Source organism: Euleptes europaea, chromosome 18 (assembly GCF_029931775.1).
Source record: "Euleptes europaea isolate rEulEur1 chromosome 18, rEulEur1.hap1, whole genome shotgun sequence".
NCBI classification, from domain to species: domain Eukaryota; kingdom Metazoa; phylum Chordata; class Lepidosauria; order Squamata; family Sphaerodactylidae; genus Euleptes; species Euleptes europaea.
The window spans coordinates 14,776,498-14,837,445 of record NC_079329.1 but is presented as its reverse complement, the minus strand read 5'-3'; the positions used below and the strand labels follow the sequence as shown (position 1 = coordinate 14,837,445).

Below are 60,948 nucleotides of genomic sequence, written 5' to 3'. Positions count from 1 at the left end.
TTAACCTATTCTGTGTCCTCAGACTCGCCGCGAGAATCCAGGAGTCCTGGTTCCCAGCTCTCCCTCATTCCTCTCTGAATCCACTTTTATCGTTCCTCCAATGCATCCAAGAAATTTCACACTCATTTTTAAGTATATATTTATTCTAACAAAAGTGCAAATTGAGTGGGGGGAATGCCCCTTGACAGTAAAAGTCCTCGACGAGGAACATTTCTGAGCTTATAATACATCTCGGAAAGGCAGGGTCGTTCCTTCCATCTTTCTCCGGTAATCAGCATCAAATGCCTCCCTTTGAGCCACCGTGAAATAATTCTTCCAGTCGCCAACTTCACCTGGGGAGGGGGTAGATTGCAGGAGACAAAGAGGAAAGGATTATGGATAAATGCAGAATCCCTTTGTCAAGAACCCTGGGACTTCTGTCAAGACCCCTGGGATGGGGCTGCTGCAGTTGTCTTGCCTGTGGGCTTCCTAGAGGCACCCGGTGGGTCACTGTGTGAAAAGACTGCTGGACTTGATGGGCCTTGGTCTGATCCAGCATGGCTTTTCTTATGTTCTTATGACTAATTTCACTGCACTAGCATCCTTGTTCATAATGTTTTCTGGGAAGCAGGGTGGTCATCCATTCTCTTTTATAAGAAGACTCTTGTGTTTTGTTTTGTTTTGTTTGTGCTGTCAAGTCACAGCGGACTTATGGCAACCCCATAGGGTTTTCTAGGCAAGAGATCATGTTTGGAGGTGGTTTGCCATTTCCTGCCTCCACATCCTGGTATTCCTGGTACTCCACATGTCTGGTATTCCTTGGAGGTCTCCCATCCAAATACGTACCTTTTCCAACACCTCAACCACTTGCGTAATGTATGCTTAATTTGTAATGCTAATTTGTACAAAGAGCCCCATGGCGCAGAGTGGTAAGCTGCAGTACTGCAATCATAAAGCTCTACTCATGACCTGAGTTCGATCCCGGCAGAAGTAGGTTTCAGTAGCCGGCTCAAGGTTGACTCAGCCTTCCATCCTTCTGAGGTCGGTCAAATGAGGACCCAGCTTGCTGGGGGTAAAGGGAAGATGACTGGGGAAGGCACTGGCAAACCACCCCACAAACAAAGTCTGCCTTGGAAACGTCAGGATGTGACGTCACCCCATGGGTCAGGAATGACCCAGTGCTTGCACGGGGGACCTTTACCTTTACCTTAATTTGTACAACCTTCCTAAGTTGCTCTTATCCTCTAAAAAATGATCATGATGTAATTGATCAGGGAAGGGGAGAGGAATCCAGCAAGTGAGAACCATCTCTCCTAGGTTCTCAAAAGGCCCACGTCATTGACTCACCTTTCCTCATAAAGGGGCTTTTTGTCTTGTCAAAAATTGTGCTGGGGACATTTTCACAGTTTGTCAATGGGTTGTCCTTCATGACTTGGAAGGTGGTGTGTTGGGCAATCTTCTGAACGATCTCCTCAGACAGGTCAACCTCCAGGAAATCCTTCACACGCCGGATCTCACGAACCAGGTCCTGGGGGAGACAGAGTGGCATGAGCTAGGGAGTGAGCAGAATGTTGCAGTCTTTCTGGCACTTCTCCTGTGCAAGCCATTTTGTGCCGGAGAATTTTTGGGGAGAATGCAAGAAACAACAGATGGTTGGTTCTACTAGCATGGATTGGTCTATATAATCTTTAGATTCCTTTCATGTTTCTGTGATTCTGCCTGTGAGCTGTCTTATACTGTTAGTCCATTGGTTCATCAAGGTCAGTACAGGTTGAGTATCTGCTTGGGACCAGATGTGGTCCATATTGTGGATCTTTCAGTATATTAGAATATTTTGAAATTGCTATATACCAAGCTCAAATCTGGAAGTGTCTGAGTCCCCACCCCTTGAAAACGCTGCTTTGTAATTGGCTGTAGTGCTTATAGTGATAAAAACTTCCAGTTCCCCTCTCACCCCAGCGGAAACCCAAGCGTTGTTTTAAAACCCATTTTTATGTGACAATGTCTGCTCAGAAAATATAAATCCATGTGGGAGACAAAAAGCAGGAAACATTTGAGTCCCTGTCCCTAGAAATGCTGCTTTGTACTTGGCTGTAGTGCTTACTGAGAGAAAAATGTCACACACACCCATCCTGCTTATGCATGGAGATTTCACCCAGGCTGAGTTCAGGGGAGATGGAAGAATCCGGTTAAAAGAGGAATGGGAAGTCCCGGGATTCGTGAGGGCTGGCAGTGAGGTCATCTCTAATGGATGGAAAACTCATGCATAACTCCAAGGAACATCCAAGTCAGTCCAGGGGCGAACGTGAGTGAAAGTACCCATGCATAAATGACCCCTGTCTTGTCTTCCCCACAAGGGAAATTGCAATTGTATTTCCTTGGGGCTGGCATCTGCTTCCCCCCCCCCCCATATGAACTATATATACAACCACCACCCCAGTTGTATTTTTTTTTTAGATAGTCCCTAGCATGCTACAGCCCTCAACCAACCTCTTTCATGTCCTCATAGAAGAGATACAGGATACGGTAGTTTGGTCTCTGATCCCAGTAATGCCGGATGTGTTCATACCAAGAGCCCCACGGAACTGAGTGATGAATAAGGTAAGACAGTGTGAGATCACAGGAATCCTGTTTCCAGAGCTCTCTGCCTCTGGAGCCTGTTCCAGAAAAATCAGGACTCTGCTCCCACACACTTTTCCTCTACCCCATTGTACCATACATTGGCCTGCTTGAGACCCTGGAGACCTCTCTGTTTGCCCCACAACTCCCCAGTGCTTAAGTGAAGACTGAGTACCACAGAGACCCCCGAAACTAACCTGTACCCTCCATGAATTTCTTAACATAACCGTCCCACGGCCCTGGGTCTGGCTGTATCAAATTCATCTGGTCGAAGAAGTAATAGGAGACCAGGTTGTCTTTGGCATTGCGAGCGACATAGATAATCTGGAAGGGGCAAAAGAGAACCTCATATAGTGCTGCGGATTCATACCGAGGAGGGCGAGGGGGACAATGCAGTCTCCTCATACCTTGCAATTCTTTTCCAAAAAGCTTTTAGGGAGAAGCTGGAACGGCAAGTGAGTTTTCATCACACGAGGGGACGGTGCGTTCACTAGTAGATCAATCCCTGAGAGAGAGCCAGAAAAAGCGTAGGGGAGTTAATCTAGAAGTAGCACGAGGATTGATGCCACAAGCGACGCTTCAGACTCACCTGAAGGAAAAGGGTCTATCGAACAGATTTCTAGAAATGGGATGCGATTAAATATTGGGGCCCGGCGTGCTTTTTCTAGATCACCTCTGGCAAGAATCAGATCTACAATTTCTTGTGTCCACGTGGTACCTGAAGATGCAGAACAATAAAGGGGGGGTAACAGATACTGAGGGCTGCTGATTTTTCATCCAGCTTATTATGGACTGTTCAACCATTCACCATTTCAATGAAATAAAATTAATATGATATTTACTGTATGACACCGTACAGTACAGTATGACATACCCTCCTCCCATAATTGTTTGCACTGATAAAAACAGGGGGATGCTATTCTCACACCATGGATCACTGCCTTCATATTGTGGAACTCCCTGTCCCAGGATATGGTGATGGCTGCGAACTTGGAAGTAGGGCTATTGAAAAAAAAATTCGGTAAAATTTGGATTCGGCAAAATTTGGCCCATTTTTATTCGGGAAATGCCGATGTCCGAACTCCCCCGATTCGGATCCGTGCAATTCGGCACGAGATTCAGAGTTCAGGAAAAAATTCAGCCATTTAAAGTCATTAAAAACACATTCGCGCTTTTCCACGGCTCCGGGGGTGGGGGCATGTTTGGAGGCAGAGGTCCCAAAATTTCAACGTAGCTTCAGGGGACCCTTCTTGCAAGAACCCCAAGTTTTGTGAAGATTGTGTCAGGGGGTCCCGAGATATGGGGCCCAGAAGGGGTCCTTTCCCAAAATTGCCCATTGGAATAAAGCGAATAAGAACACATTCGCGGCTTTCCACGGCTCAGGGGGGTATTTAGGAGGTAGAGGGGGGAGAATGCAGGAGATGAAGAGGAAAGGATTATGGATAAATGCAGAATCCCTTTGTCAAGATCCCTGGGACTTCTGTCAAGACACCTGGGATGGGGCTGCTGCAGTTGTCTTGTTTGTGGGCTTCCTAGAGGCACCTGGTTGGCCACTGTGTGAAGAGACTGCTTGACTTGATGGGCCTGGGTCTGATCCAGCAGGGCCTTTCATATGTTCTTATGCCTTGGTACTACTGTACTATCATAAACATTTACGGGACTATCATAAACATTTTCTCATCCTGTAACTACACGTTATGGTTTGACTTTTAAACACACACTCTGCAGATTTTGCTATTAGGAGAGGCACCTTCCCACAACATGGGACGCTCTCAAGGCTCAGGATTTAAAATGATAATAATAATAATAAAAAGACTCCGGATTTTTCTAACACATTAAAAAAAATATTCCCACAATCTTGCCAAAACACAAAAAGCAACCCCTGGGAGCTTTCAGGGGGGCAGAGCATGGGGAGACGGAGCGTCACTGGAAGTCACATCACCTAATCAGGAGTTCTCTAGGAAGTTCCCCAAATTCTATGGTAAAGGCAATAGAGATTGGGCAAATTCCTAAGGAACCGCAGATGTGGCTACTAGAAATTATGTCACTGCAGCCACAGCATCATCTCCCCCTCCCCAAATTTTTTCCTGCTGCTCAGTTGCCCAAGAGCAGGTGTGAGTGGGTGGGGGAGGCAAAAGCATTTTTATTTTAAACATACCTGCGGTTTGATGCCTTCAGAAGCCCCCTTTCCCCAAAACCTCTCTCTAGGAAACGCAAAAGCAGGAGGACCCACATAAAGCAGCCTTATACTGAATCAGGAGGAGCCCCGTGGTGCAGAGTGTTAAGCTGCAGTACTGCAGTCAAAAGCTCTGCTCACGACCTGAGTTCAATCCTGACGGAAGTTGGTTTCAGGTAGCCGGCTCCAAGTTGACTCAGCCTTCTATTCTTCCGAGGTCTGTCAAATGAGTACCCAGCTTGCTGGAGGTAAAGGGAAGATGACTGGGGAAAGCACTGGCAAACCACCCCGCAAACAGTCTGCCTTGGAAATGTCAGGATGTGACGTCACCCCATGGGTCAGGAATGACCTGGTGCTTGCACAGGGGGCCTTTACCTTTACCTTTATACTGAATCAGACCCTTGGTCCCTCAAAGTCAGTATTGTCTACTCAGACCAGCAGCGGCTCTCCAGGGTCTCAGGCAGGGGTCTTTCACATCACCTACTCGCCTAGTCCCTTTAACTGGAGAAGCCGGGGATTGAACCTGGGACCTTCCGCATGCCAAGTAGATGCTCTACCACTAAGCCACAGCCCATCTGTAGGTCACTGGGGCACACAATTAGGACTTCACAAAAGATACAGACGCTTTTGGTCCCTCCCTAGTAAGCATTTTACTGATTAAGGACATTTAGAAATGTTACAGGTAGGTGGACGACTGTATAGTCTTCATCCCCGAAAGCAAGCTCTGCTAGTATCTTACCTGCTTTGGGGTAGGTGGCGATGACTAAGTCATCCGGCCGGGCTTCAAAATTTTCAATATGAGCCCACTGTCGCACAATGGGTTCCATGAGGGGAATTCCCTGGACCGGCACCAGTGGAAACCTCTGGAAGACCTCCTGACGTTCATGCAGGGATTCTCCATTATCCTCGTGCTTTGCCATGGTGCCCCTCCAGGCTGGGGAATGAATATTAAGTGATCTCCCCCCAAAGAAAACAGCAGCCTTCTCACTCCTTAGTCCCAGAGTATTTTCTGGGCTGCGTCTCTGAGAGGAAGCTTTGTATTTTCTTTCTTGATGTGTGCAGTTCAAATCCTTCTGTCTCCGCGTCAACCTAGAGACAACGGTCCCTCCAGTGTGGTTTTTTTTTTAATGCAGTAAAGTTAAACAACAGGAAATAACCCGGACTTGCCCTTTCATCCCTGCCAATATTTTGCAAGCCTTCTGAAGCAATGGGAAAGGCAAAAGCTGAGCTGGATTGGATGCTGTTCTCTTTCCAGGCACTCCTACTTGTTTGTTTGATATTGGATTGTGTTCAGAATTCCCCACTGAGAAGCCAAGACTCTTGGCTTCCACTCTGAGAACAGGAGGCCTCAGTTGCCACAGAGGATATCCAGAGTTTCACATGAATTAAACTGCAGGGGGAGGGAAACCGTCCCCAGTCAAACTACAAATAGAGATGAACGGTCCTTGATAAGAAGAGGAAGAAGAGTTGTTTTTTATATGCCAATTTTCTCTACCTGTTTTAAGGAGAATCAACCCGTCTTACAATCTGCTTCCCTTCCTCTCCCCACAACAGACACCTTGTGAGATAGGTGGGGCTGAGAGAGCCCTAAGAGAACTGTGACTAGCCCAAGGTCACCCAGCAGGCTTCATGTGCAGAAGTGGGGAATCAAACTCGGTTCTCCAGATTAGCCTCCGCCGCTCATGTGGAGGAGTGGGGAATCAAACTCGGTTCTCCAGATTAGAGTCTGCCGCTCATGTGGAGGAATGGGGAATCAAACTCGGTCCGCCACTCTTAACCACTACACCACGCTGCCTCGCCACAGCCCGCCAGCATTCAACCACATTTCAGCTCAGCACCAGAATATCAGGGTTGGTTTCAGAAGGAAATTGAGACTGGGAAGGGCAGCCACAAAGGAGCTAGAAAAGATTCCTAAGCGTAAGGATGTGTCACTGGCAACCAAGATCAAGTTAATTCATGTCATAGTATTCCCTGTTACTATGTATGGGTGTGAAAGTCAGATAATGAAGAAAGCTGATGGGAAGAAAGTACTTTGAAATGTGGTATTGGAGGAGAGTGTTATGGATACTGTGGACTGCCAAAAAGACAAATAAGGGGGTTCTAGATCAAATCAAACCTGAACTGACCCTAGAAGCTAAAATGACTAAACTGAGGCTATCATATTTTGGTCACATTATGAGAAGACAATAGTCACTGGAAAAGACAATCATGCTAGGAAAAGTTGAAGGCATCAGGAAAAGAGGAAGGCCCAACATGAGATGGATTGACTATAAAGGAAGCCACAGCCCTCAGTTTGCAAGATATAGGTCACAATTATTCAGAGTTCTTCTCAGTTAAACTCCATTTATAATCCAAGCTTATTCAAGATTGAATAAAACGCCTGAAGTTGAAAGCATTTGCCTATTATATTAGGTGCTATGGAACACAGGCAAGTAATGCTGCTGCACTCGTCTTGTTTGTAGGCTTCCTGGAGGCACCTGGTTGGCCTACTAACTGGACTTGATGGGTCTTGGTCTGATCCAGCAGGGCTTTTCTTATGTTCGTTTACAATTGCAATCACAGCAGTAATAATCATCATTCAGTTTTTACATGTATGGGAATTGAATGAACGCTTGCAGCAAGAGATGTTCAGGCGTGAAGCAGTTCCAGGTTTCGTTTTGCTGAATGTGCATGCGTGTACAATGTTGCCAAGTTGCAGCCAACCCCATAGGGTTTTCAAGGCAAGAAACGAACACAGGTAGTTTGCCATTGCTTTCCTCTGTATAGAAACCCTGGACTTTCTTGGTAGTCCCCTATCTAAGTACTAACCAAGGCTGACCCTGCTTAGCAGCCGAGATCTGACACGATCAGGCTAGCATGGGCCATCCAGGTTAGGACCCTTGCTAAGAACAGCCATTTTTAAACATGCTGTCACGTAGGGTTGCCAGGTCCCTGAGGAGGGCGGGGTTTGGGGAGGGGAGGGACTTCCATGCCATAGAGTCCAATGGCCAAAGCATCTATTTTCTCCAGGCGAACTGATCTCATAGGCTTTTTTATACCATGTGTTTCTTCCTGCAGATGACATATTTCGCCATCCACTAGCTACTTTCTGTCATATAGGATAAACTCCTTTTTCTTGGGTAAGTGTATTCACTGATATTGTAATTTTTCTGTTTGTTTGTATGTTTAGTAATCCTACATGTAGTGGTTATATTGTATATATGTATTGCAGAACAAATGTTCTGAGGAATGTAAATCTCACTACAAAAGCTGCCAGAATTTCCAGAATTTGGCCAGAAATTGAAGAAGCGTGATGCGAAATGGGGACTAATACCGGAATCCCATATTTCCTGGCTTTTGGATTTATGAAGACTTATCTACATTCATGATAAGACTATTTTGATTCACAGTGTCTTTATTCTTGTGAATGTTACATACATTGTACCAACATTGATTTGACATTGTGTTTTGTTTTGTGGAAAGATTGTGCTTTGCTTGTATTATTTACATTGCCTTGTATTTTTGCATTGTTCTCATAAATGGTTTGGCAATTATAATATTGGATATCACTTGATGTTTATATATGTCATTAGTGGCTTTTTTTAGTCATCCTCACTTGGTGGCACTAGTCCTTCTTTTTGATTACCTGGAGGCTGGCAACCCTACTGTCACGGTTAGCCCCAAGCAACAAACTGAATTTTGTTTTGACCGCTTAGCTGGTTGCTCTGGTGACAAATGATGATGACGGTTGTTAATGATCCATTCTCATAAAGATTAATGTAGAAATACATACAATGTAAAGGTATAGGTCCCCTGTGCAAGCACCGGGTCATTCCTGACCCATGGCGTGACGTCACATCCCGACGTTTCCAAGGCAGACTTTGTTTGCGGGGTGGTTTGCCAGTGCCTTCCCCAGTCATCTTCCCTTTACCCCCAGCAAGCTGGGTACTCATTTCACCGACTTCGGAAGGATGGAAGGCTGAGTCGACCTTGAGCCGGCTACCTGAAACCAACTTCTGTTGGGATCGAACTCAGGACTTGAGCAGAGCTTTTGACTGCAGTACTGCAGCTTAACACTCTGTACCACAGGGCTCCTACAATGTACTTGCACAATAAATAATCACCAGGTGATAACAGAACTTTGGCCAGAATCTTAAGATAGTATGTGTGTATCTGCTATTTTATTCTTATATTAATATGAATATTTTTTTTTAATGTGCTGTTAAAAAACCGTGTATGTGCTGTTGGGAATCTGAAAGCAGGTTCCCAATGTGGAATGCAGTGGGGAAAGGAACTGCAGAAGAGGGGATAAAATGGATCAGGGCCAAAGTGATAGGCAAGGTGGAATGACCTCTTCTGCCCGTGCTGTTTCCCTGATCTAAAATGCCCCCTAGTTGCTTTCAGAATCGGCAGGATACACATAACCAGCGTAGTGACTACAATCGTTATCAGGAGGCTTTAGAGTTGCCCCCCCCCCAAGCTGAACTGCAATCAAAGATCCATAATGCCACACACAGTTAACATTCTGGTCTGATATTGCGTTGGGATCAACTATCTACGTGATTATAGCTGACCTTTCCCAATTCTTTGACATGGCCTACAGAAGTATCAACACAGAAGTCCGCAAAGAGCCTGCTGGCAGTTTGCTCACCAGTAGGGTTGGCTGGTCCCTCTTCGCCACTGGTGAGAGGTTTTTGGGGCAGAGCCTAAGAAGGGCAGGGTTTGGGGAGGGGAGGGACTTCAATGCCATAGAGTCCAATGGCCAAAGTGGCTGTTTTTTCCAGGGGAACTGATCTCTATCGGCTGGAGATCAGTTGTAATAGCGGGAGATCTTCAGCTAGTACCTGGAGATTGGCAACCCTACTCATCACACTGAGATGCAACAGTCCCTAGCCTGGACTTGCAACTTCCCACAAGGAAAATTTTACTTTCTTCTCCTTTTTCCATAAAGTTATTTGCTGGGGAGGGGGGGCACAGCCAAGTCTGTTTTTGTGCCTTAAAATGCAGCTTCACCGGCAGGAATCAGAAAGTGAAATAAGTAGGATTAGCTGTTAACTGCTGATAAATAGGGTTGCCAACTGCCAGGTAGTAGCAGGTGATCTCCTGCTAATTCAACTGATCTCCAGCCGACAGAGATCAGATCACCTGGAGAAAAATGGCCGCTTTGGCAACTGAGATATGGCATTGAAGTCCCTCCCCTCCCCAAACCTTGCCCTCTTCAGGCTCCGCTCCCAAAATCTCCCACCGGTTGCAAAAAGGGACCTGGCAACCCTACTGATAAAGGTACTAGAGCAGAGTCCTGTAAAGGAATCAGTGGCCGTTTTACATGCTTCTACCATTCCTGTTCTATGAACAGCCCATTCCTGAAGGGGGGAGAACTCTTTAGGAGCCAGAGTAACCCCACACAAGTGTAAGTGCCACCTTATCACAGAATAAGGTGGCATCTACGCTGGTGCAGGGGCAAACATGCAAGCGTTTGGGCACTGCCAGCCCCCGCCAGCAGCAGATCATGCTCAGACTCCCCTAGCCTGTTACTCTAGGCCTAAGGTTACCTCCAGGTACTAGCTGGAGATCTCCTGCTATGACAACTGATCTCCAGCCGATAGAGATCAGTTCACCTGGAGAAAATGGCTGCTTTGGCAATTGGACTCTATGGCATTGAAGTCCCTCCCCTCCCCAAACCCTGCCCTCTTCAGGCTCCCCCCCCCAAATCTCCCGCCGGTGGCGAAGAGGGACCTGGCAACCCTATCTTGGCCCCAGCCTGACCCAGAGAACCCAGGTGTCCTAGTTGCCAGCTTCTTTTACTCTTCTCAAAACCTATTTTTAAAAAATTGTTCCCCCAATACATCTGAGACATTTCACATGCAGCATTTAATAACACCCACATTCATTATCGCAAACATGCAATGCCAGGGGAAAAAACATTTCCCCCAGGGGGGAAAACCCCCCAGGAAAGACGATTCTCTGATAGTCTATAATACATCTCGGAAATGCAGGGTTGTTCCTTCCATCTTGAGCTGGTAATCGGCATCAAACGCCTCCCTTTGAGCCACTGTAAAATAATTCTTCCAGTCACCAACTTCACCTGGGAGGGGGGAGGGGAAAATGCAGGAAGGGAAGAGGAAAGAGCAGATGATTATGGGTAACTGCAAAATCCTAGCACCATTGTTACAATTTCACTACATTAGTACCCTTCTGGGTTCCCCTCTCACGGAGGTAGGGTGGCCACCTAGTCTTAGCAGAGACCCGTGAAGCATGTCTCCATTGGTTCATTCTTCACATATAATCATAGTGTTGGAAGGGACCACCAGGGTCATCTAGTCCAATCCCCTGGACAATGCAGGAAATTCACAACTACCTCCCCCCCACACCCCCAGTGACCCATACTCCCTGCCCAGAAGATGGCCAAGATGCCCTCCCTCTCATGATCTGCTTAAGGTCATAACATTGCTGACAGATAGCCATCTTCTTAAAAACCTCCAGGGAAGGAGAGCTTACCACCTCCCGAGGAAGCCTGTTCCACTGAGGAACCGCTCTAACTGTTAGAAAATTCTTCCTGATGTTTAGATGGAAACTCTGTTGATTTAATTTCAACCCATTGGTTCTGGTCCAACCTTTTGGGGCAACAGAAAACAACTCGGCACCATCCTCTATATGACAGCCCTTCAAGTACTTGAAGATGGCTATCATATCCCCTCTCAGTCTTCTCCTCTTCAGGCTAAACATACCCAGCTCCTTCAACCTTTCCTCACAGGACTTGGTCTCCAAAACCCTCACCATCTCTGTTGCCCTCCTCTGGACACATTCCAGCTTGTCTACATCTTTCAACTTGTGCTTTTCAACCTGTTCATCAATGACCTGGAGTTGGGGTTAAACAGTGAAGTAGCCAAGTTTGCAGATGACACCAAATTATTTAGGGTGGTTAAAACAAAATCGGAATGTGAAGAGCTCCAGAAGGATCTCTGCATACTGGAAGAATGGGCATTAAAATGGCAAATGAGATTCAATGTGAGTAAGTGTAAAGTGATGCATATTGGGGCAAAAAATCCCAACTTCACATATACACTGATGGGATCTGTGCTGGCAACGATGGACCAAGAAATGGGATCTTGGGGTGGTAGTGGATAGCTCAATGAAGATGCCAACCCAGTGTGCGGCTGCTGTAAAAAAGGCAAATTCTATGCTGGCCATAATTAGACGAGGAATAGAAAATAAAACTGCTGATATCATACTGCCTTTGTACAAATCTATGGTGAGACCACACTTGGAATACTGTATACAGTTCTGGTCACCACACCTAAAAAAGGATATTACAGAGCTTGAGAAGGTGCAGAAAAGAGCAACCAAAATGATTAGGGGACTAGAGCAACTGTCCTATGGGGAGCGGTTAGGACGCTTAGGGCTGTTTAGCTTGGAAAGAAGGCGGCTAAGGGTAGACATGATAGAGGTCTATAAAATTATGCATGGTTTGGAGAGAGTGGACAGGGAGACATTTTTCTCCCTCTCCCATAAAACTAGAACATGGGGTCATCTGCTAAAGCTGGAGGGCGAGAGATTCAAAACAGATAAAAGGAAGTATTTTTTCACACAACACATAGTTAAATTGTGGAACTCCCTGCCCCAGAATGTGGTGATGGCTGCCAGCTTGGAGGGCTTTAAGAGGGGAGTGGACATATTCATGGAGGAGAGGGGTATTCATGGCTATTAGTTAGAATGGATACTAGTCATGCTGCATACCTATTCTCTCTAGTATCAGAGAAGCATGCCTATTATTTTGGGTGCGGTGGAACACAGGCAGGACAATGCTGCTGCAGCCGTCTTGTTTGGGGGCTTCCTAGAGGCACCTGGTTGGCCACTGTGTGAACAGACTGCTGGACTTGATGGGCCTTGGTCTGATCCAGCAGGGGCTTTCTTATGTTCTTAAACTGCGGTGCCCCAAACTGAACACAGTACTCTAGGTGAGGTCACTTGCCCTTTCATTTTGTTAAGACAAACCAGAGTCTTGTGGCAAGATTTTATTTCTGCATAAACATTAATGGACTTAATTTCTTGGGTCCACTTTACCACAGACCCTACTACCAAGCTAGGTTTGGGAAAGATCTCAGCAAAGCATAAAAAGCTGATGATTAGGTGATGGTGTTGTGTGGATGCGTCTCTGGTTTTTGGGGTGGAGCCTGAGGAGGGCGGGGTTTGGGGAGGGGAGGGACTTCAATGCCATAGAGTTCAATTGCCAAAGCGGCCATTTTCTCCAGGTGAACTGATCTCTATCGGCTGGAGATCAGTTCTATTAGCAGGAGATCTCTATCTAGTACCTGGAGGTTGGCAACCCTGTTTGGACTCCATAACAAAGCAACACTTCCCCCACCCCCAGAAGCAACCCCTCTCTGGTTTTTAAAAACCCCTTACTGTAACAGGAGGAAGAGGGGACTCCAGTAGCTGGGAACTATGCTTCCTAGGGTCTTGGAAAGCTCATATTCACTTATCAGCAGCCTTGGGCAGGTTTCCCAGAAGAGGCTGCCGAGAAATGTTCCCAAATAAATAAATGCTTACCTTTCCTCATAAAGGAGCCTATCTTCTTGTCAAAGAGGGCGTCAGGGAAAGTACTGTAATTGCTCATTGGATTGTCCTTCATGACCTGAAAGGAGGCTTGATGAGTGATCTTCTGGACGGTGTCCTCAGGCAGGTCAACCTCCAAGAAATCCATTACACGGCGGACCTCACGGATCAGGTCCTAATGAAAACATACGGTTTAATATGAGTGGGAGAGACAAAAGAATGTAGCAGCTTGACCGGATTTTCTTCTGTGCAAGATGAAGAAGAGTTGGTTTTTATATGCCAGCTTTCTCTACCACTTATGGGAGAATCCAACCAGCTTACAATCGCCTTCCCTTCCCCTCCCCACAACAGACACCCTGTGAGGTAGGTGGGGCTGAGAGAGTGTGACTAGCCCAAGGTCACCCAGCTGGCTTTGTGTGTAGGCGTAGGGAAAGAAATCCAGTTCACCAAATTAGCCTCCGCCGCTCATGTGGAGGAGTGGGGAATCAAACCCGGTTCTCCAGATCAGAGTCCACCACTCCAAACCACTGCTCTTAACCACTATACCACGCTGGCTCTCTTTGTGCTGGAGAAGTGCAAAACATGGGGAAACACAGGGGGAGAGCAAGGCGACCTCTGATGTTTGGAAATGGCATACATAGTCACAACACAAGCCTTTATTGGCATATAAAAAGAAAGAACGTACATGCTAGGAAAAGTTGAGGGTGGCAGGAAAAGAGGAAGACCCAACAAGAGATGGACTGACTCAGTAAAGGAAGCCACAGCCCTCAACTTGCAAGACCTGAACAAGGCTGTCAAAGACTGGACATTTTGGAGGACATTGATTCATAGGGTCGCCATGAGTGGGAAGGGACTTGAGGGCACTTAACACACACACTCAATGATGCAATGGATTTTGTTACTACACAAGCAGCAGAAATGTTGACCTAACTCAGGACCCCAATTAAAAGTAAACAGAAATGCCTGCCAAGTTTACAGGACAGACCTCTCTCGTATGCCCATCCAGCAACATTCCTATCCCTTCCCCAGCTGGATTGGCCAAAGCAGCCATTAAGACAAACTGCCCCATAAGCACTGGAGCCAGGAGAGGCTCTGGGGGTTACCGCACTTGTATTCCCAGCGATGTATTAAGAGTTTGAAAATGTTATAAAAAGTACTGTTCGCACTTTCTATGTATTTCCACCGATGTATTAAGAGTTTGAAAACGTTATAAAAAATACTGTTCGCACTTTGTTTGGCCCCTTTAGCTGTGAAGACGTCTTCCAACCATTTATAAGCCGTGGTATCCAAAAACCCTTTTAAAGCGATGCTTTTCACAACATTTTCAAACTCTTAATACATCGCTGGGAATACAAAGTGCGGTAACCCCCTCTGTTTGCAGCATGCATCACTTTCACATTTGTTCATTGTCTAAGTTACTGAACGTTGTCTACTTTCTGCATTTTTGTACAATACAATTTTTGATAATAAAGTAAATACTAAACAGTAAATAAATAACAAAAGGATATTAATGGGTTACAAACTAGTTTGCACTATCTGTAGCACGCTAACCAAATGTGGACTAACCTCTTTCATGTCCTCATAGAAGACATAAAGGATACGGTGGTTTGCTCTCTTGTTCCAGTAAAGCTGGACGTGGTCATACCAAGAGCCCCATGCAACTGCGTGATGAATAAAGATTGAGTGAGGACCTAGGGTTGCCAACCTCCAGGTACTAGCTGGAGATCTCCTGCTATTACAACTGATCTCCAGCCAAGAGAGATCAGCTCACCTGGAGAAAATGGGTGCTTGGGCAATTGGACTCTATGGCGTTGAAGTTCCTCCCCTCCTCAAACCCTGCCCTCCTCAGGCTCCACCCCAAAAACCTCCCGCTAGTGGCCTAGCAACCCTATCCAGAACCCTCTGAAGAAGAAGAAGAGTTGGTTTTTATATGCCGACTTTCTCTACCACTTAAGGCAGAATCAAACCGGCTTACAATCACCTTCCCTTCCCCTCCCCACAACAGGCACCCTGTGAGGAAGGTGAGGCTGAGAGAGCATGACTTGCCCAAGGTCACCCAGCTGGCTTCATGGGTAGGGGTGGGGAAACTAATCCAGTTCACCAGATTAGCCTCCGCCACTCATGTGGAGGAGTGGGGAATCATACCAGGTTCTCCAGATTAGACTCTACCGTTCCAAACCACTGCTCTTAACGCTACACCACGCTGGCTCTGCCCCATATCCTTTTTTTCCCTTTCATTTATCACTTTTTATTTCTTGTACAAAAAAAGCCATTAGGTGGTTGCCACAGCGGCTGCCTGGGTCCTTTGCACAGAGACTCTGGCGGCGTGGGTCTTGGCCAGATGGTCAGTGAACTCCTGGTAAGGAGACTTGGTGAACACTGTCTCTTTCCAAAGGTCAGGGGTCAGGTAACTGTAGGTCTTGGAGATGGCATCGAAGGTGGCCTTAGAAAAGTTGCCCAGGGTGGCGGTATAGCCCCTGGCAGAGGTATAGCAGTCATCAATCCCAGCCATCATCAGCAGTTTCTTGGGCACTAGGGCGGACATGATTCCAGTGCCGCGTGGCGCAGGGATGAGGCGCACCAGGACAGACCCACAGCGGCCCGTCACCTTGCACGGCACGGTGTGGGGCTCTGCCCCAGATCCTGTTCCGAAAAACTCAGGAATCTGTTCCCACACACTTGCCCTCTAACCCTCTAGACCCCCAGTGACTTAGGGGAGGGGCCGTGGCTCAGCAGTAGAGCATCTGCTTGGCATGCAGAAGGTCCCAGGTTCAATCCCCGGCATCTCCAGGGACTAGGTAAGTAGGTGATATGAAAGACTTCTTCCTGAGACCCTGGAGAGCCTCTGCCGGTCTAATACTGACTTTGATGGACCAAGGGTCTAATTCAGTATACGGCAGATTCATGTGTTCATGTGTGTTCATGTGACTTGAGACCTGGAGACACTGCTGCTTTACCCATAATGCTCCAGTGCATCACCACCCACCGACCCACCCCAAAACTGACCTTTGCCCTCCATGAATTTCTTAACATAGCCGTCCCATGGCCCTGGGTCTGGCTGTGTCAAATTCATCTGGTCAAAGAAGTAATAGGAAACCAGGTTGTCCTTGGCATTGCGAGCGACGTAGATAATCTGCAAGGGCCAAAAGACAGCTTTTTATGGGGCTGCCCGTCAGAATTAAGAAGTTTTACAGGAGTGGGGTACAAATCCCAGAGGAGTACCCCACTTTTACTTACTTTGCAATTCTTTTCCAAAAAGCTTTCAGGAACAAGCTGGAAGGGTAGGTGTGTTTTGATAACCCGAGGAGACGGTGCGCTCACCAGTGTATCAACTCCTGGAGGGACACCAGAGACAAGATGGAGAAGTTAGTCTTGAAGCAGTGAGCTCAGGAGCGGGACACCAGATGACTGGGAGCCCTCACCTTACCTGAAGGCAAAGGAGGTGGGGAGCAGATTTCTAGAAATGGAATCCGGACATATGTGGGAGCTCGGCGTGTTTTTTCCACATCGCCACCAGCAAGAATGAGATCAACAATCTCCTGCATCCATGTGGTACCTGATGAGAGAGAGACAGAGAGAGAAAGGCCAACCAATGTTGACGGCTGTTTACTTTTCACCTAGCATAATTATGAACGATCCAAACACATCCCATATCAGTGGGTAAAATTAGTGTGATATTTCAATGAATTAGTTTGAGCACAATATGACATATCTCCCAGCGGGTTCACAGATAAAAAAGAGGGACAATCTACTCCAGGGGTCCTCAAACTACGGCCCGGCCCCTCAGGGTCCTGAACCCGGCCCCTCAGGCTGGGCCCAAAACCAGCGCTGCACCTCCTCACCGGGAACTACGAGCCCCATGATGCAGAGCGGCCCGCCTCTGGATGGAAACAGGAGGGAGAGAAAGCCCGTTCCCCCTCCCGCTGCATGCCGGGAGCGGTAGTTCGAAGCGGGCCTCCGCGCGGGGATGGCCTCCGACCGGCTCCACTTGGGCGCCATCTTGTGACCTGAGGCGGCCGTCACCATCTCCTCCTCCTTTCCCCTCCCTCCCTGCCTGCCTGCCTTCGTCCAGCCCTCCAAAAGAGGGAGCTGAGGAGACTGCCGCCAATTGCCGCCGCCGGTGGTTTGGGAAGAAGCCGGAGGCAGCCGACCCGGACCTCAAGCTGGTAAGGGGGGCAACAGCTCTGGGGCAACCCGCCTTCCTCTCTTCCCCCCCACCCCTTTCCCTCTGTCTAGCCTCCTCCCTCCTTCGCCTGTTCCCAAGTGCGCCTACTCAGGAGTAAACCGCATTGACTCCCAGTAGAGCTTAGCCCGCCGCCTCCTGTCCGGAGTTGCTCCTGTCTAAGCCGAATTTGGCCAATCATGCACGGGAGGTTTTGCCTTGGATTTGCCGCTCTCTAGAGGCACATTTTCCCCATCTTGCATGCTCAAAACTCTGCATTGGGGGGGGGGGTTATTGTTGAGCTTTGACCATTCAGATGGGAGAAATGTGCCTCTAGAGAGGGGCAAATCCAAGGCAAAACCTCCCGTGTATAAATGGCCAAAAATAAGCCCCCATGGAGAGTTTTGAGAATTCAGGTAGGGGAAATGTGCATCTAGAGAGCGGCATATCCAAGGCAAAACTTTCCACGCATAAACATTTTCCCCCATCTGAATTATCAAAAACTCTGCATAGGGGCTTATTTTTTACTTTTGAGGATTTGGCTGGGGAAAATGTGCATCTAGAGAGCGGCCCTAGGATTGCACTGAGATAGAATTTTTTAAAAATAAATAAGCCCCATATAGCAGCATGCCAGGAAGCATCAAGCCGACCTGCAAGACTAGCGACCCGCCCTGCAGCCCACTCCTTCAAACTGACCTTTCCCCTTCCCCTCCTAAATTTACCTCTATTTTTATCCTTATTTATCCTTATTTTCCCTCTCCCTTTTTAAATTTAGCCAAAAGCAGGACCGTACTTCCCATTGAAATATTATAAGTTTATGTTGACTAAAATCGTTCTTCATTTTAAATATTGCATTGTTTTATTTTTTGTGCGCTACAAATAAAATATGTGCAGTGTGAATAGGAATTTGTTCATATTTTTTTCAAACTATAGTCTGGCCCCCAACAGTGTTTGAGAGACAGTGAACTGGCCCCCTGTTTTAAAAGTTTGAGGACCCCTGATCTACTCTCACACCCCATAGATGACTGTCTCAGTGTTGCTTTGCTCTGGCCCACATGTATCATGAGCATTTTCTCCTCCTGTAACTGTGCAAGCACCAGATCATTACTGACCCATGGGGTGACATCACATTCCGATGTTTACTAGGCAGACTATGTTTATGGGGTGGTTTGCCATTGCCTTCCCCAGTCGTCTACACTTGACCCCCAACAAGCTGGGTACTCATTTTACCAGCCTAGGAAGGATGGAAGGCTGAGTCAACCTTGAGCTGGCGACCTGACACTGACTTCCGTTGGGATCGAACTCAGGTCGTGAGCAGAGCTTGGACCGCAGTGCTGCAGCTGACCACTCTGTGCCACAAGGCTCCTGCAGTTTAGGGTTTGAGTTACACACACACACTCGCAAATACACCTCTTCCCTACAGTCACCTTTAGAGCATAGGGTATACTTATCTAATTGTGTTGAGTATACAATCACTTTTTATGTCACTGGGATGAAGGACAGTACTATCTAACATTCACAGTATCCCCCTCTTAATCCTACATCCGTGTTCAATTTTCAGATAAGAGGTACACCAAATAACAGTGCTTGGCAGTGCATTTTGATAAAAGCAGAAAGGCTAACTGTAGGTTATTTGGACATGCGGTTTGCCTGTTGCAAAGGATAGAGACACCCTCAGTCCCTCCAAGTGATTATAGACAGAGCTTCTGAAACGTTCAGAAGCATTACAGATGGGTGGACAACCTTATAGCCCCCGTTCCCTACAGTGACTTCTACTGGTGTCTCACCTGCTTTGGGGTAGGTAGAGATGAGCAGGTCATCCGGCCGGGCTTCAAAATTTTCAATAGGATCCCACTGTTGAGCGATGGGTTCCATCAGGGGGACTCCACAGACCGGCATCAGCGGATACCTCCGGAAGACCTCCTGGTGTTCATGAAGGGCTTCTTTGTAGTCCTTCTTGCTCTCCATGGTGGCTTGCCGGGCTGGGCTATGAATATTATGTAATCTGCTCCAAAGAAAGTAGCGGCCTCCTCAGTCCGTTGTCCTGGAGTATCTTCTCAGGTGGGTTTTTTCCTGCTTCCCTCTGCAAACGGTTTAAATTCCATTTTTCCCCAGCCCTGTTGACGGACAACACTCACGTCAATGAGATTTATCCCGGCTGGAATGTTAGACACCAGGAAACAGCCTTATCATTTCAGCCCTGCTTTTTGTTCTGCAAGCCCTGGGGAAAAAAACAAGGCAAAAACCAGGGCCTGATTGGACTTTCTCCTCTTTCCTGGACACGCCTATTCATTTGCTTTTTACTTACGTACAGCTTTCCCCCCCCGGAGAATTCAAGATTGTTACATCACACTCTTGGCATCAAAGACTTCAGTTCCCCTCGGAGGAAGTCAAGACATTCCACAAGTTTTTCTCCAAACCACAAATTGTCAGAACTGGTGTTTAAGGGCCCTTGGCAAGGGGCTTTAATTTAAGCCACGGTTCAGCAGATTTCAGCCACAAGATTATGGTTCAGCACTAGAACATTATCTGCTATATTATACACTAGCCTTCTACCTAATAGTAAAGTGGCCATACACCCCTGCTAATAGGGCTACCCACAGATACGTTCGTGATTTCTATTTACTCAGGGTTCTTCAGGTATCCTGAAAATGATGGGAGTTTTTGTATTTTTTGTTCATATTTTGTATTTTTTTGTTCATATAATTGCTTTCTATGTATTTTAATAAAAAAATATTTTTTAAAATGCACGACCGCGAAAATTTAATGCCTGAAATCATTATATGCTATGGGAAATGTATTGGAAATGTATTCTTTGATTTGAAATATATTCTTTGTACTCAATAAAGTATATCTGCACTCATGAACATGCCACGCTCAGCATATTAGAGGTGGCTTGTATAGTGACACCAAGCACTTGCATATGTTACAGGCCTCAAGTATAAGAGGCCCACTGTGGCTCCTTAGTTAGAAGCTAATTAAAGAATCCATAGATGGCCGTAGCATGCTTGCATAAGCTGGTTTTCCAAAGATAAGAACCAGCTAGGAACCCTCTTAGTTAGCCTTGGCAGCTGCCAGGGTCCAAGAAGAACTGCAGTAATTTAGGATCAAATAGAGAAGCACCTGGGAATATGGGTCTTCACTGCTCATTAGTGAGAATGGGATCACCATTTCTATGTAACGCCTCCGAATCTCTAATAGGGTATTCAAATCCTTAAAGATCTATTATTGGTTCTATGTACTGACGCCACGTATTTCGTCTTTTGTACCTCCCATTACCAAAGGTTATATCCGTGCTTGCACTCTTTTGATGTTAGTGTGAATTGTCCTGCGCATTTTGGGCAGTTTTCACCCGGTGTGTCTATTGGGCCTAATAAACAAACTGCTTTGAACCATCAGCCTCCTACTGTGTTATTGTCATTGGGAATTGATACAGTAATACAGGCATATCAAAAGCCTTCCTATTTTATCGCGCCCTTCCTCTAAGTTCAGACATTGCATTGCGTTTTCTTTCCTTGGACTGCATGACGCAGACGCATCTCATTCCCTGCATAGAAATGTTCCTGGAAGCCCCGTCTTTCCCCCGCAAACTGCGCTTGAACTCCTCCCCGCCCTGCGTAAAAAGCGCTTTTGCAACGCAGCCCGCTTTCTAGCGAGCCAGCCGCAACCGCAACAAAACCAACGGCGCTTCCACCGCGCCCCCTAGCGGCCTTCGGCTCCCAGCGCAGCCTTCGCGTCCCCTTCTCCGCGCTTCGGCATCGGCTCCCGCGGCTGTCGGTCAAAGCCCAGGCCCCGCCCCCGCCGCTCGCCCACGTGGCCGGGAGCCGCGCTGCGGGCTGCCGGCGAAAAGTCCGAGTGAGGGCGGAAGTGGCGTCGCGAGGGGCAGGGCCGGGGGAGCGGGCGCTGGAGAGAGGGCGGAAATGGCGTCAAAGGCCCGGGTCTGGGGGGGGGGAAAGGACGAGGAAGAAGAGAGGGGTTGGTGCCTTGGGCGTGCGGGACGGGAGGATGGTGCTCATCAAAGAGTTGTGAGTGTTGGGGCGGTTGAGGATGGATGGATGGATGGGTGGGTGGGAGAGCCGGGGGTGGGAAGGGTTAACTGGAAGGTAAGGGGGGTGGGGGCTTTCCCCAAAGAAGTGGGCGGAAGACCGGCAGGCGGTCTCCCTGCATATGGCTGCCCCCCTCTCCTTTTATTTTCCTAATCTCCCCTGTTTTTTGTATAGTGCTGCCCAAGGGGTTAGGCGCTGCACTTTATAAAACTGTGGCCATTTATTCATGGAAGGTTTTGCCACTCTGTAGATGCACATTTTCCCCATCTGAATTCTCAAAACTCTGCATGGCGGCTTATGGTTGAGTTTTGAGAATATGAATGGGGGGAAAGTGCATCTAAAGAGTGGCAAATCCAATGCAAAACCTCCCATGAATAAATGGCCACATTGGATTATTGGTGGTTTGTGGTTGATGGTTTGTATGATGGAGGGTCGCTTTGCTCCCCTTTTAGAAAAAGGAGCATTTCCAGTAAATGCTTCCCCCCCCCCTTTTATCCCTGTTTTGCCCATCTGGTTCGTCCTGCCAGGAACGGTTACTGGCCAGTCGGCTCACCTGGCAGGAGTCAAGGCATGACCCCCCCTCCCCCCACGAGGAGTTTCATAGGCAGATCCTGAAGCTGGGCTCTTCTTGGTGCCTCTGGGATGCTTACTCCCAAGTAAGCCCTATCCCACTCCAGGGGGGCTTGACTTCCTAAATAAGCGGTGCCAGAGGGGTTGCCCCCAATCAAGCTTGGGCGCTGCTTTGGGGGAAAGTTCGCAGGAGCAACAGATTTTCTCTTTGGCAGGAAGCTGGGCCATATGGTGGGTGTCGGGGATGGGGGAAATCTCTGGGGAGGGGCTGGGGTCTGTCCCCATCTCATTCCCACTGGGGCTTATCACCCTGCAGTGGAGGACAAAGTTCCCTTAAAAGCAGCAATGTTCGGTTTCTTTTCCGAGTTATTTTAGGACCTGAATGGGCCACTGCTGTTGTACTGGCTTTATTGCTCTTATTGATTGCTTTTGCTAATGGGTTTTGTTCCTCGTGGCGTTCTTCACTGCCCAGGGGGGTGTGCGTGGACGTCTTCGGCAGAAAGGCAGGCTGTACGTTTTCTCAAATAAACTTTCATCTGCCACATAGCCGAATGATTCATATTTGGGTGGGGAGAAAAGAAACTAATCCAGGAAGCAAGCAGATCTGTCACTTCTGTCCACAAATAGTAGTATTAATAGGTTAAAAGGGTGGGGGAGGGATGTGATATGTCAGTTCTGCCAAATGTACTCACCCAATTGCCCTTGTATCTTGTAGATGGACTCATCAGCAGCTGGGGGCAGGGGGGGGAATTAAAATATAAACTTTTCCAGTCCTCATCTGGAGAGTATTCTGAGTAGCCAGGTGACTGTTTGTGAGACAGGCCTATACGACGGTCAGTGAATATTTCACTGGCAGGGTAGAGCATCTCATTGGGAGAACCGAGTCATCATCCTCATCATTCCTTTATTGGCATAAAAACACAATACAGAAGGATACAAAAGGGAATGGAAATATTAAAGGTGCCCTTTATAGAATAGTCAGAAGACATCGAATAACCCTGTTTGTTGATACTGCCATCTAATTAACTGTTTGGTGGGCTTTTAAACTTTAAAAACTGCCGCCGTCTCCAATATTTGGGGCGAACGATAGTTTAATAAATAGGAAACGTTAAAAGAATCTGAGACGTTCTGTCTATTAACCAACAGGGGCTTAATAGTTCGTTACGAGATTCTGTATAGAAACTACAATAAAATAAGATGTGAGCAACCGTTTCAATACAATTGTTGTCACAAGGGCAAAGCCTGTCAGTCAGAGGGGTTTTCCGAAATCTGTCTTCGAATAGTGCAGATGGCAAAACATTAAATCTGGCCAGAGAAATGGCTCTACGTTGAGAAGGATCACACAGGTGAGATAAGTATGGGGAGGAGAACCAAGTCCTTTCTGCAGCTTCAGCAGAGGTTGATCTGTGGTCTCCTTGGGAATAAGAGATCTCTGGTCACTGCTTCTCTACTAGGACTGGGATATGTTACCCAGCACCCTACGGTGTCTGTCGATATCCTTCTGAAGGATACTGTTGGTATATTGGCCTCTGTTCTAATACAAGGGTATGTTTTGTCGGTTAAATATGGTACTACTGCTGAGCTCTGATGTATGATGTATTTCAGCAGAGAGAATGTAAACACGGTCGTGCTTGACCATCTTGGGACGGATACGTTTCAAGCCGCAGAAAGCAGTAGAAAAGTTTCAGCCTTACAGGACTGGCAGTTAATCTAACTACCATACAATAACTGTCTGGCTTAATAAACGTAAAGGCTTATTAAAAGAATCCTGTTCAGGTTTGGTAGTACAGTAGAGTTTTTTAATGATGCTAGTAGCGCTTCCCATCAAATGTATTAGAGTGTCAATATTGTCTGTTTATAAATCAAATAAAAAAGAGGTAAAGGAAAGCCCCAGAATGTCAGAAAAAATAATTTTGCAAAAATTGTGTATAAAATTTATGAAAAGCGAAATACAAAAATAATTAAAGTTGTGTCACAATATGACAGACAATTCCTCAGTACACCGGTATCTAATGTGTGAAAATGCTTAACAGCTATTTACAAAGTCACACATCAAGAAATGCAATCTCAGTAAGCGATGGTTCTTAAAAAATATAAAGAGAGTCACACAGCAAAATTACGAGACAGGAACGCTGGCTGATAGTTCCTGTTTCGGTTTCTTCCCCGGTCCACACGGCCCATAAGTACTGAAACCAAAATTTTCCAGCAGAATCAAAATATGAATAAGTCGTCAATGGGAAACAACTGGGTTCATTTCCTAGGGTCAGTAAATGTCTTACGTTACATGTGACCCCTCTCTAACGTCTCTCCTTTCTTTCCTTCCAACCAGCCGGGTCGTTCTGCCTTGCTCCGTGGAGGAGGTAAGTTGCATTTTAAGGCTCTGAAGTTGCGAAGTTCGTGTTCCCGTGGCAAAGAAGTGCAGGTGATAATGGGTTGGAATGAAGCGTCACGATGGTGGGGGCAGACCCAGGTTTCTCCTTCCATAAGTGGGGAGGGTATGGAGTTGTTTTTTGTTGGCCCAGAAGGTCGGACCAGAACCAACAGGTTGAAATTAAATCAAAAGAGTTTCCATCTAGACATTAGGAAGAATTTTCTAACAGTTTGAGCAGTTCCTCAGTGGAACAGGCTTCTTCGGGAGGTGGCGAGCGCTCCCTCCCTGGAGGTTTTGAAGCAGAGGCTCGATGGCCATCTGTCAGCAATGCTGATTCTATGACCTTAAGGAGATCATGAGAGGGAAGGCATCTTGGCCATCTTCTGGGCACGGAGTAGAGGTCACTGGGGGTGTGTGGGGGAGGTAATTGAGAAATTCCTGCATTGTGCAGGGGGTTGGACTAGATAACCCTGATGGTCCCTTCCAACTCTATGATTCTATGATTCCTGGGGCTGCCCGTTTCACTCGTCGTGTCTCCCTCCTTAGTATCAGGTGGGGCAGCTGTTCTCCGTGGCGGAGACCAGCAAGAACAACACTGGCGGAGGTGAAGGAATCGAGGTCCTCAAAAACGAACCCTACGAGCGTGAGGGGGAGCGGGGACAGTACACCCACAAGATCTACCACCTCCAGAGGTAAGCCCCACCCTGTGCTGGTGCACGGAGGTATCTGGAAGTTCGGACTTTGGTTTGATTCCTCCCTCTGCTTCTCTCGCTTGCAGCAAAGTGCCGGGATTCATTAAGATGTTTGCCCCCGAAGGGTCGCTAGTTGTCCATGAGAGAGCTTGGAATGCCTATCCCTATTGCCGAACTGGTGAGCCCTGGGGAGTTTGGGGCGGATGGGGTGGTATAAGTAATTCAGAACCTGTGGAGTATAACGGTACTTGTCAGACTGAGAGTAGGGACGCCCAGGCTGAACATCTGAAACTGCTTTATACTAGCCGTGTACAGACAACTCCCCCATCCTCCGTGTGGTGACTGAATGAGCAGAGACAGAGAGCAGGCATAAGCACCTAACCCTGTCCCCTGGGATCACCAGCTTGTGAGTTCAGTGCCTATGCATATCCATTCATACACCCCTCTCCAGCATGGTGTAGTGGTTAAGAGCGGTGGTTTGGAGCGGTGGACTCTGATCTGGAGAAGCAGGTTTGATTCCCCACTCTTTCACATGAGCGGCGGAGGCTAATCTGGTGAACTGGATTTGTTTCCCCATTCCTCTACATGAAGCCAGCTGGGTGACCTTAGGCAAGTCACACTCTCTCAGCCCCACCTACCTCACATGGTGTCTATTGTGGGGAGTGGAAGGGAAGGCGATTGTAAGCCGGTTTGATTCTGCATATAAAAACCAACTCTTCTTCTTCTCCCCATTATTGGGGAAACTGTTTTCTCAACATTACAAGAAGAAGAAGAGTTATTTTTTATACCTTGGTTTTCTCTCCCCTTTTGGAGACTCAAACCGGCTTACAATTGCCTTCCCTTCCTCTCCCCACAACAGACACCTTGTGAGGAAGGTGGGGCTGAGAGAGTTCGGAGAGAACTGTGACTGGCCCAAGGTCACCCAGCAGGTTTCATGTAGAGGAGTGGAGAATCATACCCGATTCACCAGATTAGAGTCAGCCGTTCATGTGGAGGAGAGGGGAATCAAACACGGTTCTCCGGATTAGAGTCCACTGCTCTTAACCACTACACCGCGCTGGTGCACTGGGCAGGCACATATGCAAGGACATTTCCTCTGTGTATAAGCACCATGTGCATGAGCTGGTGATCGCATGGAGGTTGGAGGCAGGGCCAGTGTCCTCATGTCCTCTTCCTGTCTGTTCAGTCAATGCGTGGAGGGTCATGTGTACAATGTTACTGAGTCAAACTCTTGGGGCGCTTTCACACATCCTGAATAATGCCCTTTTAATCCACTTTCAATGTACTTCAATGATTGTTCGCAAGTGGATTTTGCCATTTCACTCCGTAAAATCCAGCTGCAAAGGGCATTGAAAGTGGATTGAAACTGCATTATTCGGCATGTATAAAAGCGCCCTTGGCCTGTCAAGGACAGTTCGGTCTATTCTGACTGGCGGTGTTTCTCTGCGGCCTCAGGTTGAGGTCTTCCATATCACCTTCTCCCTGATCCTTTTAACCAGAGATTGAGCCTGGGACCTTGTGTGTGCAGAGCAGATGCTGCTGACCTGTGGATCCACCCTGCCATGAAGTTCACTGGGCGACCTCATAGGATTGTTGTGAGGATAGTTAAATGGGGAGGGAGGACCAACGAACACCACTTCATGTACCTTGGAAGAAGGGCAGGGTGAAATGTGAAAGACAGACAGGCTCCTAGGGTCTCCTGTAAGGGAAGATGTTGTGTAGAGCAAACTGTCTTCCTTCCAGAACTTAGTCCATGTTGCTTCTGTGCACTTCTGCCCTAGAATCTGGGTATGTTGCAAAGGATTCTGGGATGTGTTCTGTGGCTAACACATGCTTCTTATCAAGTGCTGCCCTGGCCTTTTGCCCCTCTCTGTTACCCTGCTTGAACAGAGAGTGTCGCCTCGTAGGACACACCCCAAGCTCTCCTGCAACTTTACTGGCCAGCTGATACCGGCCTTTAAAGCAAGGAGTCCTGGGGGGGGGGGGGGTTTCTGAAGAACAGCAGGGCTCCCAAGGAAATCACAGATCTAGAGGGCTGGAGGGGGAAGGGAACTTGGGACTTCCGAGGTTCTAAAGGGAAGTGAGGGCTGGCTTTGTTGTCTCTGTTGCAATCAATTGTGGGTTTTGCATAATGCTTTGGGTATTCCAGGGAGAGCTGTGGCTCAGTGGTAAAGCACGTGCTTTGTGTGCAGAAGGCCTTCAATTCAATCCCTGTTATGTCTAACTGAACGGGTACCTCAGGCAACAGGTTTTTGCAAAGACCCTCCTCTGCCTGGAGACCCCAGAGAGATGCTGCCAGTTAGAACCAACGACGCGGAGCTAGATGGTCCAGCGGACTGATTCCGTGGAAGGCAGCTTCGTAAATTGGGATTTTCAAATAGCATTGTGTGATTTGTAAATACGGGGCCCCGGTCTGTAGTTAGGGAAGATTTTTTTCTCTCACGGTTCTGATTAGGAGAATTATTGTATTTCATGGCAGATTCCAGAGGGATTGGCATATGTATCGATCGCAGCAGACACAATAAGGAGTTTTGTGGGTCCTTTAAGGGGGACTCTGAGATTTACTGCGGCATCTGATGAAGTGAAAGATTACGGCCTAGTAGCTCTGGCAGCCCTTAGGGTGCCGGAAGTCTCTTTTTTGTATTTGCTTCAACAGACCGCCACAGCTGCCCCTGTGGAACGTGTTCGCACACAAGGTGTTGGAATTAATCATGTGGAGGGGAACCTGTATCAACTTTGTGAAGAAATTATTTCACTGCCTGATTCTAACACTTCCCCCCCCCCCCTCTCTCTCTTCTTTTACGGTCACGCTTGTTGCAGTTATTACGGTGAGTGACGCGGGGAAGGGGAATCTACGGGTGAGCAGGCAATGTTTCTCCCTTATCCCTGCTATCCCGAACATGTCGGGCTGCCTGGGTATCTCCGTGTCCCCTTTTTGCCTCTTACCAAGCCTTCTGACATTCACTTATTTATTTTATTTATTATTCAGATTTGTAGCCCGCCCTCATTCCCAACCAAGGCAGGCACAGGGCGGGTGACAGCCTTTAAAATACATAAAACTATGGAACAGTAATTTAAAAACTCATATTAAAACCCAGCGCAGAGCCTTTATGTTGGCCAGATTAAATACATTTCCATCAGCCATAGTTTCTGGTAGATGTAGAGGTATTCCTTGGAACAAAAGGCTATGTAGCTGTCAGTTGAAAGAACCAGAATCAGTAGAACATATTCTCCTATATATTATCCCTTGTACCATGAACAACGTCTAGAACTAATTAACCCTCACCTTATGTCCTTAAAAGATTTAGCATACGATGGTACCAAATTTTTATTAGTGGATAGGATTCCTGCTGTTTCCGAACAGGTGGCAGAGTTTCTGGCGATGGTTATTAAAAATAAAAATAAGAGGGTAAGGGAATAAATAAACAATAAAAGCAACTGAGGCAATACAGACACTGGGAAATAATATATAAAAGGGTATTGGTATTAGCTGTGCTGTGCAATAGGTCCTGGTTCTCATTTGTCGTTTGGGAGAATGTATTATTACAGCATTTAAAACTGAAACAATATAGCCAAAACTTAACCATCGATTTAAAACTGAAGAGTTTTAAATTGATGGTTAAGTTTTGGCTATATTGTTGTACATGTGACTCTTTTGAGCGAGTGTGGAGTTTTATGTATTCCCGTTACTAATATGCCAATAAAGGTGACTGAAACTACTCTATTAAAAGGTGGCCTTAAAACGACTCAGACGCCACAGTGTAACTGAGTCACGGCAGGTCAACCCCCCCACAGATGTCAAGAGTGGGGGAGAAGGATAGGGAGGCCAGTAATGATGGATAAACTTGCAGCTGCACTCAGTTATAGGCCTGGCGGAATAGCTCTGTTTTACAGGCCCTGCGGAACTCTTTAAGGTCCCACAGGGCTTATTTCACCAGGCTAGGGCCCAAGCCGAAAAAGCCCTGGCCCCTGTTGAGGACACTTGTCATGAGTCATTGCAAGGGATTTCCCAGGACAATTCTGGTTAATATGTTCGGGTGACATGTGGCTTCGGGTTTGAGGGACTCGGCGTTACCACATGGACGTCCGGGTAACCACTCTCCTCCTTTTTTTGGACAGAACGAATATATGAAGGATGATTTCTTCATCAAAATTGAAACGTGGCACAAACCTGATCTAGGTGACCAAGACAACGTAAGTGAAAGGCAAACGTGTGTGTACGAACCCTCCTTTTAATAGTTGCCCTGTAAAACATAGGTGCCAACATCCTGTTGAATCCTGCTCATTCATAGGAAGACCCCAGATCTCCACCCCAGGCTCCATTACTCAGAAAAAAAGGGCATTGGTTTAATCAGCATTATTTTCCTGTAAGGATAGATCCAAAGAAGAGAGAGTGAGCGCCGTAATGTAAGGTTCTGTTGCACATATATTAGGGAAACAATTCACCGTTGCTAAGTGACCAAACCCTGCACTTTGGAGCTCTGTATGGAAGAGGGAAGATTGTTTCGCTGTAATACAAATCTCACCATCTATCGGTACATGGATGCAAACCAAGTGAGCACGCAGGTCAGATCTGCAGAGAATTGTACAAGTGTTCAATTCAGGATTTGTTTTATGCTTTCCTTAGAAAAGGAGTCCCCCCCCTCTGTCCGTTGGTCCTCCCTGGAGCGGGGGAAAGTGAACACGCATGAAGCTGCCTTATACTGAATCAGACCTCAGTCCATCGAAGTCAGTATTGTCTACTCAGACCGGCAGCTGCTCCCCAGGGTCTCAGGCGGAAGTCTTTCACATCACTTACTTGCCTAGTCCTATTAATTGGAGATGCCAGGGATTGAACCTAGGACCTTCTGCATGCCAAGCAGATGCTCTACCACTAAGCCATGGCCCCTCTCCATGGCTCTCCAGGGTCTCAGGCAGAGGTCATTCACATCACCTACTTGCCTAGTCCCTTTAACTGGAGATGCTGGGGATTGAACCTGGACCTTCTGCATGCAGAGCAGATGCTCTACCACTGAGCCACAGCCCCTCCCCAAAGTATCGCAGTTAGAGGCATGCTGAGGCTCAATGTTCCAGAAAGGGTTTAGCCAAGAAAGGGAGAGTATTCTGGGCTCTGGGGAAAGAGCCATTGAGAGTTAACGCTGGAGGATGTTGGGATAGACGCTGAAGGAGTAGGAGGGAGAGCGATGAAATGGCATGGAAAGTATGACTCAGAAGGAGGAAACTGAGCTTGGCCTTCTACTCGAATCTTAAACGTTTATGAATCGCAGCCATGCTCGTGTAGGGCCAGGTGAAAACCCTGTCGCTGAGCAGTAGCCGCTCTCCATGATTTGAAGGTACCGGATGCAGCAAATTTGCTGAAGCCAAGCAGGTCTGGGTCTGGTCGGTGCCTGATGGGAGACCTCCTGGAAACCCAGTACAAGCCTGTAAGTGACAATGGGTAGCTCTAGGAACCATAGAGTTTCGAGCAGTTCCTATCCTGTGTTACTTCCAGGTTTTTCCAGAAGTGCTGCAGTGCGTACGCAACGCTGCTGGGTTTTTTGTTTTTGTTTTAATTCTCCCGCTGATGATTCAAGTGACGGCAGCAATGGGAGTGAGGGGCTTGGTGACCCTACCCTGGGGCCAGGCAGCCAATCGCATGGCCTGGCTACGCTGCTCCTTCCAACACTGCTGTGACTTGGGAAGGCTGGGAGGGTCGGTTGCAACCATTCACAGCGCCATTATTTCCTAGGGCTGTTGTGATTGGTTGGATTGACCACAGTGGACAGCTGCACTTTGAATTCGGCACCATGAGCCTGGCCAGGGGTTGCTGAAACCGCTTGTTGTGACCGGTCATAGCAGCCTCATTGGAAGGTGGGTCTGGCTTCTAATAGGCCACTAGCACCCCCTAAGTAATATTAAGCCACTAGCACCCCCCAAGCACCCCCTAAGTAATATTAAGCCACTAGCACCACCCCCTAAAGGTAGCCCCTTATTCCAGTGGGATGTCTTTTCACATCAGTTGTTTGCGATCAAAGGGTTCGGTCCAACCAGCTTTTCTGGTGCAGAAAAATGAGACAGGAGATCCCTGGGACCGCTCAAAAACGCCCTGCTGGGGATCATGATGGGATCTGCCCGGGGGAGAATGTGGCAAGAGTGAGCGCAAAAGCTGGCTGGGTTCAGCCCAGAGTGTTTGCGGCAAAATTAAACATTAACCTGGGAGGGGGTTTAGTTGTCAGGAATCCATGTTAAATTGATAGTAGGCAATTGTGTTTTGGAAACTGAATGTCTTGACTTTAAAAATATATATTAGTGGACAGGTTTTTTTCTGCATGACCTGTGCTCTCTTCCAAATGAACTATTATCTCTTCCAAATGAATGATTAGGGAACCTGAGGTGATCGTTCTCGAGCTAGTTCTGGGTTAGGTATTATACTCAGTGTTTATACAGACAGCGGACTCTTAAGGCAGAGGAGTTACTGTAACATTGAGAAATGAATTACTCGCTTTTGAGTCATTTTGCTTTTCGAACCTTGTGTTTTCCTAACCTTATTCGTTCAGTGCAGAGTTTTAAAAAAATGTCATGTGTGAATGAGCCTCATGGGTTGCTGGGAGTCTGGCTGAAGTTTCTTGCAGTTATACGAAGGGAGACTTGAGTCAAGCAGGCTACCATCTCTCCCGTAGGTCCACGGGCTTGATGCGGAGACCTGGAAAGATGTTGAGGTAGTCCATATAGACATTGCCGACAGGACGCACGTGTCAGACCAGGTGAGGATGCGACCTCGGCTCTCGTCTGCTTGCTAGAGGAGCAGTCAGCAAAGGGTTAATTGTGGTTGGGATTCTGGAGGGAATTCCACCTGTTTTTAGTCCTGCCTTCTGATGGGAATAGGAGACTCCTCGACCCTTTCTACTCAGACTGGCAGTGGCTCTCCAGGGTCTCAGGCAGAGGCTTTCACATCACCTACTTGCCTGGTCCCTTTAACTGGAGATGCCGGGGATTGAACCTGGGACCTTCTGCATGCCAAGCAGGCTCTAACACCGAGCCATGGCCCTCCCCATTTTGAGGCTGAGGATCTAACTACATGCGAGATAAGTGTTGCTTGGGTAGGAGAACAGGCCCAGCAGTGGCCAACCACAGGGTTTCTGTGCACTGTGGCTGAGCCTGGTGTGACCTCATCCCACTTCCTCCCTTTGTGGGTTCCACAGTTTTATTTCTAAAGGCTAAAAGGTAAAGGTTGTCCCCTGAGCAAGCACCGGGTCATTACTGACCCATGGGGTGATGTGTCATCCCAACGTTTACTAGGCAGACTTTGTTTACTGGGTGGTTTGCCAGTGCCTTCCCCAGTTGTCTGCACTTTACCCCCAGCAAGCTGGGGACTCATTTTAGCGACCTCGGAAGGATGGAAGGCTGAGTCAACCTTGAGCCGGCTACCTGAAACCGACTTCCGTCGGGTTCGAACAGGTCGTGAGCAGGGCTTTTGACTGCAGTACTGTAGCTTACCACTCTGCGCCACGGGGCAATCAAGTTGCAGCCAACTTACAGTGACCCTGTAGGGTTTTTAAGGCAAGAGATGTTCAGAGGTGGTTTTGCCATTGCCTGCATGGCGATCCTGGACTTCCTTGGTGGTCTCCCATCCAATTACTAACCAGGGCTGATCCTGCTTAGCTTCTGAGACCTGAAGAGATCAGACAAGCCTAGGCTATCTTTGCCAGGGCAAGGGTCCATTTAACTCCTACCAGTTCCTGGCCCCTGGAAAGGACAAAACAGTCCCCTTAAATAATGGGGAAGAAAACCTGTCCATCTAGATGTCCATTGCTAAAATTGCCACTGCGATCATGGCCGTCCTGAGATAACCAGCCACACCAGTGACCTACTGGAGAAGAGGGCAGAGATTATCTTTCTTCCCTTTTGTGGGGTGAGGTCTGTCCGCTTCCCCACTTTATTTGGGGAATCTCGACACCCAGAATTGGATGTCAAGAAGCAGCAAGGCAAGCACTCACGTCATGAAGCCTAGGGCTCAGGGGTGCAAAGAGATTGACTGTTGTCCACCTAGGAGAACGTTAGGACAAGGGTTGTCCACTGTCAGTAGGGTAAAGCTAACCTGTCTCACGACCATTGTCCACCTAGGAGAATGTTTAAGCAAGTATCTTCCAATATGAAACCTGAAGTTGTACTTTACCAGTTTCCTGAAATCTTTCGTTTGGCTCTTACAGTCTTCGGGATAAGCTTCGTCTTTCCTCTCTCTTTGGTTTGGCTTTTGTTCCTTCCCCGGCAGTAGTTTATTTAGTTCTCTGTAATTGAAAACATAGTTCAATTGTGCGGTGAGAAGAAATGCTTTGCTGGTCTTATCCAATCTGTGGGTAGAATCATAGATTAGAGTCATAGATTCCAGATCACCAGAATCCACTCCAGGAGCCAACGAGACTCCGCTTTATCTACGTCACCCTGCTCACCAAACCAGATAAGCGCTGCTTCCACATCAAAAGGGTACTTCATGTCACCATCCACCAAGCCTGGCGTGTCAAGGAAGGTGACCAGAGGGAAGTGTTTCTGTTTGGAGGTGCAGATCTCAGTGCTCAGGTACTCCGGCACTCCTAGATAGAAAGGGGGGGGACTTAGTATTCTTGCAGCACAGACAGACACTAAACTCTCTGCCAGCTTGGAGTCTCCCCTAGAAATAGACGACACCCTCCAAATTTCATTACCCACGCCTCTTCGTAACTTGCAAGTTTCAATGCCAAATAACAGCCTTAAGGTACCATTTCCAGCCAGTTCCTAGAATCATAGAGTTGGAAGGGGCCATACAGGCCATCTAGTCCAACCCCCTGCTCAATGCAGGATCAGCCTAGAGCATCCCTGACAAGTGCTTGTCCAGCCTCTGCTTAAAGACTGCCAGTGAGGGGGAGCTCACCATCTCCCTAGGTAGCTGATCCCACTGTTGAACAACTCTTACTGTAAAAAAATTTCCCTAATATACAGCCGGTATCTTTCCGCCCTCAATTTAAACCCATGATTGTGAATCCTATCCTCTGCTGCCAACAGGAACAGCTCCCTGCCCTCCTCTCTGTCCGACTTCCTTGTCTTCTAATCTTTCTAGTTCATGCCAAACTGCAGAGAAAACTGTGCCTCCCTTGGTGCACCCAAGAAATCTGTTTTCTATACTAAGATTGAGACTTAAGGTATTTGAAGAAAGAGGCCCCTGGGCATACGCAGAATGCAGTTCTTACCTCACTGAGTTTCTGCACTGTCCCCTACAAACGTCTTTGGAGTGAAGGCGACTGTGGTGGAAACAGCACCTTAAATCAGTACTGCCATAGGGTTGTGAAAGCTTTACATAGGTGCTCCGTACTGGGTAGTAACTCTTGAGCTTTACTTCTGGTTCTCAGGGTTTAAAAGATCCACACACACACACACACACACAGTTTTTGGTTTCTTCTCGAGCTTCATCAAAAACCTGTGGTAATTTTTAAATATTTTTTTGAACAGGAGGTTGGGTTGTTATGCCTTCTGTGTGAGGAGAACTCAGCCTCCGTCAGCTGTTTCCCTGTCTGATGAGTAGGGACGAATGTTTTTGACACAAACCCCGGCTTCCATCTCTTGCTGGGGTCTCTCTGTCCCATATCGCAAATGTACGTTATCTCTGCTCTCTCTCAGGATTACAAACCAGATGAAGACCCAGCTCTTTTCAAATCGATGAAGACCGACAGAGGGCCTCTTGGTCCAGACTGGAAGGTATGTCAGCCCAGTGAAATGTGAGAACTGGTCCTTGAGTGAACCCAAATACCCTACTCCGCCCCGGGGCAGTTTAATCCCAGCTCATTGGCATGGCCTGGTAGTCATACAGGTGAACTTGAATGGTGACAGGGTAAACAGGACCCCTGCTGAGTTGTCCCACTGACTGCAATGTCAACCTTTGTAACTAAGAAACCTGGGTTTGAGTCTTCACCTCTGCTGCAGGTTCATTATGTGGCCTTAATCAAGTCACTGTGGTCTGCTTCATTGACTTTGTTCAAAGATACGTGCTAGGAGAAAATTTGGTAGGGTGTGGTGTACATCAAGATTCTTGAGTGTTTTGAACATATGAAGCTGCCTTATACTGAATCAGACCATCAAGGTCCATCCAAGTCAGTACTGTCTACTGAGGCCGGCAGCGGCTCTCCAGGGTCTCAGGCAGAGGTCTCTCACATCATTTACTTACCTAGCCCCTTTAACTGGAGATGCCGGGGATTGAGCCTGAGACCTTCTGCATACTAAGCCGATGCTCTACCATTGAGCCACAGCCCCTCCCCTTTTTCAGAATAAGGGAAGCAAGGGTGGTGGTGGAGATTGTATGTGTGAAACAACGTGGTTGTTGGCCCTATGAAATTCCTTTTGGCTTCCCTCAGACTTCCGCCTGTGAAGAAACCTCCATGCTTCTATCAAAATTCCAGTGTCAACAAGGCCCGACCCTTCAAAAGCTTTCTCCCCCTGCCCCCCTCTTATTAGCAGCAACAGAATTCTGCTGCCAGGATGCTGACTGGAGTGGGTGGTAGGGACCGTATCACTCCCCTTGGCCCATCTACACCAGCTCCCAGTTTGTTTGGTCATCTTCGGAGGCCCTGCTTCGGGTGCCCCCCGCCTCCTGAGATTAGGCAGTTGGCAACCTGGGAGAAGGCCTTCTTGGTCATGGCACCAAACTCTGGCACCCTCTCCCCAGGGAAATTTGTCTGGCGCCTTCTGTCTTCCACCAGTGGGTGAAAAAGTTTTTGTTTTGTTTTTCCGTTTGGCCAGCGTGATGTAGTGGTTAAGAGCGGTGGTTTAAAGTGGTGGATTCTGATCTGGAGAACCGGGTTTGATTCCCCCACTCCTCCACATGAGCGGCGGAGGCTAATCTGGTGAACTGGATTTGTTTCCTCACTCCTACACATAAAGCCAGCTAGGTGACCTTGGGCAAGTTACAGTTAAGAGCTCTCTCAGCCCCACCTACCTCACAGGGTGTCTGTTGTGGGGAGGGGAAGGGAAGGGTGATTGTAAGCCGGTTTGCATCTCCCTTGAGTGGTAGAGAAAGTCGGCATATAAAAACCAACTTTTCTTCTTCAGTGCTTTGATTACAGTTTTTAATGTCGTATATGCATTTTAACTGTTTTAATTGTTTTAATGATGTATGTTTTGGAGTGGTTGATATTAATGGTTTTAAAATGTGGTGTGTTTTAAATGATGTGTGTTTTAAATTTTTAGCCGCCTTGGCAGAAAGGCAGGGTAAAGATTTTATAAATAAATACATTAACAGCTGCAGACCTAACCCTCCTGGCTTCTTCTCCCCTTCCCCCTGCTAGCGGGAACTAGCAAATAATGAAGATTGCCCTCACATGTGTGCCTACAAACTTGTGACAGTGAAGTTCCGCTGGTGGGGCCTTCAAGGTCGAGTGGAAAAGTTTATCCAGAAGGTGAGCTTCCTCCTGGGGTCACCAGGTTTGCGTTGGGGGAAGGGGTTGGTTTTCTCCCGATCTGACCTTCCTGGGAAAGCAGGATATCACGGTCTGTAAAAATCTATTACGTTCCACCTCATATCTTGGACATTGGAACGTGCCATGGGAGAGATCCTCAACAGACTTTTGATCCTTCAAACTCTTCTCCTCCTCCTACAGCAAGAAAGACGCCTCTTCACCAACTTCCACAGGCAGCTGTTTTGCTGGTTGGATAAGTGGGTGGATTTAAGCATGGCCGATATCCGACGAATGGAGGAAGAGACTCAGAGGGAGCTTGACGAGGTATTTCGAGGAAGGGGCGAGGGGTGTGTTGTTGGCATGGTTTGGAAGTAGGGCTGCTACTCTTAATGTGTGTGTGTGTGTGTGGTCATGCTCAACAGGTATGGCTTTCTCCATCACAGCATTTGAGGGAGCGCTTTCATCTGTCATGAGCTCCCAGCGCCATCATGTACTGATTCATTTTCTCCTGCCCTTCCATAAAACTCAGGGTGGTTTACAATAGAGTAAAACTGAAAATCCACTTAGCGCATTGAGCTGCACCCAAATTGACACACTGGGCTGGATCCTGTGACCCCCTTCCTGTTACCAAGACTTCCTCCAACAGCAAAACACTTCCTTTCACAAACAGTTTTCTCCATCACAGAAAGCCTTAGCGGAAAAGGATCATAGGATCAAAGGATCCAACCCCACCCTCTTTGACCATCAAGAAAGTCTATGCTGGGGATCAGGGGACCTGCATGGACCAAAGCCATGTGAGACAGTGGCACTAGTAAGAAGAAGGATTGGGTGAGATTCTGGGTGAAAAAGCTGGCTGGATCTATCCTGCTCTTAAACAGTTCCAAAAGGTTTTGCCTGTAAAATACAGTCATCGAACAAGTTCCATAGAAGCCCTCAACCAAAGGTCTGCTCCAACAACGTGGGTGCCGGGCAGAGGAGAAATTTGGTGACCTGCCGTGTGCTTGGCAGGCCCCGGCAACAGAGCACAAGGCAAGGAATTCTATTCTAGAGCGGCGGTTCCCAAACCTTTTGAGTCATGGAGCACTTTTCGGGAGAGAAATTCATCATGGAGCATGAATTTTCACCTAGCCACTTATATACTAAACCGAACAACAGTAGTATTTTTCTTTCCAATCCCTTCACGGAGCACTAGGAGACGTTTTGTAGAGCACCAAGTGCTCCTTGGAGCACAGTTTGGGAACCGCTGTTCTACAGCAAGTACAAGCGTACCTCAGAGATAGTGTGGGTTTGGTTCCAGACCACCGCAATAAAGCGAGTCACACGAATGTTTTGGTTTCCCAGTTCATATAAAAGTTATGTTTTACGCTATACTGTAGTCTGTTAAGTGTGCCAATAGCATTATGTCTGAAAAAATATACTGTAGTAATAATGGAAAAGTTTGAAATAGTGCGAGAGTAACCAAAATGTGACACAAAGACATGGAGTGAGGATATGCTGTTGGAATAACTGTGCCGATAGACTTGCTTGAAAATGCAGTATCTGCGAACCTCGATAAGATGAAGTGCAATAAAATGAGGCATGCCTGTATATTAAGCCCAGCTCTGTCGGAGAGTGGGACAGAAGAATAAAAAATAAATAAAACCTAGATGCTTTAACAAAATACTTCCCACTGGGAGACCTTCACCAGGCCAATTGGTTATCTGTTGCGGTCAGCTCAGGGCTGGACGTCTCTTCCATTTTCTTGTTCCAGATCCTCTCTGAACTAAAGTTTGACGAGCGTGCCTTCAACTTAGGCTGCTTTCCCTTTGTAAATGCCCTCCCCGCCCCCTTGCACTAGTCGGCTTGGTGACCTGGTTTAGCTGACAGCCCTAGTGGCCATAGGGCTGCCAACCGCCAGGTACTAGCTGGAAATCTCCCGCTGTTACAACTGATCTCCAGCCGATAAAGATCAGTTCACCTGGAGAAAATGGCCACTTTGGCCATTGGACTCTATGGCATTGAAGCCCCTCCCAAAAACCCAGCCCTCCTCAGGCTCCGCCCCAGAAATCTCCTGCCAGTGGTGGAGAGGGACCTGGCTGGATTGGTGTCCCATTCCCGTCAGCTGAGAATCCCCCATCTTGTTGCAGATGCGCCAGAAAGGCACGGTGAGAGGGATGACAGCCGGGGATGAATGAGCGCCCCCTGCTGCCTGGGCCAAGAAGTGACAAGGTAAAACTGACTGGGGCGGGGGATAAGCTTGAGTGATGCAAATAGTAAATAGTTATGGGTGGGAATGCTGGGGTGGGGGAAGGAGACCTGGCATGGGGAAACATTGTGGGAAACATGGGGGGGCTCTGAAATGAACTGGGAAGTAGTTGGCAGAGAGTGGGGGCTGAAGGAGAAGAAAAGTTGGTTTTTATATGCCGACTTTCTCTACCACTCAAGGGAGAATCAAACCGGCTTACAATCACCTTCCCTTCCCCAGAACAGACACACTGTGAGGTAGGTGGGGTTGAGAGAGCTGTGACTAGCCCCAGGTCACCCAGCTGGCTTCATATGAGGAGTGGGGGAACCAATTGGTTCTCCGGATTAAAGTCCACCGCTCCTAACCACCGCTCTTAACCACTACATCACACTGGCTCAGTGGTGGAACACAAGCTTTGAGTGTTGAAGGTTCCAAGTTCAATCCTTGGCATGAGCGGCGGAGGCTAATCTGGTGAACTGGATTTGTTTCACCACTCCTACCTCACAGGGTGTCTGTTGTGGAGAGGGGAAGGTGATTGTAAGCTGGTTTGATTCTACCTTAAGTGGTGGAGAAAGTCGGCATGTAAAAACCAACTCTTCTTCTCAACGAGACTTACAGTTTCACTTGTGTCCTCCCTGAATCATATACAAGAGTTTCACAGTGTCATCAAAACTTGAAAGTGGGAGGCACCAGCAAAACTTGGCTTTTTTTTTTTTTTTTTTTTTTGAGGGGGGGAGAGGGACACTTCTCCAGCTAATTCTGTCTTTTGTCTTTCCACTCCAGGTGCAGTGCCCTTTCCGACCTGAGCCTGGACCTCTCTTTTTGGGACTCGACTGTCATCCCGCCCCACCCCGGTCACCTGGGAGGGGAAAGATGGTCTCCCATTTTCTTTCCATCCCAACGGTTTGAAAATACTTCAAACCCCTCCCTCCCCTCGCTTCTACCAGCCTGGGGGATCCCTTTTGAACTGCTGCTGCTCCAATTTTTTTTCTTTCTTTTTTTTTTTACTGATTGTGGATTAACAAGTTCTTCCCTCCTCTCCTTCCCCTGCGCACAACTCGCGGCTGTATGGAAGAGGACGGCAAGGACCTTTCATAGAGGGGGTTGGGGGGAGCATTGGCAGGGGTGCATGAATACAATAACATTATAACATTAATATTAATATTCCTTAGAATCATGTTTCCATCAGGGGGACGAGGTCAGGAATCATTAAACTTGGAGATGGGGCGGGGAGACGGGTGGTTGGAAAAGAACGAGTTCAGCATTTTATCTTAGGAGTAGAGTTTTTACCTTCGCTCTGGCGGAGGGCTGGAACTGCTTGTCCAAGGGACGGGTGCGAACCGGTACCCAGAGCTGTGTTCCAGTTGCAGGCGCGGAAGGGCAACAGCAGCAGTTTTCTCCACGGCCTTTTCCTCGGCCCTCCTGTGGAGTCAACATATGCCTTTGGCCTGCCTCAGTTTACCAGTGGTTCTCTTCCCCCCACCCCACCCCCGCTTGCCCCTTCTGGGGTGTCTTGTGTTTAAAAGACATGGTTCCGGTTTCCCAGTCTGGCTTCTTACGTTCTTTTTGGCCTGAGGGCAGCGGAGGTTAAGCAGACCTCAGCTTAAAGTTGGACTTCCTCTCCCTGTCCCTCAGATCCCAGTTTTTAAGGTGGGCGGGGGTAGGTAGTTTCTCCCCCCCACCCGTTTGGGAAGGGACTCAAAAACATTTCAGCCACCCTCTGGGACTTAGGTGTGGAGGGGGAGACTTCAAGGCCCAGTGCTACATCGTTAAAGATCTGAACAGTATTTTTTTTTAAAAAGAAAAACACTGAAATCTTTTTTTAAAAAGCAAAACAAATAAATAAACTTGAAGCTGTGTTCTTGTCTGGCTTTCTGGGGGGCGGGACAGGAGGGGAGACTGAGCCATTGGCCGCTGCTTGCTGTAACTTCAGACAAATATGGTCCCTTCTTGTACTTCATCCTCTCCCAATCTCGGGCTGAAGTTTTCTCTCTCTGTGGATGGGCCGCAGAGATTGAAGACATGTAATCAAAAGGGGTAGTAGCAGAAATGTAATGACAAAATAAGAAAAAGAGTTGGTTTTTATATGCCGACTTTCTCTACCACTTAAGGGAGAATCAGACCAGCTTACAATCACCTTCCCCACAACAGACACCCTGTGAGGTAGGTGGGACTGAGAGAGCTCTAAGAGAGTGGTGAGTAGCCCAAGGTCACCCAGCAGGCTTCATGTGCAGGAGTGGGGAATCAAACCCGGTTCTCCAGATTAGAGTCCGCCACTCTAAACCACCACTCTTAACCACGACACCACGCTGGCAAATAAGTCATTTGGCTGGAGTCTAAATGCCAATCGTGAAGTTGCCAGGTAGCTCTGAGGCAGAGTGTTCAAGAGGTTTAGCAGCCCCTCTGCAAATGCCCTTCGTTGGGGTGGTTGCTTCCCTTGGCAGAGATGCCTGGGAAGGGGTCTCGAAGGAGCACCAGCGATGGCAGTTGTGTTCACAATCGTCTCGCGCTGCGCTTGTGCTAAATTGGAAACGCCACAAGCCAAGCCTTGAAAAAAAGACGGGAGGGCGGCATGGAAAACAGCAGAATGTAGCCATTTGGCAGTGATGCTGCCCTGGTTCTCTTAAGCGCTGATGTAGCCGATTATGTCAGTTACGGATAAAAGGGCAGTTTTGCCTGTGTGATTCACTGTTCTGCCCTTCATTCCCACCAGTCAGCTGCCCCAAGGGAAAGTATCTGTGCTGAGTCTGCATGAGATGTGATTGAACGATCAAACTGCTGCCGGTGAGGAATCCTGCTGTGGCAGAATCATGCTGTTGCAGAGGAAACTGTGGGGGCGATTTTGGACGGCCGCCGCTCCAATACGATGACGCATCCCAATCAGCGCATTGTGGGAGATCCCTTCCAACAGTAAACATTTTTGTGGTGTTAAAGGAGCCTCCAGTCTTAATTCAGAAAAACGTCTCAGCAGTACAGCGCTTGAGTCCCTGTTGTTTTTCTTCCCTGGGGTTAACTACTTCCAGGAAAGGGGAAGAAAAGATCGAATGGTCCCTGGCTTCACCAGCTCTTCCCCAGTTGAGTGATTCTAGCCTCAGGTCTCTCGGTATTTCATATTTAACACATACTTTTTAAAGACGAGTTGGTTTTTATATGCTGACTTTCGCTACCACTTGAGGAAGAATCAAACCGGCTTACAATCCCCTTCGCTTCCCCGCCCCACAACAGGCACCCTGTGAGGCAGGTGGGGCTGAGAGAGCCCTAAGAGAGCTGTGACTAGCCCAAGGTCACCCAGCTGGCTTTGGGTGGAGGAGTGGGAAAACCAACATGGTTCACCGGATTAGCATCTGCCACTCATGTGGAGGAGTGGGGAATCAAACCCAGTTCTCCAGATCAGAGTCCACCGCCCCAAACCATTGCTCTGAAACGCTACACCACACCAAATAATAAAAGTGGACTGATAATCCCTTCCCCCCGCCCCATGCATACACCAAACGTTGGTATTCAGAGGAAGTATGGAGGTTTCATTTAGTTGTCCTTGCCAATATTCATTGCTGGATCTATCCTCCCTGAACTCACCTTGACTCCTCTTTGAAGTAACACTACAGGGCGTTGCTACATCCTGTGGCAGTGAATCCCACAAGTTTAGTTACAGGTTGTAAGAAGAAGTGCTTTCTTTTATCTGCCAGGAATGCCTTGTCAACTTGGCTGGGTATTTTGGGAGGGAAAAAAATCACTTCCACTACTTGGTTCTTAAATCACTGTCAACAGCTGCTCCCCCACCCCATCATCTTTTTGCTAAACGAAAAAGTCCCAAAGTATCCTTCCCTTGGAATCTTATTTGGTTTATGTAACTGACAAGTTGTAACACATTGTAAATATATATAAAGTATAAGTTGATATGCTCAGTAGCCATCAGTGCTTGCATTTTTCCTTCAGCTACCTGGCAGTTGGCAACCCTAGCATTACTTCCCTCCCAAAGTGGTAAAACATCACAGCCAAGCATTTCCTTCCCACCCCACACCTGTTTCCTGTCTTCTATACCCTCAACCCTGGCCTGGGCAACATGATCCAGCCAGCCACGCTCTGTCCTTGCATCTGTGCTCACCAGTGGCTTGCTGACGTTTCTGGTTTGGGTGATTGTGACCCACAGTGTGTGGCTGCTGAGTTCATGCCAGATAAGGATTCTTGGATGGAAGGGGGCCTTTGGTATGGCAGACCACAAGTTGCACAACCCGGCCTTAGATTCTAATCATTTCCAGAGCTCGCAGGGAGAATCCAAGAGCCCCAATTTCCATTCGAGCTCCTGTTGACGGTAAGGGACTCTTTGCTTCCCTGCTCAGAAACACCAGCTGCTCTAGGAAACAGATTTTGCTTTCTCTTTCTAAGTAACTGCACATGTTTTTCACAATGGATTTTAATACATTTTCATCAGTAGGTAATGGGTAGGTTTTTTCCCATTTCGTGTTGCTGCATATTTGTTTTTGTTGGTTTATTTTGAGGGATTGCCTTATATCTTGCTTTCTCTTAAAACATTGATGGCTGTAAGCCCCCCTCCCCCCCGATGTTAGTAAAGTCAAAGCCCTCCTAAATTTTCATAGTCATAACTGGAGCATCCTTTCTGGGGTTTTTTGGGAAGACATTCATAGTGGTCTTATCCAAACAGAGGATAATGTGGGACCTCTGTAGCAACCTGGTATTTAAAAACAATACTTTTACATTTTATTTATGTAAAACTAATAAAATACATTTTTGTATATATTACTCTGTTGGCAATATGAAGTGATGTGAATTGCAATTGGCTTATATTTATTGCTCTTTATTGTTCAGTCATGCTGTTTCCCTTAATCTGAAGAAGGGCATTATTAGAGGGTATAATGCCATAAATTCCATTCTCCAAAGCAGCCATTTTCTCAGGGTGCGGGGTGGGGGTCTATCTCTGTCATCTGGAGATCAGGTAAAATTCCAGGAGATCTCCAGATCCCATGCTTAGCTGGCAACCCCACCTCCAGGTTATTGAGCCACAGGCTCACTAGTAATCTGCCTCAAGCTGTGTTCTCCATTAGGGTTGCCATCCTCCAGGTACTAGCTGGAGATCTCCTGCTATTGCAACTGATCTCCAGCCGATAGAGATCAGTTCACCTGGAGAAAATGGCCGCTTTGGCAATTGGACTCTATGACATTGAAGTCCCTCCCCTCCCTAAACTCCACCTCCCAAAAACCTCCCACCGGTGTCGAAGAGGGACCTGGCAACACTATCCTCCACAGTTTGGTTTTGTCTGTGTCTCCTTGCACAGTTCCTGCCAGTTGCAAAATCTAAACGCCCAACCATCCGGGAAGAAGTGATGAAATGAGCAGCAAGTTTATCAATGCAAAAATTTATTTAGCTCTTTAGTTAACTGACCATTGATATCATGCCCTGCTGCTCTACATAAAATGAGCCCGACGGAGGCATTTCAACAAGTTAAGAACAGCCATAAAACTGCTACTTAAAACACACACACACTTAAAAAAACAACACATGAACAGATGGAGCTGCCTTATACTGAATCAGACCCTTGGTCCATCGAAGTCAGTATTGTCAACTCAGACCGGCAGCGGCTCTCCAGGGTCTCAAGCTGAGGTCTTTCACATCACCTACCTGCCTGGTCCCTTTAACTGGAGATGCCGGGGACTGAACCTGGGACCTTCTGCATGCCAAGCAGATGCTCTACCTCTGAGCTTACAGCCCTTCCCCAAATGCCAGCAAATATCATCAGCCCTTCTCCATTTAAATCACCACCCTCATCAATTAAAACCAGCATCCTTAAAAGACAACAATTAGCCTCAAGCATAGGGTTGCCAGGTCCCTCTTTGCCACCGGCGGGAGATTTTTGGGGCGGAGCCTGAGGAGGGTGGGGTTTGGGGAGGGGAGGGGCTTCAGTGCCATAGAGTCCAACTGCCAAAGCGGCCGTTTTTCTCCATGTGATCTGATCTCTATCGGCTGGAGATCAGTTGAATTAGAAGGATCTCCTGCTACTACCTGGCAGTTGGCAACCCTACTCAAGCATTATACTTCAGTGGTGGAAGGTGCCGTCAAGTAAGTTGCTGCTGAATTATGGCAACCCCAGAGGGTTTCCAAGGCAAGAGACATTCAGAGGTGGTTTGCCCTCCTCAGGCTCCACCCCAGAAACCTCCCACTGGTGGCGAAGAGGGACCTGGCAACCCTACCGATAGAGACCAGTTTACCTGGAGAAAAGGGCCACTTTGGCAATTGGATTCTATGATGTTGAAGTCCCTCTCCTCCCCAAACCCTGCCCTCCTCAGGCTGTGCCAAAAAACCTCCCACCAGTTGTGAAGAGGGACCTGGCAACCCCACAGGTTGATCTTGCCAACACTCTGGCAGCCACAGTTTCAACCAGTTGCAATTTAATTAGACTACTTGACAACAGTAAAATGCATGACACTAAAGCAGGCCCTTTAGGGTTGCCAGGTCCCTCTTCGCCATCGGCGGGAGGTTTCTGGGGCGGAGCCTGAGGAGGGTGGGGTTTGGGGAGGGGAGGGACTTCAGTGCCATAGCGTTCAATTGCCAAAGCGGCCATTTTTCTCCAGGTGATCTGATCTCTATTGGCTGGAGATCAGTTGAATTAGCAGGAGATCTCCTGCTACTACCTAGCGGTTGGCAACCTTAGGCCCTTGCCAGTCAGCAGTAATGGGGGGGGGGATTCCAAAGCAAAAAAGGGCATTCAGAACTTATGTCTGCAAAACTTTCTATTCTCCTGCCCCAGATATTGCAATGGGCCGAGAGGTTTCTTTTCATAATACTTTCTGCTTGCATCATGTCATCGAAGCCTTTTGAGAGGAAGCAGGTCAGTAGAAACCAGAGCTGGAAAAAAAATGCAAGGAACCGTAGGTGGCACTGGAAAAGCCCAGGCCAAAGTAGACACAGGAGGATGAGGGAACATCCCACATCACGTGGCTCGTCGAAGAGCCCTCTCGGCAAAGTGACTTTGGTTTCCTTTTCCCTCGCAAAAGGGGAAGCAGCCCAAGCCGGTCGCTCGAATCCTTCTCATCTCCCTCCCCCTGAAACTTCTGGGGCGGGAGTCCCTAGAAACTACTTTTTTTTGGCACTGCGGCTGAGGACGAGAACTGTAATTTTGGAGATTTTGTCATCGGTCAAAATGAAACCCCCCGTTAGGGATAAAAAGGTCCCCAAGATGGACTGTGAAGCCAGAGCTTGCCTTCTTGCACAGACAAAGAAAGCCTCCTCTAACTGGGACACCTCAAGATGCGTCTGTGTGGTAAGGAAGATTGGCTACCTTTGCATTTCTGGGATTCTTTGGCCCTTCAGCGTTCTCCTTGGCACTGCCTAAGAATCATCACTGAAGGGAAGGGTGGGACTTAATGAGAAACTGGGGGGTTGTGATTATGGGGTAAAACATGGACAGTTGTAATGAGAGAGACCCTCAGGACCATCCTTGCCAGCCACATTGGTCCCTCTCATAAAACAACAGGACAATGCAACAAATGCAATGCAGAACCATGTTTATGCTTACTGAATGCTAGTAGTGGGCAACAGTTACATAGGACTGAGGAAATCCGCTTGGACGAAATGGCTGAATACCAATCCGGATATCCCGTCTCCTGCTTATAAATTTCCTGTTCACGAATGGTTCTCATCTCTAACAATATCGGACTTTGACTGAATACTTTGATTTATTGGATTCTCAGATGTTGCTGATATGCATATAGACTTCTGATGATTGGTGTATTGACATATTATTGGATAGTATTGTGTATGCTAGCACTTGCAATATATGTTTGGTAGGCATTTGTGTCAAAAATATATAGATACTCTTTAATTATGTCTGCTTAGCTGCACGTGTTGTTGTTTTTGATACTTTATCGTATTCAGCATAGGTTTTTGTTCAGCATAGGTTTTTGTTTCTCACCAGCATAGGTGAGAAAGACTACCTTGGGTAGCAGGTTTTGGACACCAGTAAAGAACAGCAAAATTGTCATTTATTTCTTTTTTTTGTTACTTTTTACCATCAGGGAAAGGCAAAGTTTGGGCTATATCTGACTATCGTTGTTGATGCATTTGTTATCAAATATCCTAACAATTATCCTGTTAAATAGGTTAGTCTGAGAGAATTAATGACTTCCCCAGGATCACCCAAGAAGCTCAACTACTGAGTGAGGGATTTGAACCCAGCTATTCCTGGTTCAAGTCCAGCACACGAGATTCTGTGCTAGAGTAGTATTCATTGTTGCCTTCGCAACAACATCATTTCCCCCTGCCAGTCCTGACCAGCGTTCTCCATTTGTGGATTTTGGGCATCCCTCTCCAATTAATACGCCAAAGGCTTTTTTGTTCAAGCGATGAACTGAAGCCACTCTGAAAAAGACTCTGAAGCCACTGAAAATTCGTCAGGAATCAGGATGGCCACCAAAATCCCCCTCAAATGAGATCCCCCACTGCTACAGTTGAGGGAGCTGTGAGAGGGGCTTGCAAGTTGAATTTTGGATAATTTGTGTGTCTACAGGAGTGATAGCGAAGGAATTATGGGGAACAAATGGACCTCATTTCCTCTCTAGGCACTTCTATGATAGCTTTGGCTACCAGAACAGGGTAAGGGTCGTGGCCAAGTGGTAGAGCAAGATGCGGCCTATACATAGGGTTGCCAACCTCCAGGTAATTGTTTAGAAAAAAACAGTACTCAGCTCTATATGCAAAAATATCAAACACTGTATTACAAAACAGTGGAGACAACAGTAAGGTGCAAACAGAAACTTACTTACAATCCTAAACACAGATTATATACACATATGTGGGGATATCTTCAAGAGAACCTTTGAAAGAAAACAGAAGCAGCCCAATACATGGTGCCATGAATTTCATTATTACAGGCTGAAGAAGCATATTTCTGCGAAAAACGTTTTGAAAATTCCGGAAGACGTTTCCCAACTTTACTCATCACACCATTCTTCCAAGATAAACGGGACTGTTTCCCTTGCTTTCGATACTTCGGCATTTTGATATTGTTTAGTCTTTAAAAACAATTGTTACTAAAGACCTTGTTGAAGTCTTGTTAGACTCTATAGAAGATATCCCCATATATGTGTATATAATCTGTGTTTAGGATTGTAAGTAGGTTTCTGTTTGCACCTCACTGTTGTCTCCACTGTTTTGTAATACACTGTTTGATATTTTTGCATATAGAGGTGAGTACTGTTTTTTTCTAAACAATATACTGTACAGTACAGGTGATTTGTAGTGCTTAGCCTCCAGGTAATAGCAGGCGATCTCCTGCTATTACAACTGATCTCCAGCTGATAGAGATCAGTTCACCTGGAAAAAATGGTCGCTTGGGCAATTGGACTCTATGGCATTGATGTCCCTTCCCTCCCCAAACCCCATCCTCCTCAGGCTCCGCCCCAAAAACTTCCCGCCGGTGGCAAAGAGGGGCCTGGCAACCCTACCTATACAACTGTATTGCTGGCTATCATTGAATAAGTGCTAGACTAGGGGCTTTTCCGCATGGGGTTTTTCGTCGGTTGTGGACCTGTGCTGCTTTGGTTTATCCCCTGATTTCTCCATGCATTTTTGTGCCTTTAGTTTTCATTTTGGTTTTTGTGTTTCTCTAGGGGTTTTCCGTCTTTTTTGAGACCACTTTTACCCCTGGAAGCCTTTTGAGCTGTGTGTAAGGTTTCTATCGGTTTGCTTTGTCCCACTCATCTCTGTCCCACTTTTCAGTAATTGGACTGTTGTCATCATTAAACTACTCCCTCTCCCCACCCCCCAACCAGTGATTTCAGGGTTTTTTTAATGGCCAATATCGATATAACACTGTAGTGTTTTAATGATAGTTTAAGCAGGCTCTCTGAATTCCCAACTTTCATTTTAAAACAGAAGTAAGTTTCTAGTCCTCTCCCTCACCGAGATATGCCTTTCCCCCTTGACAGGGAAGAGGCTAGAGCCTTACTTCTTTTAAAATGACAGCTGGGAATTCAGAGAACATGAGTAGCATGTTCTACAGCATTATATCAATATTTTAGAGCTTTTTAAAAAAAATATAAGGGGTTGCTCTGACGCCACCAATAACGACATTGACAACAACAGCGCCCTTCCCTGAAAATCCTCATTATTTAAGCCATGTGCAGAAGAAAATAAGCTGACTCCACTACTGTAAAAATGCACAGGGAGGGCAGGCATGCGGAAGGACGCTGCCCAAACCATTCCAATGCTTATGGATTGACTGCCAAGAAAATCAGGAGTAACGCCAGCATGCAGAAAAGGTCTAGATTGGCCCTTTATGCACGGGAGGTTTTGCCTTGGATCTGCTGCTCTCTAAATGCACATTTTGCCCATCCAGATTCTTAAAACTCAACAATAAGCCCCCATGTAGAGTTCTGAGAATTAGGATGAGGGAAATGTGCATCTAGAAATGTGCATCTAGAGAGGGGCAAATCCAATGCAAAACTTTCCATGCATAAATGGCCATAGTTTCTACATCTATGCATTTAATACTGTGTTAAATGCTTATGCTTTGTTTCGGGTTTGTTTCAGTTCTGTTTTAGATTTCGGTTTCTTTTCAGCTTTCTGTAATCCAAATCCTGTTCATTGGATGTCCCATTGTGTTGATTGTACTTGACTTACATTACGTAATCCACCTTGAGAAAGGCAGACAGTAAATACCCCAAATAAATGAAAATAAAATAAATGAACCAACTGTCTGACTCAGTAAAAGCAAGTTCACGTGGTCACTCATCCCAGATAGGGTTGCAAGGTCCCTCTTCGCCATCAGCGGGAGGTTTTGGGGCTGGAGCCTGAGGAGGGTGGGGTTTGGGGAAGGGAGGGACTTCAATGCCATAGAGTCCAATGGCCAAAGCGGCCATTTTCTCCAGGGGAACTGATCTCTATCGGCTGGAGATCAGTTGTAATAGCAGGAGGTCTCCAGCTAGTACCTGGAGGTTGGCAACCCTAGTCCCAGATCTGCAGATACACCGCCCACCACCACCACCCATGTCTACTTTGTTCCCACTCCAACAAAGAAAACTTTCCCTTCTCCCCGTGACTGTTTGGGTCTTGTTTTAGGTGCAGCACTCTTTCTCCAGATTCTCCCCAATTTCTTCTTCCTTGCTGCTACTGCTTCAGCTAGTCTTCGGGAGGAGAAGGGGTCTGGGCTGGAGAGCACCCTTCCATGGCAGGTGAAACTGCAGAAAGAATTTGGCACCAGCTTAAAGATCTCACGGCAAATCCTGTGCAAAACAGGCATCATAGCACGCAACTACGTAAGTATCCCCTTAGTGCTTCTGTTTGCCCCCAAACTGAGCATTTCTTAAGGCACAGTATGAGCGGGTAATTGAAAAGGTGATCTGCTTTCATTTACACTGCCATCTTTTCCCTCCTAGCTCTCTGCCCGTCTCTCCGGAGCCCAGCTGCCTTTTGTATCACGCTCATCGACGCTTCCCTCAGTCAGCCTCAATTTCAGCTCATGGATTTCTCTTTCGGTAAGAAGATGATGACTTTGAGAAGGTTTGGGGTGGAAGATGTGCCTTGCCTTTGGTGAATTCATTTATGGTGGGCTGTGAGCTAGAACATCTGGACTTTCCAAACCCTGCCCTCCTCAGAGCCCACCCCCAAACTCTCCAGGTATTTCCCAACCTGGAGTTGGCAACCATATCTGGGGGGCCCATCCTGTGTAATCAGTTGTAGGTTCTCTTCAGTTCCCTCATGCATGTGTCCAATTTAGACCGTGACTGTAGCATGCATGGAGGGAGGGGCTTCAGCTCCCCTCCGTATTTTCCTTAAACAGTCTTAGGGGGTGCTGTTTGGTCTGTTGGGGAAACCAGCAACCATACATGTGGGTTTCCCCATTGGCTACAAAGCACACCCCACCGGGAATATTGCTGGTTGGGGAAACAGCACTGGGAGAAAGGGTTAAGCTCCCCACTCCTCACATGCCACAGCAGTAATTCAAATTGGGCACCTGACAACCAGGTAACTCATGTGCGACACTTAAGACACAGGGTGGGAACACAGGACCTGACCTGTGTTCTCCGTAATGCACGAATTGCCATTAAATCAACAAAGAATGACAGCAGCGATCAAGGCAGGTTATATTTTTGATAAAAAGAAGGGGGAGAAACCTCTGATAGAAGACAGAGGGGGAAAATGTGCAAAGCACCAGAGGTTACAAGGCGTTTATCTAATAACTTGTAGCTACTCCAAAATTTTAAAAATAGGAGTAACGACAAAGGTTCAAATAAATTGCAAAACATGTATTAAAGGTAAAGGTCCCCTGTGCAAGCACCGGGTCATTCCGGACCCATGGGGTGACGTCACATCCCGACGTTTACGAGGCAGACTGTGTTTATGGGGTGGTTTGCCAGTGCCTTCCCCAGTCATCTTCCCTTTACCCCCAGCAAGCTGGGTCCTCATTTTACCGACTTCGGAAGGATGGAAGGCTGAGTCGACCTTGAGCCAGCTACCTGAAACCGACTTCCATTGGGATCAAACTCAGGTTGTGAGCAGAGCTTGGACTGCAGGACTGCAGCTTACCACTCTGCGCCATGGGGCTCCTTGTATTACATGTATTACAGTATACAAAACAAGTATTATAGTATATAAATAATGAGCAAACACAAAAAGCAAAAGTGTTGATAACATAACACAGAACCACAACAGTGACAGGGTCTGCCGGCTCGTATCCCGTTTCGATATCCTTCTTCGGGCTGTAACTGTAGCTATCATCAGAAATGAGGTAATTATCCTTTATGACACATAGGCAATATGAGACAATGAAGCCATAAATTCGATTAACACTTACAGTGTTAGACGGCTATGGGCTGAAGCGAACCTTTGTTGTTACTACTATTTTGTAAAATTTTGGAGTAGCTACAAGTTATTAGATTATATTTTTGGCCAGAATCCCTGTAAGCTTTTCACAATGCCAGTGACAATAAATGTGAGAGAAAAGTATCACCAGAGTACCGCAGGCCATTTTTGCATAATTAGCAGCGTGTTTCAGACTGAATTGCCCTGCATATTTTTTGAATTTTGCACGCGGCACCGTCATTCCAGAAGTGACTGCGAAGCCAGTGCATACCTGCTTCGCATTACTAAAGATCCCATTTAACGTGACCTTTGGTGCTTGCAAAGAATCTCCCTCAAGGAACCATGCAAAACAACAGAGGCGCGTTAGCTATGCTCATGCCAATGGCTATGCAAACAGGAACAAAGGAGCAGGCGATTTGGGGGGTGGCATTTCTGCTTTTGGGACGGGACCATGAATAGTCATTTTTAAAGTCACATTTTTAAAAAGAGCTTTGAGCGAGCATCAAAATCGACCATGCAAAAATGGCCAAAGTGTTTTGTTGGCCGATCTCATCCCAACCTCCTCGCTAGGAGGCAGGTTCTACCCCCAGCTCAAAGAAGGAAAGAGGAGGTCAGAGGAGAGAGGCAAGACTGTCCTGGGCTTGATGTCTGATCTTGCCCTTTTCCCCAGAATGCCGAGCGCCTGTCTCACATGGCCAAGATGCTCTCGTTCTATCGGGGGCTAGTCCAGCAGCTGCAGGATTACGAGGCGACGAGAGAGGATTCCAAATTCGCGGCTCAGTTTGAAGAGCTCGGCTTGCATCTCCGAGACCTGAGCCACCACGTGAATTACCAGGTAGGCCTCTTTGCTCTTTGGCGCACGGTTTGGAGGCGGTTCCGGCCGTAGATCTATGCGGCGTCTCACCTTCCTCTAATTCTCTCCCCAGATTTCACTTTGGGGCTTGCCGCGGAAAGACTCGCTCGAACCCGCCCTCGAGCCCCTCCAAATCCTTCGACACCAGAGCCAATGGAGAAACCGCCTGGAAGTTAACTACGTCTTGAGCTCCCTCCAGAATCTCCTCTGCCGTGTTGTGCGGGACTTCATGCTGCTCAAGAGGAGAGTTGCCCGATCCCTTCCCGTGACACTGGAGTCCCGCCCTTCCACTTTCTAACCTCCCTCACCTGATGGTTTCAGAGGGTAGCTGCTTTGGGCTGCAGTAAAACAGCTAGCTTTGAGTCCAGCGGCACCGTAGAGACCGACAAGAATTTTGGGGTATGAGCATTCGAGAGTCGACGCTCCATTCGTCAGTCACACCTGACAGGAAATGCTGGGGCCCTGGCATCCAGGATCGCTCCCCTCCCTTCAATAATTTATGAAATGAATTCTACTTCTGGTCTGAAATATTTAATTTATATTTATTTATTTATTTTGTTAAAAACACACCATTTTAACTTATTTTGTCAATAAAGTGGATTGGAAAACTACCAAGAGCACAGAAGCAGTGGCATTATTTATTTATACCCAGCCTTTCTCTCCCGTGGGGACCTAAATAGGGTTGCCAACTTCCAGGTAGTAGCTGGAGATCTCCCGCTATTACAACTGATCTCCAGCTGGTAGAGATCAGTTCACCAGGAGAAAATGGCTGCTTTGGCAATTGGACTCTATGGCATTGAAGTCCCTCCCCAAACCCCGCCCTCCTCAGGTTCCGCCCCCAAAATCTCCAGGTATTTCCCAACCCAGAGGTGGCAACCCTAGACCCAAAGCAGCTTACATAATTCGCCTTTGCCTCTATTTTATCCCCACAACAACCCTGTGAGGTAGTCAACCAAGGACCAATCTAGCATAGCTCCTCTTCTCAAATTTGCGCCTAAACCCAATCATCACCAGGCTGGACCATAACAGAGCACAGCCAAGCTTTGCAAAGCGCCTCACAGGTGACAGAACCATTTTATTAGACCAAATAATATTTAAATTTTACAAACTTCCTCAGTACAGCACGAACACAGTTTTCAAAAAAGTTTTCATCATATGTAAGCGGGTGGAGCCTAAGGGTGTTTAGGGAGCTGCCCTGCTTTTTTTGGGTAGCTTTTTTTGGCCCTGCTTTTTTTGGGTAGCAGCTCAAGGATAGGCAGAACATTAGCAAGCAACATTTTTTCTGTCAATACACCAGTAACATTTTTATCTCACCCTTCTTCCAAATTGCAGAGGGCAGCACATGGCTCTTTCTTCCTCCATTTTACTCCAACAACAATTCTGTGAGGGTTGTTAGCTGAGAACATGTGATAGGGTTGCCAGGTCTCTCTTCGCCAACGGCAGGAGGTTTCTGGGGCGGAGCCTGGGGAGGGCGGAGTTTGGGGAGGGACTTCAATGCCATAGAGTCCAATTGCCAAAGCGGCCCTTTTCTCCAGGTGAACTGATCTCTATCGACTGGAGATCAGTTGGAATAGCAGGGGATCTCCAGATAGTACCTGGAGGTTGGGAACTCTAGTTATTGGCAGGATTGCCAGCTTTGGGTTGGGAAATACCTGGAGGTTTATGGGGCGGAGCCTGAGGACGGGGTTTGGGGAGGGGAGGGACTTCAGTGCCATAGAGTCCAATTGCCAACGTGGCCATTTTCTCCAGGTGAACTGATCTCTATTGGCAGGAAATGAGTTGTAATTGCAGGAGATCTCTAGCTAGTAACTGGAGGTTACCAATAACAACAGCACGAAGGCTCACAATAGAAAGTACATTTACTGACACACAATTTTCTGCAATTTTCTAACATGTGATTCCTAGAAGTAAATCAACAAAATTCTGTACAAATTATAAACTTGTTCAAAGAACAACAATACTCAATCAGTCCCGGCAAGGAACTGTAGATCCAGTCCAAGGTAAGTGAAAACCTTAGCGAGGAAGTCCAATTTCCTTTCAGTTTCACCCGTATGGATAATGTTGGGTTACGTCACCCAACAAGTAGCTCCCAAGGAAAACAATGAAGAAAAGGGTCTTAGACCCAAACCTCTCAGTAAGATAGAAGAACCTCTTTGGGTCTAAGAACCTTTTTGGGTCTACATGTATCACAGTGAGGCAAATTGCCCTAGACAAAATACAGTATCAAATTAGAAGACCAACTTAAGAAGCAACATTTATGAGAAACGATTACCGATCTAGAGGTGTCGTCTTGTTGTTGATTCACTTCTGCGATATCTTCATTGTTTTCCTTGGGAGCTACTTGTTGGGTGACGTAACCCAACATTATCCATACGGGTGAAACTGAAAGGAAATTGGACTTCCTCGCTAAGGTTTTCACTTACCTTGGACTGGATCTACAGTTCCTTGCCGGGACTGATTGAGTATTGTCGTTCTTTGAACAAGTTTATAATTTGTACAGAATTTTGTTGATTTACTTATAGGAATCTCATGTTAGAAAATTGCAGAAAATTGTGTGTCAGTAAATGTACTTTCTATTGTGAGCCTTCGTTCTGTTGTTATTGGTAACTACGTTTTTTTCAGCACACGTTATATTGTTATTTGAGGAACTGGAGGTTGGCAACCCTAATCTAGAGGTTGGCAACCCTACTTATCCAGGAGGCAGCATCTTGAATGCATACAGTTTCCCCTTGAACTTGCTTTTCTATTTTCACACAATTCTTATCCCTTTGCTCTGGAAAGGCTAAAACAACCCTTTCTCTAATCCTTGGCTACCCATTTTGGGTCCTTCGATTCTTGGGCATGGTGGTTGGATCTGGGATGCAGTAGAGAGCTTACAGATTCTTTACCCCACAAATTCTTCAGATTTATGGGGTTATCGGGGCCTGCGCAGGCGCGTCTGCAGTTCGGTCATCATGTTGGGGTGCATAGGCCCAAACCTGGGAAGTCAAAGAGAAAAAGGGCGGAGTGAGATAAAACACAGAGGACTTGGGCCCCAACCTTCAATCATTCCGGCTCCATTCATAGTAGTGGTGCCAGTTTGGGAGAAAAGAGGATTATAACAGAAGTCTTTAAAATAAAGAAAGATGGGGTAGTCATACTTACCCAGCATGCCTCGGGTTCGGCCTGCCTGATGGTGGCGGCGGAGACGGAGAGTTCTCCTCTTTGCCCGTCTCCTGTGGTGGAGGTGTCTCCATGGGTGGCCGCGGTCTCTTCAAGCTGGGCGCTCGCCGGATGGAACTCTTACGACGGAGCAAGACTCGCTCCTTCTGGGCGCTCGTGTCCAGGGAGGGGACCTGTAGAGCAGAAATGGGTTAGAGAAACCCAAGTGAGGCTGATTCTCATCATCCCCCACTCCTCCCTTTTGGTCATGGTTACCTCAGCTGGGAAGGCTCCGGCCCCAGCAAGGCAGCATGTATCAACGGGGGGCTTGTGCTCCATGGCTTTGTGCAGCAGGCTCATCTCGGTTCCTTCTGTCTCCCTTGGCTCCTGGACCTCTGGCTCTTCCATCACTTCTGCTACTACCACCTCTTCACGAGCTGTAATTCCTACCAACGCCTCAGGATCGGTCTGCCGGTCCCTCTCCAGCCCTGCCTCTCCCATTTGCTCCTCCCGCTCTTCTTCTTCCTCACTTCTCGCAAATCCCTCTAGCTTCCCATGCTGGTGTCCCTCTCTCTCTTCAGCCCCTTCCAGCCCCTGCTGTTGACCGTTCCCTCTCTCTGGATGCTCTTCTAAAGTCACCGCCTCCTCGGGCTCCCCCTGAAGTTTCCTCCCTTCCTCTGATTCCACTTCTCGCCCTTCCTGCTGGTCTCCTCCGGTCTCTGCACCATCCAGTATTGTTTGCTGAGCCCCTTTATCTCTAGTTTCCACATCTGGCTCTCCCTGCCGATCGTTTTCTGCCTCTGCCCCTCCTGCAGGTGGCCCCTCAGCCTCCAACCACTGTCCCTCTGCCATCTTGGCCACCTCCTCCTGAGATCTCCCAGTCCATGCTGCTCCATCTCCCCACTGCTCTTCTGTCACAGACTCTTCCTCACCTGGTACTTCTCGCTCATCTGGCTCCCACAGAGAGTTGCTTCTGGCCTCTACTTCTCCTTCTGGCCCTCCCTCCTGGTCGCCTCCACCCTCAGCACTGTCGAGCACTGCTGGCTGAACCCCTTCATCTCCTGCCTCGACATCTGGCTCCTCCTGCTGATTGTCTTCCATGTTTGCCCCTCCTACAAGTTGCCCGTCAGGCTCTGATCGCAGGTTCTCCGCCATCTTGGCCACCTCATGCTGAAATCTCCCTGCCCATTCAGCTTCATTCAGTCCCCTTTGCTCTTCCCCATCAGATTTTGCCCTACTGGGTGCCTCTTGTTCATTGCCCTCATTCTCCTCCTGCTCCCTCTGCTGAGTCCCCTCATTCCTCACAAATACCTCTACCTTCCTTTGCTGGGGCTCCTCCATCTCAGCCCCTTCCAGACCTCTCTGCTGGCCCTCTCCTTTCTCTGCCGCCCGCTTTGGATCTTCCTCCTGGATTTCCAAGGTCACCGTTTCTTCTGGCTGCCACTGAAGGCTGCTTCTGGCCTCGACTTCTCCTTCCAGCCCTCCCTCCTGGCCTCTTTCACTCTCAGCACTATCTTGGACTGCTGGCTGAACCCCTTCATCTCCTGCCTTGATATCTGGCTCCTCCTGCTGATTGTCTTCCACGTTTGCTGCTCCTACAAGTTGCCCGTCAGGCCCTGATCGCAGGTTCTCTGCCATCTTGGCCACCTCATGGTGAAATCTCCCTGTCCCTGCTGCTCCATTTAATCCCCTTTGCTCTTCCCCATCAGATTCGGCCCTACCTGGTGCCTCTTGCTCATCGCCCTCATTCTCCTCCTGCTTGCTCCACAGAGTCCCCTCATTTCTCACAAATACCTCTAACTGCTGGTGCTCCTCCATCTCAGCCCCTTCCAGTCCTCCGTGCTGGCTATCTCCTTTCTCTGGGACCCCCTTTGGATCTTTGTCCTGCACTTGCAAGGTTAACATTTCTTCTGGCTCCCACTGAGGGCTGCTTCTGGCCTCTACTTTTCCGTCTGGCCCTCCCTGCTTGTCTCCTCCACTTTCAGCACTGTCTAGAACCGCTGGCTGAACCCCTTCATCTCTTGCCTCGATATCTGCCTCCTCCTCTTGATTGTCTTCCTTGTTTCCCTCCCCTACAAGTTGCCCGTCAGGCCCTGATCGCAGGTTCTCTGCCATCTTGGCCACCTCATGTTGAAATTTCCCTGTCCATGCTGCTCCATTCAATCCCCTTTGCTCTTCCCCGTCAGATTCTGCCCCACCCGGACCCTCTTGTTCATCTCCCTCTGTTTCCTTCTGCTCTCTCTGGAGAGTCCCCTCAGCCTCTCCTGCCCTTCCGATTTCCTCATGTTCTTGCCCACTGGCCAATGGCTTCTCTGGTTTCCAGTCGTTCACGTATGCCATTTCTTCTAGCAATTCTTGCCGAACAGCCCCCATCCTGGCGGTGCCTTCCGATTCCCACGGATGGAACCCTTCAGTCACTGTGGGCCCTTTCAAATCTCTCTGCAGGATACTTCCAGTTGTTGAGGATCTTGGCTTTGGGGCATCAGCCAGGAAATTAAGAGGTTCTGTGGGGGGGGGGGATTAGGAAAGTAAAATAGATTTTGGTCTCCTCATCTCCACTCCTCCCACATTTGACTATCCCAGAACCTGAAAATTTGACTTACTTCATCTCTCCATGAAACAGTCCTCTGTCTTCCCTGTGAAAGGATACAAACTCTTCTCCTCACTTTCCAACAAGGATGTATTTCTTGCCCTCCCCTTAAACTGAACCCGTTCATCAGGTTTCAGCCTCTCAATCTTATTCAAGCTGCAGGAATTGCCCCTGGCATGTATGAATATCCCAGATGGAGGTGAATCTCTGTTCATGTATACAGTGCATTATCTTCACCACTGAATAATCACCAACACGCCCCACAAATCAAGAGGCAGAGGTTGCGGTTGAAAACAGAGCAGTTAGCAATCGAATTGTGTTCAGTTTTGGGCACCACAATTTAAGAAAGGTGTAGACAAGCTGAAACGTGTCCAGAGGAGGGCAACAAAGATGGTGAGGGGTCTGGAGACCAAGTCCTATGAGGAAATGTTGAAAGAGCTGGGTATGTTTAGCCTGAAAAGGAGAAGACTGAGAGGGAATATGATAACCATCTTCAAGTACTTGAAGGGCTGTCATATAGAGGATGGTTCCAAGTTGTTTTCTGTTGCCCAAGAAGGCCGGACCAGAACCAACGGGTTAAAATTAAATCAGAAGAGTTTCCATCTAGACATTAGGAAGAATTTTCTAACAGTTACAGCGGTTCCTCAGTGGAACAGGCTTCCTCGGGAGGTGATAAGCTCTCCTTCCCTGGAGGTTTTTAAGCAGAGGCTAGGTGGCCATCTGTCAGCAATGCTGATTCTATGAACTTAGGCAGTTCATGAAAGGGAGGGCATCTTGGCCATCTTCTGGGCAGTTGGGGTGTGTGGGGAAGGTAGTTGTGAATTCCCTGCATTGTGCAGGGGGTTGGACTAGATGACCTTGGTTGTCCCTTCCAACTTTATGATTCTATGAATCCCTCCGGAATCATCCCTCATCCCCCCACAATGTGACTTCAGCACATTCTAGAATTTTCCATCACCTGAGAGCTTCCGGCCAACATCTTCATGTCCCTCATCTTTGCAGGATAATTTGGAAGTTCCTAGAATGGTTTCTGTAGCCTGAGAACAACCGAAGGTGTTTCCTGATGCTTCCTGGATCTCCTCACTGGGTGGGATTCTCTGAAAAAGAAGGGCCTTCATCAAGGCAGAGGTAGAACACAAATAGATTTTGTGCTAACCTCTTCCCGCCAGCACCTACCTCTGCAATGGGTGGTCCTTTCAAGGCCTCTGGGTTACCCCTTGGAGAAATATCCCTGCAAAGAGGAGGCAGAAAGGGGGGGAAATGATTCCAGTTGCAACTGAAATTCTTCCAGAGGAGCCTGAACCTCTGGGCCACAGGAAAACATCCAGGATAAACAATAAATGCGGGCCACAGGTCTTTGTTACCCATAGTGTGCTGTCTCCACTTCACGGTCATGGTGGCTTCTACAAGGCTCCGTCACCCGTGTGCTTCCTGACTCTTCTGCCCCCGGATGAGCTTCATCTCCAAGGAGGTAGGTGGTGAAGGTGGAAATGTAATCCTGAAGATGGAAGCAGGAAGAAATACAAACAATAAATACAGGCCGTCCAGTTTGGTAGCCGGGCAGCACTTTCTTTAAAAAAACAACAATCCCCAAACACCAGGGGTCCTGGATCCCACCCAAGCTTGGTGGATGGCGGGGGGTCGCTGACCACAGTCCGCTGAAGGGTCCCCAGCAGCCGTTGAAAGAGATCCATTGGTCGTCTAGGTCAGGTAGAAAGGAGCGGCTTCCCCTTTCTCCTCAGGGAGGGAAGTAAACGCTGTGAAAGCTTGTGACCACATCCTCCGCCTCGTTCTCACTGCCTCGGACAGTTCTGCCGGGGTTTTGTGTAACTGTGCAAGCAATGACAACAAAAATAACAATACGGACCTGGGGAAAGCAAGCATTTGCTGGTCTAGGGTGTATGTGCAATTACAGCTCATCTCCAGACTACACTGGTGGTCATGGGGGAACCTGGCAACCCTACCCTGAGAAATTTTGCTCGTTATCAAAACCATTTATGCTTCCCTCTGGGACTGAAACCCCATCTCCTAATTGTCCTCTTTCTGGGATTTCCCCTGTTTCGATGAGATATTTCCTGAACCTAACCTGAAACAATCTTTTTGGAAAGTTGATTATACAAGTGCTTTTGCACACCGTGTGGACAGGAAGGCGCACATTTTGAAGGTTCCAGGACTCAGTAAAGCAGCAAGGGGTGGGGTATGCACCAAAAAAGGCTGTTGCTCTGACGGGCACGACATCACTTCTGGGGCAAACCCAGAAGTAAAAAATCATTGCGTTGATGCAACACTCTAGGATTCACAGGAAAACCACAGATTTCTGGAGAACCCAGAGCTTCCCATCAACACAAGTATTTTACTTCCAGGTTCATCCTGGAAGTGATGTCTCAGCAGTGTCCCCCCATACTAGGGTTGCCAACCTCCAGGTAATTAGCACAGGAGCGACCCAACAATATAATTACACAGTGCAAAAAAGTTCTGTTTAGAAAAGCTACAAGTAATAAGCAACAACGTAACAAAAATAAATCACATTGTGTCTACAAAGTCCAATAGTAACTGATGTATTAGTATTGAAGATAATAAAGCACAGGTGACTCATCTCTTAAAGCATCATCACCTGTGTTTTTTTATCTTCAATACTAATACATCAGTTACTATTGGACTTTGTAGACACAATGTGATTTATTTTTGTTACGTTGTTGCTTATTACTTGTAGCTTTTACAAACAGAACTTTTTTGCACTTTGTAATTATATTGTTGTGTCGCTCCTGTGC

The 60,948-nt window shown here is 47.5% G+C and overlaps 4 protein-coding genes across 4 annotated transcripts; 2 read left to right on the top strand and 2 right to left on the bottom strand.

Moving 5' to 3' along the window:
- Positions 1 to 219: 219 nt before the first annotated feature.
- LOC130489421 (sulfotransferase 1 family member D1-like) lies at positions 220 to 5,694 on the bottom strand. Its single transcript, XM_056863142.1, has 7 exons — positions 5,514 to 5,694; positions 3,188 to 3,316; positions 3,006 to 3,103; positions 2,796 to 2,922; positions 2,470 to 2,564; positions 1,327 to 1,507; positions 220 to 332 (listed from the first exon to the last, which is right to left on the bottom strand). Exons 1-7 carry the CDS (start codon positions 5,692 to 5,694, stop codon positions 220 to 222), a joined length of 924 nt encoding a protein of 307 aa, XP_056719120.1.
- A 5,031-nt stretch (positions 5,695 to 10,725) lies between these two features.
- On the bottom strand, positions 10,726 to 19,439 carry LOC130489420 (sulfotransferase 1 family member D1-like). Its single transcript, XM_056863141.1, has 7 exons — positions 19,259 to 19,439; positions 16,737 to 16,865; positions 16,547 to 16,644; positions 16,316 to 16,442; positions 14,876 to 14,970; positions 13,304 to 13,484; positions 10,726 to 10,838 (listed from the first exon to the last, which is right to left on the bottom strand). The coding sequence occupies exons 1-7, from the start codon at positions 19,437 to 19,439 to the stop codon at positions 10,726 to 10,728; spliced, it is 924 nt and encodes a 307-aa protein (XP_056719119.1).
- Positions 19,440 to 21,470: 2,031 nt separating this feature from the next.
- Positions 21,471 to 38,771, top strand: LOC130489496 (phosphatidylinositol transfer protein beta isoform-like). The gene is made up of 11 exons (XM_056863236.1): positions 21,471 to 21,496; positions 24,417 to 24,447; positions 25,005 to 25,150; positions 25,237 to 25,328; positions 27,971 to 27,978; positions 29,270 to 29,344; positions 31,810 to 31,893; positions 34,781 to 34,858; positions 36,442 to 36,552; positions 36,754 to 36,876; positions 38,679 to 38,771. Exons 1-11 carry the CDS (start codon positions 21,477 to 21,479, stop codon positions 38,724 to 38,726), a joined length of 816 nt encoding a protein of 271 aa, XP_056719214.1. The 5' UTR covers positions 21,471 to 21,476; the 3' UTR covers positions 38,727 to 38,771.
- Positions 38,772 to 46,040: 7,269 nt separating this feature from the next.
- LOC130490454 (interleukin-27 subunit alpha-like) lies at positions 46,041 to 52,744 on the top strand. The gene is made up of 5 exons (XM_056864281.1): positions 46,041 to 46,053; positions 49,851 to 50,047; positions 50,168 to 50,266; positions 52,264 to 52,428; positions 52,520 to 52,744. Exons 1-5 carry the CDS (start codon positions 46,041 to 46,043, stop codon positions 52,742 to 52,744), a joined length of 699 nt encoding a protein of 232 aa, XP_056720259.1.
- The last annotated feature ends 8,204 nt before the right edge of the window (positions 52,745 to 60,948 follow it).

Bases quoted from the DNA above. Each gene is read 5' to 3' on its own strand.
- LOC130489421 (XM_056863142.1), bottom strand. From the start codon at position 5,694: ATGGCAAAGCACGAGGATAATGGAGAATCCCTGCATGAACGTCAGGAG. The intron at 1,508-2,469 runs GTTGGTTGAGGG...TGTCTCCCCCAG, and splicing joins TCTATGAGGACATGAAAGAG to GACCTGGTTCGTGAGATCCG. The intron at 333-1,326 runs GTGAGTCAATGA...CCCCCTCCCCAG, and splicing joins AAGCCCCTTTATGAGGAAAG to GTGAAGTTGGCGACTGGAAG.
- LOC130489420 (XM_056863141.1), bottom strand. From the start codon at position 19,439: ATGGAGAGCAAGAAGGACTACAAAGAAGCCCTTCATGAACACCAGGAG. The intron at 16,443-16,546 runs GTAAGTAAAAGT...TGGCCCTTGCAG, and splicing joins TTTTGGAAAAGAATTGCAAA to ATTATCTACGTCGCTCGCAA. The intron at 14,971-16,315 runs GTCAGTTTTGGG...TTCATCACGCAG, and splicing joins GAAATTCATGGAGGGCAAAG to TTGCATGGGGCTCTTGGTAT.
- LOC130489496 (XM_056863236.1), top strand. From the start codon at position 21,477: ATGGTGCTCATCAAAGAGTT. The intron at 21,497-24,416 runs GTGAGTGTTGGG...CCTTCCAACCAG, and splicing joins ATGGTGCTCATCAAAGAGTT to CCGGGTCGTTCTGCCTTGCT. The intron at 25,151-25,236 runs GTAAGCCCCACC...TCTCGCTTGCAG, and splicing joins AAGATCTACCACCTCCAGAG to CAAAGTGCCGGGATTCATTA.
- LOC130490454 (XM_056864281.1), top strand. The intron at 50,048-50,167 runs GTAAGTATCCCC...TTTCCCTCCTAG, and splicing joins GCATCATAGCACGCAACTAC to CTCTCTGCCCGTCTCTCCGG. The intron at 50,267-52,263 runs GTAAGAAGATGA...CCTTTTCCCCAG, and splicing joins GCTCATGGATTTCTCTTTCG to AATGCCGAGCGCCTGTCTCA.